Here is a 72,089-nt window from a genome sequence, read left to right as displayed (position 1 = left end):
AACCCGGGGAAGAGCATGGAGCCGATCTATATGAGGGGGAGGGGGCCTGGAGACTATGTGGAGGAGTCTGGAGCCAAGTGATGCCAGGTAGAGGAGCCTGAAGATGAGGGGGAGGAGCCTGGAGCTGAGTGAGACGTGGGAGAGGAGCCTGGAAACAAGTGAGACCAGGGAGGAGGGGCGCAGTGGCACTTGTACCACCACAGATGAAGATTTCTCCATACCATCTCTGGAAGGTAGGGCATACAAACTGCTTTTATCTTTATGCTGTCAGAATCTGGCTGTGAATATTATTATATCAGCCGTTCCTTTTTCCATGCCTTCAGTTTCTGACCATCCCTTGTGCCATGCCCGCAGTCTCTGATTGCCCCTTGTGCCATGCCCGTAGTCTCTGACCACCCCTTGTGCCATGCCCGTAGTCTCTGACTGCCCCTTGTGCCATGCCCGCAGTTTCTGACCATCCCTTATGCCATGCCTGCAGTCTCTGACCGTCCCTTGTGCCATGCCCGTAGTCTCTGACCACCCCTTGTGCTATGCCCACTGTCTCTGACTGCCCCTTGTGCCATGCCCACAGTTTCTGACCATCCCTTATGCCATGCCTGCAGTCTCTGACCGTCCCGTGTGCCATGACTGCAGTTTCTTACCTTTCCTTGTGCTATGTATGCAGTCTCTGACCGTCTCTTGTGCCATGTATGCAGTCCCTGATCTTCTCTTGTGCCATGTATGCAGTTACTGACCATCTCTTGGGCCATGTATGCAGTCACTGACCATCTCTTGTGCCATGTATGCAGTCACTGACCATCCCTTGTGCCATTTATGCAGTCTCTGACCATCCCTTGTGCCATGTATGCAGTCTCTGGTCATCTCTTCTGCCATATATGCCATCTCTGACCATCTTTTGTGCCATTTATGCAGTCTCTGATTGTCTCTTGTGCATTGTATGCAGTCTCTGTGGACAATAATGTAAGGGGGAGCTCTATAGACTCTTGTGTAAAGGGAGCTGTGGTGACCAGAGACTATTTTACATCAGAGTTTCCCTTTACACCAGAGTCCACAGCAAAGCCTCATACATCAGAGTCCTTAGAGTTCCCCTCTACATCAGGGTCCACAATGTTCTCTTTTACGTCAGGATCCAGGATGGGTTTTATTAACCTGACCTTCATGTAAATGGAGAAATATGTTTTTGGCCTTTTGTTATACCTAAAACACATTGCTAATCGCACTAGTAACATGTGCGATTGCCACAATATATAGCTTAAATATTGATATTTGCACTGTTTTGCACTGAAATTAGCCATTTTTTGTATTGTCTGTAAAAAATGTGGCTGTTAGTAAATTTCATGTGGCTCTGTCTTGTAAATTTTGGACACCCTCTCAGTAAATTTCACTCAGGGGGGTTGGCAACACTGCACCCCATTATAGTGCCCCCTCCCTCAACTATGTATCCTGAGTGCCGCTTGCCCATCTCCGGCGTCTGGGCCTGGCATAGCAGGTGCCGCCAGATAGAGGGGAGGGAGAAAAGCAGAGACACGTCTGCTCTCCTCCCCTTCTTCTGGAGGCGGGATGTAGGTGTGGCTGGAGGTGGGATGTGGTTGTGGTTGGAGGCAGGGCAAGGGTGTGGCTGGAGGTGGAACATGGGTTCTCAGTCCGCCCCTGGGCTCGTGCATACTGCAGCTTAAAGGCATTTGAGATTTTTTTTCAGCTTGAAGAAGCTTGTGCTTTTTTGTGCGCTTGTGAATTTTTTTATTGCGCTTCTTTGAGCTCTTTTTTAGCTTTTTTTTATTTTTTTTTAGCATGAGGGTTTTTTTTTTTTTTTTGTTTCTTTTCAAAAACCCTCCTTAGGACACACTGCAGCTCAAAAAAAAAAAAAAAAAGAAAGCTGCTTTTACAGGCATCTGAGCTTTTATTTCAGCTCGAAGAAGCTTGTACTTTTCTGGTCTCTTTTGCTTCTTTGTTCACCTTTGAGCTTCCTTGAGCTTTTTTGAGCATAAGTGTTTTTTTTCACAAACCCTCCCCTCAACTAGTTTTTCCTATAATTATTTATTTTATTTTTTTATTGTGTTTTATAGCTGCTTTGAGCTTTTTCATGCATTTTCATGCTCTTTTGTGCTTTTTCATGTGTTTTGACACGTTTTTAGGCTCTTTTATGCTCAAAGGTTTCTCTCAAAAATGCAAGTTTGGTGGGGGGGGGGGGGGTGTTTTCTGCCTGTAAACTCCTGAAAAAAATATAGTGTGCATGGACATATTGGCTAAAATGGAGGGGAGTTTCCAGACAGAAAATAATGAGAGCTCAAAAAAGCTCAAAGGCCTCTAGGAGCAGCTTTTTTTGAGCTGCAGTGTGCATGAACCCTTAAAGTCTAATTGAAAAAAGTCAGATAGAAGTCGTCTTGAAGTAGTACAGGAACACTTTCTAAAGTTGGGGTGACTTCAGCAGTAATTAAGACAGCTCTCATTGACTAAAATGGGATTTTACATGTCACATGACTTGGAGTCTCACAAGTCATATCCCAAGCTGCTCGTATTGCATGAACCTTCGCTTGTTTATCAAGTTAAAATTTATAGAAAAAAAATTGCTGGTCTTTTAAAACACTCGCAGACAAATTTACCTGCAATCCAAGGTTTTACTGTACTTGTATCTGTAGAACAGTCTCATTCAATGATATCAATACCCTAATACATCAAAAAGCACCCAAGAAACTGTCAACAATGATCATTTGGTTAGCCCAGGTGAAATCCTTTGATCAATCCCAACATGTTTTGGAAAATTACTTCCTTTTTCAGGAGAAACTGTGGGTATAAGACACTTAATAAATGAATATACAGGCATTAAAGGTCCTTTCAACAGACATCAATCCTATCAGATAGGGCTGATCCATATCCTCCTTCAAAGAACGGGCAGAAGGGCACAGGAGTGACCCTACATGCATCCAAAAGGACCCCTCACAAGTAACACCATTATGAAGGAGTATAAAATCACATGGAAAGATGTGCCATAAATGTAATGGTGTAACCAAGTCAAACAAATTTGGGATTCAACCTTTTAGACCAATTTGATAAGTGGTTCTGCCTTAAAATTCCCCAATGGGGTTTCTGCGTGCACTTCTGTGCATTTCTTTTGTAAGTGGTTGACTAAAAGATACATACTGTAGTACTATTACCCGCTCACACAAAAAAAAATGTACCTAGAAAAAAAGACACCCAAACATTTGACAAGTTCTTTTTAAAAAAATAAAACTCACAAAAAAATCCCTCACTGTAAATTAATTATTAAGCACGATGCCGGCTGCCTGCCAAAAGAAAAAATCAGATGAACCCGGTGCACATGACTTTACCAAAGGTAATGCTCGCCGTAGAAAAGCTCCCTGAACTGTTATACTGTAGTCTATATAAGAGAAATGTTGTTGATAGTGGTGAGATTATTTGGGCAGTAATGGCACTGCTTTGCTTATGTGGCCAGATAGTCCCAGTCATGTGAGTCGATGTGCCGGTGACAGAATTTGCTAGGGACATAGCAAGTGACAGCACCTGCTACTTCCTTAGGAACCACTGACAGCAGAGAGTTGTCATATATAAAAATGGTAGAAATCTGCTTCTGTATACAATTTTTAGCTCCAGCCAAACAAAGGGCTGAATGGGCAAGGTTCAGTCAAAACCTAGAATTGGACCGAACCATTGGCTCATCCCTAGTCCACAGTCATCCCAGTGATGGATTTGTATCTTCTCTTTGGTATGAAAAACAACAAAAGCAAGTACCTGTATTAGTAAAATGAACATACAGTAAAAACACATAGTTTTGATACTCAAGCACTTCTAAAAAGCTAATTTGTTAAGGCTAGTTAAGTGTAAGCAGGATTCCCCATTAAGTCCCCGTTCACATTAGGTCGCTCCGACTTCGGGGGCGACCTGTGAAGTCGCGTGCAGCGCGACTTTGGCGTGACTTGCACAGACTTCACATAATGGAAGTCAATACAAGTCTCCTCCAATTCGCCCCGAAGTAGTACAGGACCCTTTTTCTAAGCCGGAGCGACTTGTGTCGCTCCTATTAGAACGGCTCCTGTACTACACAGTGGGAGCGGGAGGACCGCGACTTGTCAGGCTGAAATGTCGCCTGACAAGTCGGATCAATGTGAATGGAGTCTAACACACCCATAAACCTAACCTCTAAGCTGAAACCTAATCTTACAGCCCTAAGCATTTAACCTAATAACTGTCAACTAGAAAAGTATTATTATGAAAAAAAGAATATTATCACATCAAAATTTTACATACAAATTTCAGTGTCAGAAAAGAGGGGTTGATTTACTAAAGAAAAATGCAGCTGCTCCGGGGCTTATTAAATAAGGTAAAGTTTCAATGACAAAGAATACCCAATCACATGCAAGGAAAATAAAAATAATTTTTGCTTGCACATGATTTAATGAGGGAAGTCAGCAGAGCTTCTGCTCATTTACTAAGTTCTGGAGCAACTGCACTTGAAGAATGCAACTGCACTTTGCAAAGTGCACAGTCTATTTGCCTTTAGTAAATCAACTTCATAGTCTCCTTCCAGCTCAAAACATGTATTGAAGATGTGGATGGTCGTTATCTCATCCTTTTATGCACTCTAAACAATTCTCCCTACACCATTGTCAACGTGTACGCTCCTAATACTCATCAAATCCGCTTTTTAACCACTTACCGCATTCTAATGTACCGGTACGTCGGTACATTTTGCGGGGTTATACCGGGATGATGCCTCTAGTTAGAGGCATCATCCCGGTACCGTGGTTTGAAGCCGACGGTCGGCTTTCCGTCGGTAACGACCGATGCGGCTCGGGAGCCGCTCGATCATTACCCGGGGGGGCGGGAGGGGACGTCCCCCCCCCCTCCCGCCCCCTTCCGTGGCTTTGCTCGGGGCTCCCATCCCACCGGCACATCCGCCGACTGGATGGAGTCCCGATGAATGCCGGAAACGGCATCGATCGGGTCTCCGATGACGTAACCCGGAGGCGGCGTCCATGACGTCACTTCCGGGTTACTGTGCTGCAAAAGGCGGCAGTTTTGAAAAAAGGCTGTATGCAAAAATGCAGTTTTCGGCGTTTTGCATACAGGGAAGTGTAGTGGAGGGGTTTGGGGTCTTTTAGACCCTCGATCCCACCATAAAGTGTACCTGTCACTACATATTGGTGTCACAAGGGATGTTTACATTGCTTGTGACAGCAATAAAAGTGATCGAATTTTTTTTAAAAAACCTGTAATCAAGTTTAAAAAAAAGAAAAAATAAATAGGAAAAAAAAAAAATTTAGCCGCCCCCGTCACCGTTAGCTCGCGCACAAAAAAAAACGTAAAAACGTACGCAAGTCGAGCCGTGAATGAAATCGCTGTTCAAACCCCACATGTGAGGTATCGCCGCAATCGTCAGAGCGTGGGAAATAATTAAAAAAAAAGAGCTACACTCTAACTCTAAACTGGTAACCGTTAAATAAATTTAAAGCGTCGCAGATTGAGATCTCTATTGACCGTAGTTTGTCGTCATTCCACGGGGGGTCGCAATTTTAAACTGTAACATGTTGGGTATCTATTTACTCGGCGGGACATCATCTTTCACAATATACAAAAAAATGGGCTAACTTTACTGTTTAGTATTCTTTAAATGCAGTGAAATGTGATTTTTCAAATTTTTTCCAAAAAAATGGCGTTTTAAAGACCGCTGCGCAAATACCGCGTGACAAAAAATTTTGCAATGACCGACATTTTATTCTCCAGAGTCTTTGCTAAAAATATATATATAATTTTTGGGGGTTCTAAGTAGTTTTCTAGGAAAAAATACTGGTTTTAACTTGTGAACAAAAAGTGTCCGAAATAGGGCTGGGGCTTAAGTGGTTAAGGAAGCTCCATAAAAAGATCTCTTAAGTCTGTCAAGGTTCTCTTATTTGGTGTGGAGACTTTAATATTCCAGACCCACACCTCGACTCCTCAAATCCGTCCAAGAGGGGAAAACCAAGCTTAGGTCCTCTACTGCAAGATTTCCAAATATATGATGTGTGGTGTTGCCAGCACACCACGGAGCCTGACTATACTTTCTCAGCAGCTTGCCATAAGTTCTACTCCCATATTGACCTTTTCTTTACAGACCAGTGGCTCCTGCAGAAAATATCTGCCTCAGACATGTTGATTGAAACCCGGTCCGACCATGCACCTGTATGCATCACCATACAGTAGAAGATAATTCGAAATCCAATTCTTCTTTTAAATGGAGAATGAATACACATTTAAATGGAGAATGAATAAACATCTGCTTCAGTCCCTATGCAGCCTCTTTGGATACCTTTTGGTGATCAGATCACGAGTGCTTTTACCTCTTTTACACTTACCTATGGAGTGTTATCTTGCCTGCTGAGACTTGTGGTCCTTTTTTCCTGTTTTTTTTTCCCCTTTCGTTTTTATTTTGCGATTGTGTGTACGGTATTATGCTATGTTTTTTGTCCATTTTTTTTTCATGGCACCTGAGCTTCCTTCATGAGTATCCCTGTACATCTGCATTATACTATAAGTGAACCATACCTGTCTTCTATTGATTTTGAGGTTTATCCATTAAATTGGGTGACCAGATTGATTTAGTAAGCAGCCATTTTCAATATTTTGTGGTGACCTGATCACGGGTGCTTCACATCTTCTATATCTACATACGTAGTGGTATCTTGCCTGCTGGGATTTGTGGTTCCTCTCTCTGCTTTTTCTTTTTACACGTTCAACATTGTTATTTTTATGTGAGTGCAATATCCTTTGTTTTATTTTTGCAAATGTGTGTACGGTATCACACTATGTCCTTGCATTCCTTTTTTACTTATGGTCTCTGAGCTTCTGCCATTGAATACCTTCTACCGCATATTGTATTGAATTAGTGCCGGTTCACACTACTCCGACTTGTCAGGTGACTTGGTAGCCTGACAAGTCGTGCTCCATTCTGTGCTATGGGAACCGTTCTAATAGGAGCGACTCCAGTCGCTCCGACTTAGAAAAAGGTTCCTGCACTACTTTTGTCCGAAGTCGGAGCGACTTGCATTGACTTCCATTATGTGAAGTCCGTGCAAGTCGCGCCAAAGTCGCGGTGCACGGCAACTTATCCAAGTCACCCCGAAGTCGTGCCGCCATAGTGTGAACCGACTCTTACCCCTGGTGGATTTCATTATCATCAATCAAGCGCACCTAGGTCTATCCATTAAATTGGATGACCATTTTCATCTGGTAAGCAGCCTTTGGAACATACCCTAGAGTGTTTTTCTTCTAGCAAACATAGTGACGCATATGTGCAGGGACTTGTAGTTCTTCATATCCATATTTCACTTATTTTGGATTGGCACGATTATTTGGACTTTTTATTAATTTATTAGGGACTCACAATTCACAACAATTGTTTATTTATACATTATGTTTTATATAATTTCTTTGAGCATTACTTGCTGACATTATTTCACTATTTTATATTGGGTTAAGTGCAACACATATCTCCTTATACAATTCTTTATATTTTCTATAGGTCCATGTGTGCAGCTTCCCCCTTCTTAAGGGCCATACACACTATAACATTTTCTGAAGACTTTTTCCTTCAGATTTACCTTTTCTATGTAGTGCAAGGGCCTGCCAGATTGCATACAAATTGAAAGTGTTTAGGTTTGACCTCATATTATATGGTTTTGGTAAGTCTAAAGGAAAAAGTCTTCAGAAAATCTTATAGTGTGTATGGCCCATTAAACTAGACACAATTGAATCACATTTCTTAATACTTTTAGCGCAGAAATTCATCCATTTATTTTTATTAGATCCTGATATATGATTTCATCATCATACACTTTCCTGTGAGCAAACAGGGTTAAACAAATTAGCTTTAATTAATATTTTCCCTTGGTTTTATTCTTTCTTTTCTCCTCTCCCTCCCTCCCTCCCTCCCCTCCCCCCGTGTGGTGTGAACTTGGGCATGAAAGAGTTTTAACACTTAAAAAAGTCTTACATTTGTATTAGGTTGGTTATTGTCTTCCTCTTTCTGTTTAATTACAGATCTCTGTTTCCACATTGTGAACTTTTTATGTTGTTATTATGGGGAAGTACTGTATATGGAGCTAGGGAAAGGGAGTATTTGGTTGCTTGTGTGAGCATTAGGTGCGATTATGAAAAATGTAGGTGTTTTCGATTTTTATTGCTATGAGAAAGTATCTGGTGTGGGAAAAGGGAAAAGAAAAAGAAAGGAAAAAAAAGGGGGGGGGGAAGATGGGGTGAAAGTATATTTCTTATCACATTTTCGGGGAGTCATGAAGCCCATATTAATGGTATTAATCTCAGTAAGTTTTTAACTTTTGAATGTAAAGAGTGTTCGTTTGTATATTTGAATGTCATCAGGGGTAGAGCAGTGGGAGCGTGCCAATTAGGAGAAAGTTATGTGAGATTCTTTGTTCTGTGATACATGTCTGTATTCCGAAACTGAGTCCATCAGGCCCATGACTGATTATGTTTTTCTATGGTTTCCTTTGCAATATATATTAGTTCTTCCATTTCTGCTACTTTGTCTATTCAGGTGAACCATTTACGTAAGGAGGTAACATCTGAGTTCCACTGAACCGGTATGCACGATTTAGCTGCATTAATCATGTGCATTGCAAGTGATTTATGGTATCCCTTCGGAAGGCATGCGTCATGATGTAGCAAGTATTGAGCTGGAGAGAATTCCAGGGTATCAGTTGTGACCTGTTGAATGATGGCGTGAACCTCCTTCCAGAGGGATTGTAGATGAGGGCACTCCCACCAAATGTGTATTAGTGAGCCTACCTCTCGTTGGCATCTCCAGCATCTATCAGGAAGCGAGGGGTCAAATTTGTGTAGTCAAATTTGAGTAGTATTTCTGGAGTTCTGTACCATCTAGATATAAGCTTATAGTAAAATTCTTGGATGGAAACATTTGCTGAACCTTTGTGTATAGTGTGGAAGATGCTATCCCATCCTTCCTGGGGTATGTTTACTTTAAATCTTTATTCCAGGACTGGCAAGCTTTCCTTGAAGTCGATGATACATGGTCTGCAAGGAGAACATATATTATGGAAATGATATGTTGTTGAGGAGTAGCGTTTGAGCAAATATTTTCAAACGGGGTAAATGATCGAGACATGTTTGTAGAGAGGTTTAGGAAGTGGAAGAAATTACATAGTTGGATGTATGTCCACTCAGAAATGTGTGCCTCTGGCCACTGTGTGGCAAGTTGGTTTTTGGTAAAAAGTTTTCCACCGTTAAGGAATCGATGTGCTCTCAGTACATCATTTGAGTCTGCTCCAGTTAAAAAGGCTGCCGACATCCCAGGTTGGGTTCATCCATACTGGGGTTAAGGGGCCAAACTTTAAGGATATTTTAGTTCTGACTAGAGTTGAGCGAACACTTGGATGTCCGGGTTTGGCGGGTTCGACCGAACTTGAAAAAAAAAGTCCGGGTTTGTGAACCGGACTTAACTCGAACTTTGCCCCGATCCCGAACCCCATTGAAGTCAATGGAGACCCAAACTTTTGAGCACTAAAATGCCTCTAAAACCAACATGGAAAGGGCTAGAGGGCTGCAAATGGCAGCAAACTCATCTTAAAAGCATGGTAAGTGTTCTGCAAACAAATGTGGATAGGGAAATACCTTAAAATAACATAAAAATAAAAAATAATCATCTTGAATGATGTAGGAGGAGGACGAGGCCCATATGGAGTAGGAGGTTGAGGTGGCGGAGGATATGGCGGTGTAGGTGGAAGCGGCGGCGGCAGTGGAGGAGGAGGACGAGGTAGCCAACACTGGTTTTGGTTTTTAATAAAAAAAAAATTTAAATTCGGGTACACCCCAAAAGAGTAAGAAAGATCAAATCCAACAATGGCTGGGTAAGGCCGGTATACATGTCTATTCTGCACAAGGTATGGACAAGTCCTGTGGGATCCATGCCTGGTTCATTTTAATGAACGTGAGCTTGTCCACATTGGCTCTGGACAGGCGGCTGCGCTTGTCTGTGATAACGCCCCCAGCCGTGCTAGATACCGTTCAGATAATACACTGGCTGCAGGGCAGGCCAGCACCTCCAAGTCGTAAAGGGCAAGCTCAGGCCATGTGCCCAACTTGGAGACCCAGAAGTTGAAGAGGGCAGACCCGTCATTTAGTACGTCTAGGTGTGTGCACACATAATGCTCCACCATGTTAGTGAAAATCTGCCTCCTGCTAAGAAGTTCCATATCAGCTGCTGGTGCTGCTGCTTGTTGTGGCGAGCTGACAAAGCTTTTCCACATTTCGGCCATGCTAGCCCTGCCTTCTGAGGTGCTGGCAGTGTCCTGGCAGCGTTGACGACCTCTTCCTCCTCCTCCCCTGCCTTGGCCTTGTGCTTCCACTGTGCCCCCGCTGTCAGGTGGGAATGCCACCAGCATCGCGTCTACCAGCGTGCGCTTGTACTCGTGCATCTACCGATTACGCTCCAGTGAGGGAATTAAGGACAGTACATTGTCCTTGTAACGGGGATCCAGCAGGGTGGCCACCCAGTAATCAGCACAAGTTACTATGTGGGAAACTCTGCGGTCATTGCAGAGACACTGCAGCATGTAATCGCTCATGTGTGCCAGGCTGCCCAGAGGCAACGAAAAGCTGTCCTCTGTGGAAGGTGTATCGTCTGTGTCCTCTGTATCCCCCCAGCCATGCACCAGTGATGGCCATGAGCTGGCCTGGGTGCCACCCTGCTGTGAACATGGTTCCATATCCTCCTCCATCTCCTCCTCCTCATCCTCGTCATCCTCCAGAACTGTGCCCCTGCTGGACAATTGTGTCCCTGGCGTTTGTGGGTGCAGGAACCCACCCTTGGATCCACTTGCGAATGACTGGCCTGAAAGCCTTGGAAATGTTACCTCTTCATCCTCCTCCTCCTCATCCTGTGCCACATCCTCTTTCATCATCGCCCAAAGTGTTTTTTCAAGAAGGCATAGAAATGGGATACTTAAGCTGAGAACGGCGTCATCGGCACTGGCCATGTTGGTGGAATACTCGAAACAGCGCAAGGCACACAGGTCTCGCATGGTGGCCCAGTTATTGGTGGTTAGAGATGGATGAACATCGGCCGGGGCGGTTTGAGAACGTCAGTCGCAAATTTTCTCAAAAGTTTGCGGCGGGCCCCATTGAATTTAATGGGAGGAGAACTTTAAAAACCTTTAGGTCATATTTGCAGCCACAAAAAGCGTACTAGCTGTGCACAAATAGTCCCAGCACATGGACAATGTCATAACATAAGTATTGCAATTGGAAAATTTGCCCTACATTTTTTTTTTTTTACAGCAAAAAAAATATTATTTTTTTTTCATAAATCAGCCAGAACTGACAGCAGCAGGTAAATATATGTCTAATACATATAGGGTCCATTCACACATCTGTAGAATGGGTCTGTATCCATTCCACAATTTGGCGGAACTTTTACAGACCCATTGTTTTTAATTTCCTGTCTGAAAAATTCATTCACAGGATAAAGAAGCGTCGGCCATTCCAGGCCCCAAAAATTAGCCCACATGCATTTACCTGACAGCTGAGAACGTTGCATTCTGTGGCTGAAGGTACATTAGGCATTCACAGGATAAATAAGTAAGTGTCGCAATGGGTGTATCTCACTGTAACATATGCAGACTAAGCCGCAATTAACTGATGTTGCCCCTAAATGGGTTTTTATTGCTATGCGCAATACAACAGTATGCAATGGGTGTATCTCACTGTAACATATGCAGACTAGGCCGCAATTAACTTTTTTTCCCCCTAAATGGGTTTTTATCGCAATGTGCAATACAACAGTATGCAATGGGTGTATCTCACTGTAACATATGCAGCCTAGGCCACAATTAACTTCTTTTTCCCCTAAATGGGTTTTTATTGCAATGCGCAATACAACAGTATTCAATGGGTGTATCTCACTGTAACATATGCAGACTAAGCCGCAATTAACTTTTTCCCCCCCAAATGGGTTTTTATCGCAATGCGCAATACAACAGTATGCAATGGGTGTATCTCACTGTAACATATGCAAACTAGGCCGCAATTAACTTTCTTTTCCCCTAAATGGGTTTTTATTGCAAAGCTCAATACAACAGTATGCAATGGGTGTATCTCACTGTACCATATGCAGCCTAGGCCGCAATAATTTTTTTTTCCCCCTAAATGGGTTTTTATTGCAAAGCGCAATAAAACAGTATGCAATGGGTGTATCTCACTGTAACATATGCAGACTAAGCCGCAATTAACTTTTTTTCCCCCTAAATGGGTTTTTATTGCAAAGCGGAATACAACAACAGTATGCAATGGGTGTATCGCACTGTAACGTATGAATGAAAATCTGAAAAATAATTGTACCCTTAATTGGTGCTTCTTGAATAGCAGATTTGAAATGCAGTGTCTGTCTAAACGCTGTAAGTCACAGTAAAATATAAGAAATTTTTTTTTTCTTTTTTAAATGCAGATTAAGCAGACACATATGCACTCAGCTTGCAGTAAATGGCCGCTACCCACTGAACGCCTAACAGGTTGGATAATGTTGTTGTTCTATTCCGCTATTGAATAAAAAAAAAACATTTGAATGAAATGAAGAGCAGGTTAGAAAAGCAGTGTCTGTCTAAACATTGTATGTCAAAGTAAAATATGAAGGTAAAAGGTTTGTTTCTTTTTTAAATGCAGATTAAGCAGACACATATGCACTGAGCTTGCATTAAATGTGCAGCACCGCACGCCTAACAGACTGATAAAAGTTTTTTTTGCTTCCTCCTCCTCCTCCTCACTGGGCTCAGGTCAGGGCATAAAGATTGTGCACTGCACCCCCACACAATACAATCAATGTAGATCGCTGTCTGATTAAAGAAGATTCTTCTTATTCTTTCCCTCAAAGCAATCTCCAGCCTGACACTACAGTAATCTCCTATCTCTCCCTCAGCAAAAGCAGCAGGAACCTCTCCCTAGTATAGTTATAGCAGAGTGAGGTGCGGCGCTATGTGATTCCAGCTTATATAGAGCCATTAGTAGGCATGGCTGTGATGGCTCCTAAGGGCACACTAGTTAAACGCTTGCTGATTGGCTGCCTTGCACCTGTTGAAACTGTGCCATTAAAACCGCGCCAAAACATCAAATAACATTACCGAACAACGGACAGTACCCGAGCATACAGTGAAATGTTTGGGTCCATGTCCGGATACCGAATACCCAAAAGTCCATTACGAACCCGAACAATACAGTCCGGGTTCGCTCAACCCTAGTGCTCATCAATGGGACCATGCAGGGGCCACTCTCATGTGAAAGTCAAACATTAGGTAGTCCCCCAACTCAGAGATGAGCAACTTGTGTGTAGTGTTGTACGTGGATTTCCTCCAGAAGATGTTGCCCCTTGTCCTACACACTTATACAGGTTTATGTGTTGCATTAGGAAGGAAATGCTGAATTTTTGCCCACTCCACCAGTCAACGTACCACTGTTACCTCACTCCCAGTAACAGAATGGGATCCTGCCAAGTGCATAGCGTGGATCTCATGCTTTCTCCACCTAACCCTTCTCGTTCCATACCGAATGACTAGTTATAGATCTCCATAAAGCTAATCATGAATCACGACAGAAAGACAGCTAGGGAGGAAGATGAACACTGAATTCCCACACTACCAGAGGACCTGTCACCTATTCAGGTACCACACCATCGAAGGTTACTGTTCTTCCTTTCATTTACCCACAGCAACTTCCTTGCAAGCTCATCTGTTGTAGAAGTGGTCTTTCAAAGATGTGCTACAATGAGCTGTTTCAGACCCATGTTCCTAAGAGAGATGCCATTACCCCACATGCACCCCTTGAGTAACTTCAGGCCAGGCTTTGAGCAGTGGAAACATTTTTACTGAAAGTTCGGCAGAACATGCAGAAATGTCCTTTCCCTAACTAAACCTAACTGTGGCTGCATTGGGTTACCTGTAGAATGTAGTAAGATAAAAAAAAAAAACCTTCTGAGTTTCTGTGCATCCCAAGCCCGTTTTTGTTTTTTTTCCACACTTGTTAAAGGTTCCCCCCCTCGGATCTAGGCTTCTTCCTTTTATAGCACACAAGAGGGAAGCTGGCCCCCAGAGGAAAACCTGCAAAAACACAAGAAAAGGTGGCACGTGCATTAACCCCTTTCCTCCCAACCTGGGTAGCCAGTGCTAACTAAATATAGAGAGTAGGCAACCTGCCAACATGCTTTTTGTTTACAGTTAGGGTGGGTACTGCCAAGAGGTTTCAAGTTGTTCTAATAGTAAGAAATGACCCCCGTTGTGAAATTCATGTTTTAAAGCCTTGCAGTCTCATATTCACTGCAGAGTGGTAACTGGCACATTGATGTAGTTTGATGATATAAGTTGCAATGCATCATAAATATATTTTGCATTAATATAAAACAGATCCATGATATTTTATTACCTACAGCTGCAATGCTAAGTAGTAATAGAAAGGATACAATAAAAGATGTGATAAGTACCTTCTTTTCTCTTCTTCAAACCTGCTGTGAGAGAAATATAAAGCAACTACAATATAAGATTACCAGGAAACAGATGTGTGTATTCACGGAGAAAGGAGGAAGAAAAAGTACAGATTTAGGCACGTGCAGCCCTTGTGGTTAAATTGTGAGCAATCAATCAGCTACTGGGTAGATAGATGTACAGTATAACTCTATATTCATACATCATGGTCATATGAAAGATCTCATCTGTTTCAAAGTTTATCTGAATCCAAGAACAAAAATTAAATATACAGTACACTGCAGGGTGCCAGATCTTAGATGTGGTGGCTCCATTTGTTTTTTTCAGACTGAGAACATTTTCAGCAAGTAAAAAAAAATAATTGTTGATCTTGTCATTAATGTAGTGTCCTTGTCCCTTTCTAGGGGCTTAAAGCCCAACGAGCAGCCCAGGCACAACCCCACTGAAAGGGAGGACTTCCAAACGTTCATCTATAAAGCTGTCCATACTCATGTAGATTTTTTTTCTTTCAGCTTGTGAGCTGAAAGGAAAAAAAAAAAAAAAAAAAAGCTGGACATACACTAATAGTTTTTTTTTTTTTTTTTAACAAAAAGTGTGTATGAAATAATCGCATGAAGGTTTGATGTAGTTGTTGATACATTCTAAAGAAACAAATCAAGTAAATGAGTATACAACAATAATAGAAAATTCAAATAACAAATGATATAAGGCCAAAAAAGAAACTAACACCCAGATATGAGACGCATGTAGAGGAACATGAATTAAAAATAAATGAAAACCGGCTTGATTGATGGAAAGAACGGGCAGGTGGTCACCCGCGCCGGCCGCCCCTGCATCCCCTCTGTTCTTTCACCCCTCCTCCTATCCTTTCCTCTCTCCCCCCCCAACTTTCACCTTTCTTCTTCCTACCTATACCCAAGGGCTCTCACCTCCGGGTATCTTTCCCCCCTCCTTCCCTTTGTCGGTAGTTCCTATCTTCCCCTTTGTGGCTCTTTACACCCCTCCCTCTTTGTTACTACCTTGAAAATCCTGGAACTAGTCTAACTCTTGCGATGTGCGTATATCACGTATTAATTTGGTTACTCCATATTCTCCTCTCAATGTTGCCTGCAGATTCTGCTGTTCATGACACCTACATATGGTTGGACCCTCGGGGCTGTCCTGGCCCGCTCTGGGGGGCGGGGAGAGCTCACGGGAGGCGCTACTCTTTCCTCAAGGGCTTAACGCCCTATGTGGTCAATTCATGTTCTGTATTGATGTGTCCGATTAGCCAAATCTTGATGTACACCTATTTTGCCTGTACGCACTTTGTATTTATTGTTCTTTTCAATAAAAGAATTTGAAAAAAAAAAAAATAAATGAAAACACCCACCCTCTTTCACTTTTGTATTTAGTCACACATATTAGTCTGTTGGTAAGCCACTTGCTATTTTTCTGTACATTATACTTATTTTATGGTGTTTGCAGGGATCTAGTACTATGGCCTATCATAGACATTGATTAGTTGCTTGTTTGCTTTTGCTTTATCATAAGCAAGGGTTTACATACCCTCAACCTTTTTGGATTTACTTTTTAGGGTAAGTTTTTTTGTATATTTGCCTTTTTAACTTTATGATAAAAAAATAAAAGTGATTGATGTGCCTGTTTTGATTCAATTAGAGTCCCATTTTTCTTTCCTCCATCCATCCCTTCTTTAGGAACGATGGTGGGGTTTTATATAATGGCCAAAAAGTCCCTCATTGTAAATCCATTTCTAAAGGAAAAATCAGATGGACACAGTGCACATGACCGATCCCATTGGTACTCCTAGCTGAATGGCAGCCCCTGAATGGCAGTGAAATGGCAGGAATAATGGTGAGATAATTTACCAAATGTGGCAATGGCTATATTTGGTCAATATCACTGCTCAAATACGGACAGTGGCAGTGATATCACTACTATCTCTAACACTTTGCTTACATGGCTGGGGTTCATGTAAGTCAATGTGCCGGTGATGGCGGTTACTAGGGATGCAGTGGGTGCCAGCACCTGCTATTTCATTAGGAACCATTGACAGCAGGAAGCTGTCATATATAGGATTGGTAATACCCAGTGGTGTATTTAGGTTTTGTGCTGCCCTAGGCCTGACTAATCTCGTGCACACCCTAATTTAACTATGACCCACCCCTTCCTGTCAAGGCCACACCCCTTCATGTTTAAGACCCACCCTGTCGTCTGTACCACGCCCATTCCTGTTTAGGCCCAACCTCTTCCTCTCTGTACATTAAAAGTGGGTACCAAGTGCCTACTTGTATATTTTGTTGTTTTGTATAGCATTTCAAATGTTGTATCTATTATTTTAAGAGACAGAAATCATCAAATAAAAATAATGAAAATTGTAAATTCAACCATTTTTACACAGATCAGTCATCCATGTCAAGTCTTTTATATCGATCACAGCAGCTCTAATTGGTTGAATTAGCACGTAGTCAGTCCATGTGGGCAGTAACACCACACCAAGGTTTCAACCACTGTTACTGGACATTCATACACCATTTGCATCATTCATACAAGACAGTGCCACTGTACATATCAACACATACAGTCTTTTTTTACTACTTATGCCTTAGCACACACAATCACACACCATTCACTCCATACTTTATCAATCGATCCATCATGAAACTGACACGATGATGTTTTTAATAATTTAGATAACTTTAATTAAACTAATATATAACTATTTTAAACTGAAATAAGTGCAAATTTATTCAACGTCATTAAACAGTTCACATTCTGTTAAAATGTATGTACTGAAGTGCAAAGTTTAAATTTGATTGTAATTATGGTACCTGCTGTTCTGGCCTGGGGGTTCCCTGGTCCTCCTCTCTCTCCTATGGACAAAGACAGACCGTCCCCCGCACAGTTACACTGTGTAGTGATGCTGTGCGGAGGAAGGTAAGCGGAGCATTAGGCTCCGCCCCCACCAGCTGAAGTAAGTGCAGCTGGTCTGGCCAGTCACCGGCCGCTCTAGCCTCTATGGGGCCACCAGTCCCTCCCTCCCCCCTGGCAAAGTAGGCCTCTTACTGACAAGTGGCACTATATAGAAAGCCGCCGGCCACTGGGGACTGTATGTGTGCAGCAGGCGGCTGTGGCGGCGGGAGGCAGCATGGGGGGCGATACACAGAGGACAGGTCAGGGAGGGCGGGGTTTTTTTGTGCGGGGGGGGGGGCGGCAAAAAATCCCTAGATCAGCCATAGGCCTGGGCCTTGTCGGCCTGTGCCAAGATACAGCGTAGTAATAGTTAGAGCATGGAACACTTTTCAGTACATTTTTTTTTTTTTTTTAGATTTATATTTTTTTATATTTAATTTTGTTTTACATTTTTTTTACAGTACATGAACTTTCACAGAATGTTAACCTTTTAATGATTTTTCATTGATTTCAGCATGCATGAAACAATTTGTACATGATGAAATCACAATGCAACCTCATTAAACAGTTCACATTCTGTTAAAATGTATGTACTGCAGTCAGTGCACAGCACAGTTTAAATTTAAGTTAATTTACAGTACCTGCTCCTGGTTCCTGCTGTCCTGGCCTGGGGGTTCCCGGGTTCTCCTCTGCTCTCTATCCCCTGCTCTCTCCTCTCGTCCAACACGCACAGTCAGTTGCACTGGGCAGGGCAGCCCAGGGATCATGTGCAGGGATGGCAGCCGCGCAGAGGAGGGTGGGCGGAGAATTAGTCTCCGCCCCACCACCCAAATTAGGTGAAGTTACCAGCATCTATGGGGGTGGCACTGTGGCTTTTTTGTGCCCCCCCCCCGCAAAGTGCCGCTCTAGGCCTGGGCCTTGTCGGCCTAGGCCTAGATACAGCACTGGTAATACCACTTCAATGTATGGTTTGCAGCTCCCGCTAAAAAAGGGAGCTGAATGGGCAAATGTTTGGGCATTTGTTCACACAGTTCAAACCATTGCCTCATCCTTATTCCACATTTATCCCAGTGATACATTTTTATCTTCTGTTTGGAATGAAAAACAACAAAAACAAGCAAAACAAAAAAAAAAAAAAAAAAAACATAGTGTTGATTCATAAGCACTTGATCTTAGTCTAAGAGCCAGTTCACACTACCACGACCAGAAAGTCGCCCCATGAAGGAGCGACTTTTTAGCGCAACTTTAGCTCAACTTGTGCACTACTTTGAAGAGACTTAAATGATAGGCGACTTTGTCTGTGGGGAATGCCTGGGTAATCTTTTTCTTCTTCCTGGAAAGTCTGATCACAGTCGCCTGAAAATAGATAAGGATCCGACTTAGAGGCGACTCCCATGGAAGTCTATGTGCACAAGTCGGATAGAGGTCGCCTTGAAGAACCTTTTCTGAGAGATTTCAGTAGTGCATATTAGGATGGCTCTCATTCATTTACATTGAATTTGTAATGACAAGCGACTTGGGGCAACTTGAGGTCGCACAAGTCGCGTCCCAAGTCGGAGTAGTGTGAACCGGGTCTTAATTTCCCCTTTCTGTCATTTTACTGGATGGACCTTGCGGGGCTCTGATAGGATAATTGCCAGGAATGCTTATGCTAATTCCCAAAAATGCCGGAAATGCCCATGGTTGATGATCAGGATGTATCATTTTGCCCATACCATGAGAACCGTAAATGTTATTAGAAAAACATCAAATAAATATATAAGATGGGTATAATTCCAATGGAGCCCAGTTTATGGCAAATCAGTAGCGCGCTAAAGAATACAAAAAATAGCAGCAATACACACAACATTATCATGATATACTGATAAAAAAAACTCCTAAAATGTGGTATTGCGATAAAATATGATAATATTGTATATGGTAACAAAGCAACATAGATGAAATAAAAGATTATTAAAACACTTAATAAACAAACTATGTGCATATCAAAGAGCTGTATGTGCAATGAGTGCCCTCTAGTGGACACATAATGGAAAGGATGGTTATAATAAATGAAATAGACTATATAAAATAAATATGCACTGAACATCCTCTAGTGGGCAATAACGGAAAGGCTAGTTATATGACTGAGGTAGAATCGTGACATAAATGGGAACTTCATATGAAACCATCAGAAAAGCTTGGGGTAAAATTGCATGCCAGTATTATAACATACAAGCTATATATATGGCAGAAATACAGACCTTGATGTTAAGAGGTGTAACCCTTTAAACATTGAATAAATATTACTCTATTTAGTGAGTGATGAAAAAATGACTAGCATTAGTGGTACTGGTGGGAAAGGTTTAAAACTCCCGAGAAAATTATGCTTTTGGATAGAGATACTAGACAGTAGCTAGATTGTGAAAGCAAAAGGGAGAGGATAATCATGATATTATAAACCCCAAAAAATAAAATATAAACAACCACTGGGAATGTATATCCCGAGTGATGTCCTAAACTTATGGGTATTAAACACCCCAAAACTGGGGATACACATCCCAAGTAATGTATAGGTGCAGATGTAGATGTAGTGCAACAAACGAAATGGTGCAAGAATAAGTAAATACATTTGGGGTATTGGTAATACGATAAGATACTATGAGTAAAACTAAGCTTCAAAGAGATTAAAAGTCATGTATAAAACAATTTAAATCAATATCAAGGTTCAAGCCAAAGGGGTGTAAGGTATGATGATGGTAAATCCAAAAAGTTTTGTTTCTTGGTATTTCTTTCTTCATGTCGCTACCCCTCCAATGTGGTTTTATTCCATCAATGCCCCAGAATCTCAATTTTGATGGATCTCTGTTATGTTTTTCTCTGAAACGTTTGGACACGCTATGATTTTTAAACCCAGTTTTGATCTTGTAGATACTGTATGTTCATTAATTCTCCTTTACAGACATCTCGTGGTTCTTCCAACATATTTCAAACCACATGAGCACATGAGCAAATAGGTGACAAATTTAGTACTACAGGTAGAGATGGCCTTGCGGTTCCCCCGGCGGTCGGTTCGCGGCAAATTTTGCTTGTTCGCTACCCACCAATTTTGCGAACACATGGCGTTGTTCGCGGCGGCCATATTAGTTTACATTGGGGAAAACTTTGACCCAATACACAGCCGTCAGGTGGAACAGGACAGCAAATTGAAACATTTCAGCACATGGACATGCCCCCTACCCTATAAATAGACCTGAGCTGTCGGACATTTCACATTCTGCTTTTTGTCAGCGTAGGGAGAGGTTGGCTGTGCTCATGAGGGAGAGATTGCCAGACACAAATAGCTCTGTTAAGATCCACAAAAGTCCTTTTCAGGGCTGGTATTTCAGTATAGGTCTACTACAGTATCTTTTCAGGTTAGGGGCAGGTATCCAGTCGGTGCTTTAGGGGCAGTAAGAGATCGGCAGCAGTGACACAAATCGCTCTGTTAATGTCCACAAAAGTCCTTTTCAGGGATGGTATTTCGGTATAGGTCCAGTCTCTTTTCAGGTTAGGGACAGGTATCCAGTCTGTGTTTTAGGGGCAGTTAGAGATAGGCAGCAGTGACACAAATCGCTCTGTTAATGTCCACAAAAGTCATTTAAAGGGCTGCAATTTTTTTTGGTATTGCTGTGCAGTGCACTATATAGGGGGGGAGGGGGGTAATCCACAGTATAATATACTTTGTAGAAAGCATATTATAGTGGATTAGTAGTATTATTGTGCACTGTGCTAGGGATGATCGAACGGTTCAGGTCGACCATCCGGTTCGACCCGAACATTGACTGTTCAAAATTTGGCCGAATTCCAAACTTTTTGCTGAAAAAGTTCGGAATTCGGCAACCAAAACCGACCAAAATGCAATTGGACAGGAACTGGGCTTTAAAAGCCCGTGATTGGACCAGAACCATCAGTAAAAGCCAATTGAGGGGGCAGGAGGATGCTAGGAATGTAATTGGAGTGACTAGGGGGTCCAGAGGCCAATCAGTAGTGAATACGCCCCCCAGTATATAACATAGCCCCGCCAAATCTCTAGCACTGTAATACAGGGGCTGTGGAAGAGAGTGGAAGCAGATCTGTTACTCCTGCTTCAAAAGTGTCATTTAGCAATTATTAGTGTGAGGAAAGGGATAACTAGTGTAGTTAGGGTACTATTTTCCACTATAGTTAGATTTAATAATCTAGTTTCTGTAGGGAAAGTGTTAAGTGTCAGGGTGACTGTAGTGTAGTGTAGGGTGAACTGACTCTGGCTGCTATGGAAGGGTGACCAAACTCTTCCATGTCAAGGTGATCGCCATAGAAAAAAGATCATTTGTCTTAGAATTGCAGTAGAGCAGGGATATGGCTCCCGCTCCTGTCACACCTGGCTGTTTTTGTTGCAGGCGTTTATTGGGCTTTTTTGTGGACGTCTTTAGAGGCAGGCATGACATCTGAACTTCTGTGTAGGGGTATATATACACACACACACACACATATATGTATATATACACATACACACATATAGGTGTGAAAGTAGCGGAACCCTATGCCTGTGCTAATGAAATTATTTGCAGGCATAGGGCTCCGCTACTTTCACACCTATATGTGTGTATGTGTATATATACATATATGTGTGTGTGTATATATACCCCTATACAGAAGTTCAGATGTTATGCCTGCCTCCAAAGACGCCCAAAAAATGCCCAAAAATGCCTGCAAAAAAAACGCCCAGGTATTTTGTTGCAGGTGTTTTTTTGGGGATTTTTTTTTTAGGCGTCTTTGGATTTATACACATACATACGCCACTTCGGGGCGTGGCCAACCGTCAGCCGAGCCGGACGCAGGATACAGGAGCTCCAGGACTTGCAATTTAAATCATTAGACATCCGCTGGATTCTCAGGCATCCTCACCCTGAAAAATCATCAGGGGACAGGAGGGACTCCCGCTGACTCCATACCGGACTGTATTTTAGCCATCCGAGATAGACGCCGTTCGCGGCCTACTCGGGCCTTCCCGGGCCTTCTCGGACCTCCGCAGCCACCAGACTTTCCTAAGTACCGCATCGGCCATCAGGAGCCAGGTAGGCACCGCTGATCCCCCACGGGATCGTCCTCCCTGACCTCTCCACACACCACAACAAGAAGTGGGACACTCGGGGGCCCGCAGGCGGCCCGTACCTCTCCCTCCACCTGCGACCGCCCGCCATCTTGCCCACAAAGATCCACTCACCATACCTCTTTTGGGACACTACGGACACCGATCCCTCCACCAGACCTGATCAGGACAGGTTGCCCGGGACTATAGCGCAGGTTTGGGAGCCCCGGGGACGTGCGGCCTACTCGAGGCCCTCCACAGGCTGAAGCCGCGGCCTAAATTTGAGACCCCTCCCGCCCACCGGTGCCGCACAATCGAGGATACATCAGGGCACACCGCCTGCTCCTTAACTGAGGTTCCCTATCATAATTTGAGCCCTTGATACCTATCCCCTCAGGACGGAGGGGGGAGGGAATGAGAGGAGAGGTGAATAAGGAGGAGAAATCTTCTGCAGCCTCCCTGCTATCATAGCTCCAAAGACCTGTATCTCTCATACAGACCCCACCAAGCTCTATGGTCATATTTCTGTCCCATTGACACTAGTGTTCACTATCACATATGTTTTGACATCCGTAAGCTTTGAAGATTCTAGAGACTGTTGTATATCTGGTCCCATCTTGCTCTTACCACCTGCAGAGCATTGCACCATAGATTTCTCCCAATTCTGATTCTGTGTACCAGTTTGTGACTTGAAGTCTTGGACTCTGGTGGCTCTGTATATATAAATACAATAAAGCATCAGTTAACTTCTCTATACACCCACAAAGCTACTGGATCCAACTGATATGTGACACTAACTTAAAGGGTGCAAGAGTGGCGGGGAAAAATATGTTTACTTAAATGCACAGATCTATGTGGTAAATTATAATTATCAACCTCAGGGGCCACAAGAATACTATTTGATACCCATAAATATCACCCCCTGCAAATTGCAGACATCTTGCATGTCTTCCAATTGTAAAAAAAATCGCAAATCACCCAAGACATCCCTAACACATTATCTACTGAGAACAAGGGAGAGCTGCGGTAGGCCCCAGGTCATTTCTGACAGTCCCTCCATAATGAAGGACAATACCGTTATGTCTTCACAGCAAAATTCCTCACACCAAAATGCATCTACCAATAATCAAACGGTACCTCTCACCAAAATGGACTTGGAGAGCAGTCTGGAAGCTATGTACAGTAAACTGGCCTCTAAATTCAAATCAGAACTGGATAAAACTGCTACAACACTTTCACAGGAGATAGCGGCCTTAGCTGGCAGAACCGACAGGCTGGAAACGAAACACGATGAGCTGTGTCTGGCGTACAAAGAGGTCAGTAGGGATCACGAAGCATTAAACACTGCTTTTACCCATCTCCAATCTCAGGTTGAAGACCTCGATAACAGAAATAGAAGAAATAACTTGAGGTTAAGAGGTATCCCTGAATCCTATTCAGAGCTGATCCCTACAGTCAACCGACTTTTTAAATCTTTGCTACCCGAACATGACGAGAATCACTTCATCTGCGACCGCATTCATCGTGCCCTTCGCCCGAAACCTCCTGCAGATAAACCACCCAGAGACATAATTCTCTGCATGAAAGTTTTTCTGGTTAAAGAAGAAATTTTGAGAGTTGCCAGGAATTCGCAAAATATTATGATCGACGGTCATCGACTCCAGATTTATCCGGATATATCGCAAGCCACCCTGGAGAGAAGACGTGAGATGAAGGACATCACATCTGTCCTGCAATCCGCACACCTGAGATACCGCTGGGGGTTCCCCTTTAAACTCATCATCCCTCATAACGGCTCCACGTATATTTCAACAAGCATACCAGAAGGCCAAGAGATTTTGGTCAAATTGGGTTTGTTGGACCCCTCTACGATCCCTCAGCCTCCCGCCTCACCAAGGCTCTCTCCCTTGTGGCAAACTCCAGCTTCCAGAAGAGGTCATCGCAGATTCAGGAACAAAATTGGTTGATCATACTTAAACTCTACTAACACTGACACTCTCCACAATCTGAGGCCTTAATTTTCTTTTTTTTTACTTTTTTTCTTTTCTTTTTTTCTCCGCCCTCTCCCTGATGCAATTTTAATGTTGCCTTTAAGAAGTATTAAAACAACCTCCCCCCCCCTCTGAATTGTTTATTTTTTTTTTAAGATGCCAAGCTTGCAAATTGTCTGGCCTATAAAAAAATTACAGATTTAAATTCCTATAGACTTTATTAGGTTTGGGTGCTATAATTGGGGCTAGCAGATTTTAAGCTGGGTTTGGTGAATCAAACCTGGACAAATTTGCTCATCAAAAAAGTTGAGTCTCCACGATTGAATAACTGAAGTCCAATGATTGAAAGGAGGGGCCAGTAACAGTAAGGCGGGGGAGGCATGAGCAAGATGACATATAATGCACAAGGTATTACTGCTTTATGCTTTCTTTGAACACTAAATAAACACCTGCAAAAGTATTTTTTTCACCAGTGGAGGTTAGGCTTTACCAAAAAAGGTATGACGAACATTCAGAACAAAGGAAAGTCTTTGGGACAACAGGGCAATAAATCAGTGCAAAATGTAATCCTTGCATAAAATTATTTTCTTTCAGGTGCAGAACTGTTGTAAAAATGTTGACAGTTGAGATTCTCTTCATTTGGTGGAATGGTAGACTTTCTGCTAAAATGTACATGAGTTGGCTGTTTGCAAGTCTGGTTCAGTTCGGTGATAGGGTCATCTTGCCTCCACTTTATATATGACTTCACAACATACATCATTGTGACCACACAGAAAATGATTGCAGCAGTGAAAGCTACAAGCAGCCAACTTGGTGTGTGATATTTCTTATCTGTGGAGATAATGAAATATGGTCAGGGTTAGAAAAAATATAGGCAAAAAATAAGACAATCCTTTAAGTATCTGTAAAGTCATACCATATGAAACACTTTATTGCAAAGCTTATGCAATCTCTAAAAGGTGCCCTCTAGATAAACATTATAAAAAAAGCAGTTTAGACACCTTATTCTAGACAGTTTATTGTTAGGTCCTCTCTTTCCCCCATAACACACCGTATTGGATAGACCAGAGACGTGTGATGATGATTGGACTGTGAACACATTGATTGGCCATCTGAAGACTGATACTAGTGACCTACATTTTCTAACCTTTGAAATTTTCTCCCCTGGTTTACATCAACCCAGATCGATCTTTGTTAGATTTTTTGTCTGGAATCTGGAATTATTCGATCATTTCTTCCATCCGCTCTATCATCAATGAGCTGGCATAATAGAGGTCAATTTTTAAATAAACAGGAGCACTCCTTCCCCTTGTTGGTTCCTTCTTACACCTCCCCACAGCCTGGGAAGATGTGACTCTTTCTCTGCACATTTATGTTGTTTTTATGTAAGATGTCTTAGAGCAGGGCTTCCCAAACTTTTTTGGGTTGTGATCCACTTCTGAATACAGTTATTTTTCGGGACCCACTTGCTTGAAATTGAATATTGTAAAGTGCTACAGAATTTGTGACCGCTATATAAATTCAAATAATAATAATGCATATTTTAAAGGGAGGGGGATGTTAAATTAAAAATATAAATTTGCTACTTTTCGATGTATTATTGAATACACTTGCCAGATGTTCTAAGTGAGGGGTCAGAAACCTGTGCCATGTGTGGCATATAAGCGGAGTTGTAAGTAATCAGCACCCTCATAGACAGTATAAGGCAGGTAGAGGACAGAAATCAACCACCCCCCCCCCCCAAAAAAAAAAAAAAGAAATCAACCACCCCAGGACAGTGATCAGCAGGCTATATGGCACTCACCCTCCTTCCTCTCCCAGCGGTCCACAGTGAAGGTGAAGCCCCTGTTTGCCCTCTCCAGGGCCCAGCACACCTCACCCAGAGTCTCCATGATGAGAAGCTGTACGCTGGTCTTGGTGTCCTGGCTCTTCTCCTTCAGATCCTCTACTGGGGTCACAGAAGCTGCCATAAACTCCAGACACCGCTGGGCCACCTGGTCCTCCTATGACACCGAGGCTGCCGCCTCTGCCCACAATAGCTAAGAGAATCTCGCCGCCACCGCTGCCACCAGAAGGACCGAGGAGCTGACTCTGCACCCCATGAACATATCCTACATAACAGCCTAGATACGTACTCACTGATGCAAGTATCCTCCTGACTGGAAATGCAGACCAGCCTCCGTAAACTGCGTCACGATTTGACTGCTCTGGCTCACTGTAATTTGCGTGGGCTCACACAGCACAATTTATGTGGGCTGCAATCAGTGATTTCCGGCTCAGTGTGACCCACTCAAATGCAGCTCCCGACCCACAGTTTGGGAACTCCTGTCTGTAATGTTCCGGTACCTTTGGTACCCTAAATTACACTTTCCACAAGTGTATGCGCCCTGCCATTTACTTTTGGAAAGGTGCGCATACACCTTTAAGACTGGAGCTGTCATCACTCAGCGCCGGACTAGATGGCTATTTAAGGCGTCGGTTCTCACTCACATGTGTTCGTTCAAACACCCTTATCTGGATGCTAACCTTGCTTGAAGCTTCCATGCTTGCAAGCTTACTTCGCTGACGGAACCTCGCTGCGCTGATCCCTGTATCCCGCTACTGGATCATCCGCCTCTCCTGAACCACCCTTCGGCTGTATCGCTAATAGTGCTAAGTACCCCACAGGGGAATTCTCTATAAACTTATACTAAGCTTACACTATCTAGCTCTGCATAGTAGAGACTGTTTATCACATCTGCATAAACTAGATTGCTAGCTCTTGAGACTACTGCTACTTTTCTGCACTGGGTTGATCTCTTTTGTATGTCCACCTGCTATTCTATCATCTGCTATCATACAACATTGCTAAACCTTCCTGCATCCATCTGCTACTGTCTCACCTTCAAGTGTCTATCACCTACCACTTCCACTCAACCTATCCCTCAAACTTCATCATTGTGTTACCACATGCATAAAGTCACTCTAAGAACCAGCTTGCTAATTGTGTGTATTTACTGGCTGAAATAAGACCTTCCACACATGATGAGTCATTGAGGTTGGGAATGGTATCTCAGCATATCTCTTACATGACTGCTGACGTGGAACTATTTCTGCAGCTGAAAATCCACACCATATAAAAACGCAGGAGCGTTACAGATTGAACGAACCCAAAAAATGGATTCAGCAGAAATAGTTCCAGAAATAACCACTCAGGTGACACAATTAAAACAGCAAGTATCTGCGTTAATACACGCACTTGCTGAATTAAAAGAAGACAATCAGGCTCTGTCGCAGCAGGTAATTAGACTGACACAACTTACCTCTGCTCAGTCCCCTGAACCCAAGATAAATCCCCCTTTGGTATTTACAGGCGATCGCAAAAAATTTCGCGAATTTAAAAACGCATGTGAGTTACTTTTCTTGCTAAAACCTCGTACCTACCTTACTGATCACATTAAGGTTTGTACTATTATTTCTTACCTATCAAGCGATCCTCGAGCCTGGGCAGATTCTCTTTTTGAGAAAAACGACCAGCTTCTCAACTCCTATGCCTTGTTCCTGGCAGAGCTCACTAGCCTATATGATGACCCCAATAGGCAGAGTACTGCTGATCTTCAGTTAAGATCCTTGAAACAAGGCAGGAGGCCTGTAGAAGACTTTGTCGCAGAGTTCAAGAGATGGACCCTTGATTCAGAATGGAATGATGCATCTCTGAAAACCCAATTTAGGCTTGGCCTATCAGAAGCCGTTAAGGACGAGCTCGCCCGAGCGGATCTGCCAAAAACCCTGGATGCATTAATACAACTCAGTATTACCATAGATAGAAGACTACGAGAAAGAAAGGCTGAAAAGATGGGAATGCCATTTTCCGTTTCCTCTCGGAGTCTGGCCGTTCCTATGGAGGTAGGAACCATACGCCCACCGCTATCAACTATGGAAAAAGCCAAAAGACGAAATGAAAATCTCTGCTTGTACTGTGCATCCCCGGATCACAAGATAAACGTCTGTCCCCTAGTCAACAAAAAGAAGGGTGAGTGTTCACATGTCTCCCTAGGAGGATTGACAACTTCATTCACTAACCCCTACATTTCTGTTTTTTTGACATTACAGTGGGACCAGAACAGGATTACTACTAAGGCCATGATTGACACAGGATCTTGTGGAAATTATATGGATATATGTTTTGCTGCTTTAAATAAAATTCCTATTATTTCTAAACTCAAACCTGTCTCAGTAAGTCTTATTACCGGTGTTCCGTTATCCTCTGGTCCGATCACCGATCAGACACAAGCACTTCTAGTCACTATTAACGAGTCTCATAGGGAGACTTCTACCTTCGATTTAATACCATCACCCCACTTTCCCATTGTGTTGGGACTTCCCTGGTTGCACACACACCAACCAACCATAGATTGGAAGAAACGGTCCTTGACCTTCCCTTCTTGTTATTGCGAGGAAACGTGTAAACTCCCATTTTCCGGGAAGATTCTGTCTGTGGTGACAGATGAGATTGCACCACTATGTTATCAGGATCTTTCTGAGGTTTTTCTTGAGAGAAATGCTCAAGCATTACCTCCTCATCGAGACTATGATTGTAGCATTGATCTACTCCCAAATAGCAAATTGCCGTTCGGTCATGTTTATCCTCTTTCACAGGATGAACTTGCCCATCTCAAAACCTATTTGGATGAGAACTTGGAAAAAAGGTTTTATTAGACCTTCCACTTCTTCCACAGCAGCAGGACTCTTTTTTGTTCGCAATAAAGATTCAAGTCTCAGACCTATCATCGACTACAGGAAATTGAATGCTATCACAATAAAAGATCGCTATCCTCTACCGCTTATCCCTGAGCTCATTGAGCAGGTGCGTGGAGCTACCTATTTTTCAAAATTAGACCTGAAAGGAGCATACAATCTCATTCGAATCCGTGATGGACACGAGTGGAAGACTGCGTTCAGAACTAGATACGGATTGTTCGAATATCTCGTGATGCCATTCGGCCTATGCAATGCCCCTGCAGTTTTCCAATGATTTATAAACGATATTTTTAAAGACTTACTAGATGTCTGTGTTGTGGTATATCTGGACGATATACTTATATATTCACGGACCCTGTCTGAACACATAAGACATGTAAGACTTGTATTATCGAGATTGCTTGCACATAATCTTTATGTGAAGCTGAAGAAATGCTTGTTCCATAAAGATGAGGTACTCTTTCTAGGCTACATCATATCCAAAACAGGAATCGAGATGGACATGAGTAAAATATCCTGCATTCAGGATTGGCCTACACCAACTACACGCAAGGCGCTACAGCGATTCCTGGGATTTTCAAATTTCTACAGGAAGTTCATAAAAAACTTTTCTGCTATTGTGAGACCCCTCACACAGCTCACTAGAATAAAAATACCATTTAAATGGTCAGAAGAAGCAAATAAGGCTTTCCACTTGTTAAAGACAAGGTTTACTTCCGCTCCCATATTACGCCATCCAGACCCATCCCTCCAATACATTCTGGAGGTAGATGCGTCAAACCTGGCAGTAGGAGCAATACTCTCCCAACGACCTACCCCCACTTCACCACTTCATCCAGTCGCCTTTTTTTCTAAATCCCTGAGCAGTCCCGAGATAAATTACCCCGTGGGTGAGAAGGAACTGCTTGCTATAAAATTGGCTCTGGAGAATTGGCGACATTTACTCGAAGGCACCCAATTACCAATAATTATATACACGGACCATAAAAACCTCCAATATCTTCAGACTAGCAAAACTCTCTCGCATCGACAGGTACGATGGTCACTATTCTTTCTAAGGTTTAACTTCCTAGTGACCTACACACCTGCAGATAAGAACAAAAAGGCGGATGCACTATCACGACTAACTGAAGAAAACTACTTTGAAATTCCTTCCGTTCCTATAATACCTCACAAACGCATTATTGGAGTTGTCCGTTCCTTGAAGGAAGAGGTTCTGCATGGTATAAGGTTGGATTCACCCCCACCACAACTAACTACCGATGCAGAAGGCTTCCTCTGCTTCAACGACAAACTTTACATACCACCTACCCTACGCACCAAGATCTTGGAATTATTGCATGATGTGCCTATGCCAGGACATATGGGTATGACAAAGACTTTCAATTTGATTTCTCGGCAATTCTGGTGGCCTGACATGAAAACATCTATACAAAAATTCGTCTCTTCATGCAATGTCTGTGCCAGGTCCAAAATTGACACTACGAGACCATCCGGTCTACTATGCAGTCTACCAATACCCCAAACTCCATGGGAGGTTCTGTCATTGGACTTCATCGTAGAATTGCCTCCTTCCAAAGGATTTAATACCATCTTGGTGTCAGTGGACCATCTGACAAAGATGGCACATTTCATTGCTATTCGCAGACTACCTTCGTCCAAACAAACGGCAGAACTCCTGATGAAACATGTCTTCAGATTACATGGTATCCCAAAAACTCTTTTGTCTGACCGTGGATCCCAATTTATTTCTAAATTCTGGCAAGAACTATGTCACATACTACGGATTGAGCGGAAGCTCACTTCTCCTTACCATCCGCAGACCAACGGACAGACTGAAAGAGTCAACCAATGCATCGAGCAGTATTTACGTTGTTACACTTCTTACCAACAGGATGATTGGTTGGATCTTCTCCCCCTGGCAGAATTTGCCTACAACAACGCAACTCACAGTACAACCAAGCAGAGTCCGTTCTACTTGAACTATGGGTTCCATCCCTCTATTCTCCCTCCACGCATCCTTCCTTCAAATAACCCAGTAGCCTCAGACTATCTTTCCCAAATAAAGGATTCTCTGGGTTTACTAAATACTACCATTGCACACGCTCACAGTCAACAAAAGAAGTACTATGATCTTCGTAGAAGACCTTCTCCACAGTATACTATCGGGGACCTCGTTTGGCTCTCAACAAAAAACTTGAGACTGAAGATCCCTAGCAAAAAGCTTGGACCTCTGTTCTTGGGACCTTTCCCAATCAAGAAACTTATTGGAAAAGCTGCAGTGCAGCTTACATTGCCAATGGACCTAAAAATCCATCCCATTTTCCATGTGTCGCTACTAAAACCCCATGTTCCGGACCAAGGAATAAGGCCTAATATTCCACCTCCCCCTCCTGTACAAGTTGAAGGTGGAGAAGAATACGAGATAAAAGAAATTCTGGATTCTCGTATCTACAGAAGAAGACTTCGGTACTTGGTTAGATGGAAGAACTATGGGCCCCAAGACGACACCTGGCTAAACACCTCTGACATACATGCCCCTAGATTAATCCGCAATTTTCATGCGAGATACCCAGACAAACCAGCTCCAGAGGCTTTCAGGAGCAGGCCTTAAGGGGGGGGTATTGTAATGTTCCGGTACCTTTGGTACCCTAAATTACACTTTCCACAAGTGTATGCGCCCTATCATTTACTTTTGGAAAGGTGCGCATACACCTTTAAGACTGGAGCTGTCATCACTCAGCGCCGGACTAGATGGCTATTTAAGGCGTCGGTTCTCACTCACATGTGTTCGTTCAAACACCCTTATCTGGATGCTAACCTTGCTTGAAGCTTCCATGCTTGCAAGCTTACTTCGCTGACGGAACCTCGCTGCGCTGATCCCTGTATCCCGCTACTGGATCATCCGCCTCTCCTGAACCACCCTTCGGCTGTATCGCTAATAGTGCTAAGTACCCCACAGGGGAATTCTCTATAAACTTATACTAAGCTTACACTATCTAGCTCTGCATAGTAGAGACTGTTTATCACATCTGCATAAACTAGATTGCTAGCTCTTGAGACTACTGCTACTTTTCTGCACTGGGTTGATCTCTTTTGTATGTCCACCTGCTATTCTATCATCTGCTATCATACAACATTGCTAAACCTTCCTGCATCCATCTGCTACTGTCTCACCTTCAAGTGTCTATCACCTACCACTTCCACTCAACCTATCCCTCAAACTTCATCATTGTGTTACCACATGCATAAAGTCACTCTAAGAACCAGCTTGCTAATTGTGTGTATTTACTGGCTGAAATAAGACCTTCCACACATGATGAGTCATTGAGGTTGGGAATGGTATCTCAGCATATATCTTACATGACTGCTGACGTGGAACTATTTCTGCAGCTGAAAATCCACACCATATAAAAACGCAGGAGCGTTACACTGTCTTAGAGTATATTGGGTATCTGTCGTGTATGAGTATAATGTCTTGAAGAAGCGTCAATAACTGCAAAACACAGCACTGACTCAATACATACAACAACAATCCCTCTTTTCTGTTTTTACCTTTTATAATAAAAGTTTGTAAGTCAAAATTTTAAATATATATCTAATTGTTCTAATGTTTAATTTGAATACAGGTGAGTCACCCTAGAAGACCCTTTCCTTCTTTTATTTTTCTGTTCTTAATTTTTTTGGGTTGGTAACTTCCTAGTATAGAGCTGTTCTAGCTACTAATTAATGACCCCCTCACTGCTGCTATGTCAGCCCCACATTATCTGCAGTTATCAATGGAGTTCTTGTCTTACTTTGAAACTGCTAAGGATGCTGAAAAAGTTTTTAATAGGAGAGCTGGTGACTGTCAAGATCAGATCTACTCTGAATTGCTAAAATGCATAGGAACTAAAGACCAGTCTAAGTACCTTTCATTTCTAATACCATTTATTTTACTGTTGATAATACCTATTCTGTAAAATGCTTTTTCTGTACATATTTTCTTCTCCTTCTTCATCGCTTGTGTTAGTACGGCGATCTGTCAGTTTTTGAGTGTGTGTATCCAACTTAAGGATAGCTGATGAGCAGAAAATGTCAGGCAGATCACAAGTTAATAAATACAAGTTTAGAAAATTGCGCTAAGACAAAAAACATATGTCAGTGGTGAATAAGAGTCCATTGAATGGATCTTGGGCTGCTGGCACAATGTCCTATTGGTAGAGAATGGTCAAGCGCAATCAAATAAAATAGCAGCGCTCAAAAATATATAAATTCCAAGTAGTCCCGCAGTGAAATATATGAACACTGTGAAGGAAAAAAACAATGTGTCCACCACCAGGAGAGCTAAAACATGCAGCCTCTTACCAGATGAGACAGGATAAACGGCAGTCAGATATAACAAGTGTCAATCACTTAGTCATTTGGATTCGATCAGAAAGGGCATATATCAATCGCTTGAGCGTTTAGATCCGATTACACAATCCATATGGGCATATTCTCCAAGGTGCATAAGGTACATAAGGAAACAATAGAGCAATCACTGCGCAGATATCTTTTAAAAGTATGTATTTGAACCAATAAAAGCCTGCTCACAGGATACTCACATTATCTCCAAAACAACAGAGATAAAAATGGCAAAGATGTGGTATAGGTTTGTTTCAAGCCAAAAACATGGCCGACCTCCAATAGCATGCAACACCAGCTTCATGTGGTTAAGCTCCTCGCAACATGTTTCATCACAACTGACATTATCAGGGGGCGCCCCCTGATGATGTCAGTTGTGACGAAACATGTTGGGAGGAGATTTGCCATTTTTATGTCTGTTGTTTTGGAGATAATGTGAGTATCCTGTGTGCAGGTTTTTTTTTTTCTGGTTCAAATAATACTTTTAAAAGATATCTGCGCAATGATTGCTCTATTGTTTCCTTATGTATGCACCTTGGAGAATATGCCCATATGGATTGTGTGATCGGATCTAAACGCTCAGTAGATCACACGTTTTTGATTGGATTTCAAATATGTGCTGTTTGGGGAGGTGGGGGGGGGGTTGTGGCTGGATGGCTTTGGGGGAGTGCACAACTGAAATCCGGGGTGCAGCCATCTCGATCCAGCCATGTGGCATTTACTTGCCTGGGGAGTCCATGCATTTGCTACTGCTGGTTCTATGCCAAACATTGCATCCCTGTACTTGACATAGCTTTCTTTTGCTGTAAAGAAAGACCAGAGAGTGCACATTGTTGTCCAGTGTGCACCATCAGTGTATTTGTTGGACCAATCGCTGCGTGTGACCAGATGGTGATCTGCAATATAGCTGGGACTGGTGAGCTGCTGCTGTGGGGACTTACTATCTGCTGCTAAAGAGACTGAGCCCTTTAGGAACTGTGCATACAGCCATCTAGTAGCCCTATTGCTGCCTGCGGGCGTGATTGGGATTACTCTAATGTGCACCAACTGTCCCTAGAACACTTTTTTTTGTTCTTCACATGTCTAAACCGCACTTTGCAGATGTCACTTGATGCAGCAGTGTGGCATTGCATTTATTTGCACATGTATGCAACAAAAACCTCTATTTTCAACATTTCAACTTCTAAATATTTAAACAGATTAATAAGGATTTTAATTCTGACTAGCTAGTTTGTTGTGTAATGCCCCATCCATGTATACCTACCTGTCTACTTGCTAGTTATAAATTGATCTAAACAGCTTCCATTTTTGCCTTGTCAAGTCAATATGTCTACAAGGTTAACACACCTAGTAAGGAAGACGTTTAACTGTAAGATCCTGGTACCTTTGGTACCTTTCTAGCCTCTTACTTCCGCATTGCGTTCCACCATTCAGGTAGGTGGAACGCATATAGCTACCTGTCTCTTTAAACACCGATGATGTCACCACTAGGCGCCGCTCTGAGCGTCTATTTTAATCGCCGGTGTGCACTCACAAGGTGTTCGTGCAAACCGCCTGTTATACAGCCTTGTCTGACGCTGCCGAAGCCTCCAGCTATTTCCCCAATACCTGGATTGACCGGAGTCTCGCTACTTGATCCTGTATCTCGCTACTTGATCCTGTATCTCGCCACTGATCCTGTATCTCGCTACCTGATCCTTATCTCACTACCGGACCCCTCACCTCGCTAAACCAACTAGTGATAAGTACCCCGCAGGGGATTCCTTCCTATCAACTTACACTATCTACTCTTGCATTCTAAAGACTGTTGCTATCTCTAGGATCTATGTATTACTATATCTATCATCTGCACCGTTACCTAGATTGCTAGCTCTTGAGCCTACTACCATCTATATCCTTGCACTAACTTAGCATCTCCTGTACACTTCATCTGCTGTCCCTATCACCTGTTACTTGTACATGATTGCTAACCTTCCTGCATACTATCTATCACCATCTGCTATCACTCCTGCAACATTACTACCAGTGCCTATCATTGCTATCACTACTCAAGCCTATCCTTCAGTATAACACCTCAACACTATTGCATACAGATCTATCACTCCAGGAACATCTTATCTGAGTGTTTGTGTATGTGTATGCTGAAGCAGGCTGGGCCACAATGATGAGTCTGGAGAGTTGGATATGGTGATTCAACACATCTCTACAGGACTACTGAGTGGAAATTCTGCAGCTGCAAATCCAGTTCACTAAAACAAACCCAGAGCGTTATATTAACATCCTTGTTTGGAAAGAGTTCTTTCCAGGAAGAACTATGAAAATATGGAAGTGTCTTCAGTAGTTTGTGAATTACTCACCCAAGTGTACTATAAGTGCCTCCTTTAAACTGCTGTGCTCCACACGGCAGTGGACACTTTGCTGTTCTGCCGCATTTACTTTTGTCAGCACTGTTATCTGGTAAGTCCCATCTCCATTGGGTAGAGTCACAGTTGACATCACATCCTCCGTTTTATTCTCCTTCCACAAACTTACATTGATTGACTTTGGATAGAAGCCGGTCGCCATACAGATGACCTCTGTACCAGATTTAGAAGACTGGCTGGTAATATAGACCTGTGGCTGGACTGAGATATATGGGAAGAGGACAAATAGAATAAAGAATGGTACAAGAATATATTCAAAGGTCAAATGAAAAGTAATGCCCCCATATCTATTAATCGTGATTGAATGAGAATTAATAAACACAGAAATATTTCTTAGGCTATTCTCTTTTTTTTTTTCCCATAACAGGTTTACTTTAATTATACATGGGTGCATTAACCATTATTACAGCTGTGCTGATTTAACAACTGTTGTTAAATAATAATGTATATAACAGCAATGAACTATTCTGAAACTGATGGAGTGCTACTGTCTATGATACAGATGTAATTAGAAAATATTTTGGGTCTAAATTTTCTTAAACTTAAAAAAAAAAAAAAAATACAGCAGAAATGCTTTTTTAGACTTGACATTGTTTTTTTCGGAGTCTTTCAACTGATAAACGTTAGCTAGAAAATCTCGACAAATGGGGAACTTTGAACTTGTTGAAAACAGAGGAAGAACAGGAATCAACAACAACAAATGGAATCTTGCCAAGATATCTGCATCTTTTGATTAAAAGACATCTCTAAACCTTTATTATCGTTAAAAAGATAAGAGATGTTGGATGTCATGGTTGGATTTTTTTAGGTAAAACCTAACAAAAATATACAAGCTAGCTAATACTCAAGTTTAGATGTTGATTTACAGTGCCTTAAAAAAGTATTCACACCCCTTGAAATTTTCCTTATTTTGTCATGTTACAACCAAAAACGCAAACGTATTCCACTGGGACTCCATGTGGTAGACCAACACAAAGTGGCACACAATCGTGAAGTGGTAGGAAAACGATAAACATTTCTTAACATTATTCACAAACATATGAAAAGTTTAGGCTATGCTCTTTAATATTGATTAGTATTTTTTATAAACTAAAGACCTGAATATATTTGTGCAATGATAGACAATTTTCATAAAACCATCGTAGTAGCTGTGCACACCGTTTCTGCAATAGAATTGCATTCTCAATGTGTGTATTGGTTGCATAGTGATACCTATGAAGGTCTTTATTTCAGTTTTGTAAAAAAATAAATAAATCACAAGGTGCCAAGTCTGCATTGTATCATGGATGTGGTAGGGTGGGGAGATTCTGTCTCTCAATGGCTTCCACAGTGGGACGTGAAACTTATCGTCCTAGCATTGTCATGTTGCAGGAAAATATTTCCTTTTGCCCCTTCTTTTCATGCACATACTTTTAGGTATCCAAGAATAGCAATAAATTACCCATCCTCTTTTTTACATTTTTTCACATTCATAATGCCTATTCCCTTTAAAAGAGTTCCCACTGAGAATTTTGCAACTTGTCCTTAAAGACCATCTCCTGGAAAAGCAAATATCAAACCCCTCATATACCATATATCATCCCTCCTCATATACTATTCAGCAATGTGGTTTTAGCTTTTTTACGACTAGGGTAGGGTTTCCCGAATTATGTTTTAATAGTCATATCATATCCAGAGGGAGGAGAAGCCAAGACTGGGCATTGCATGGTGGGCCTCACTGTCACATGAATCTGGTTTCTATACAACTCACACCACTCACTTTGGTTCTAGGGCTACCAACTGCTGGCCATGGGGGGAGAGTTTTTGAGGGCTATATTTTGGCCTACAACTTATTTGGACTTTTCCTCTATTTTCAGAGTGCAATACCTTCTTTAACCACTTTACCATTGGAGGATTTTGCTGTCTTACGTCCAGGCCACTTTTTGCGATTCGGCACTGTGCGAATTTAACTGACAATTGCGCGGTCGTGCGATGCCATACCCAAACAAAATTTACGTCATTTTTTACCCACAAACAGAGCTTTCTTTTGATGGTATTTGATCACCTGTGCGATTTTTACTTTTTGCGCTTTAAACAAAAAAAGAGCGTACGTTTTGAAAAAATAACAATATTTTTCACATTTTTTTATATGAAATTCCCCCCAAAAAAATGCAAAAATCAAATTTTTTCTAAATTTTTGGCCAATTTGTTTTCTGCTACCCATGTTTGGTAAAAAAAAATCACAATAAGCATATTTTGATTGGTTTGCTCAAAAGTTATTGCGTTTACTATCTAAGGGAAAGATTTCAGTCATTTTTGGTGTTTTTTTTTTAAAGAGTAATGGCGGCAATCTGCGATTTTTTTTTTTTGCGGGACTGCGACATTGAGGCGGACAGATCAGACCCTTGACTGACATTTTGACACTTTTGGGGTTACCAGTGACATTTCTACAGTAATCAGTGCTATAAATATGCACTGTTACTGTAAAAATGACACTGGCAGGGAAGGGGTTAATTTTATTGGAGAGGGAGGGGTTAATATATGCCTGGTGCTTACTAACGTGTGTGGGGGGAGGTGACTGAGTGGCACAGGCACAGATCGCATGTTCAGCTATGCTGAACCCTGCAATCTGTCACTGTTTGTCACTTAGGAGATCCGCCCGCTTTGTTTACACAAGCGGGCGGATCTCCAAACTCGATTCCCCGACAATCGGGGAAGAGCAGCGGCGATCGCCGCTGCTCCTCCCCTGGCCCTACTCCCGCTGTGACTGAAAACAGTGGGAGCGAGCCTCCGGCGGAGTGCGAGCGCCACCCACAAGGGGAGGAGTCCAGCGACGTAGGTCTACGTCGCTGGACGGAATCGAGCCACTTTGCCACAGTACGGTCCCAGTGACTGGTCGGCAAGTGGTTAACTAAATAGAAAACTACTGCTATTTTTTTTTTTTAAAAGGATTCCATAGCAACTTATAACTCTTCTGTGTCTACCATTCATGTCCCCCACCACCCCACCATGCCTCTTCTAGGAGTGGAGACCATAGACTAAGCATCATCTGATACCTTTGTCACAAAGCCATCATGCTACTGAATTTTATTTTGATTCTTAGAAGACCTTACCCTGGATAGCCAATATAGGACTTCACATTACCATGGAACCAAATAAACGACCTTTCTACTTTGCAGTAATGAAGTGAGAAGACTTGGAACCTAATGAACATGGGTTTAGCAAGGCATTCTGCACTTTGAGGTTTTTTTTGTTGTTGTAGTAATTAGTTACATATTGGTGGTTGTTTGTGTGTGTGTGTGGTGGGTGGAAATTTGTCTGGAGCAGTGCTGAATTGTGAATGTCATCACTGAATGTCATCAGATACTGTCACAGGTCTGCCACACCTTTGTTTGTCATACAGTGAAGCTATTCCCTCTTTGCCTCCTTAGGCCTAGTAGTGCTCACATCCACATAGATTTTGCAGTAAATAGTTTCAAATTGTTAGTGAATTTGACAAGGGCAACACCTTCTGCCATTTAGAAACTCAATAACAAAGTTAGAATAGGGTTGTATTTCACAGAGATAGAAGCAAAACAACTACTCATTACTAATGTAATGATCTGACCAGAGGCGTAACTAGAACCTTCAGGGCCCCGGTGCAAGAAACCATGAAGGGCCCCCTGGACCCCTGGCACCCTGGGGCCCTTTACTCTAGTTGCGGGGCCCTTTATTACGGTGAGGGAAGGGAGAATTCTGAAGGGGGGCAGCACAGAAGGGGGGGGGGACCAGGGGAGCACACAGGGGCCCAGAGACAGCAGAACACAAGTATACTGGATAGGAGGAGTGGCGGGGCAGCGTACAGAGGAACCAATCTCCTCCATTTTCCTCCTGCAGCTACAGAAGGAAAAAGGAGGACAGTGATTTCTCTACATGCTGCCCCCGCCACCCGTCCTATTCAGGTGTACAGGGGAGCCACATGGGCCCCCTTGAGCATGGGGCCCGGTTGCGATTGCAACCCCTGCAACCCCTGTAGTTACGCCCCTGCTGATAGCAACTGAGGTTATAGAAGAGAACCTACAAAAAAAGTGTCAGTACTTAGCACATATCAGTGCTGCCACCTTGTTATGTGATGTGAAAGTGGTGACATTATAATTCATGCATATGGTTGCTTTTGTCCCTATTGGGTAAAAACCAAGTGTAATCCAGTGCCTGCATACAGCCCACTAGAAGCAAAATCAATGGGAACTATTAGACTTGTGTAGCAGGGTTTTCAGGCATTGGGCCTGATGTGGGTCTGCCATTGTTACCGGTTCCCTCTCCAGCCCATGTGAGCTGCGACCCTGGGTTAGAGAACTGAGACATTGACAACTCCGCCATCTTGGGTTTTGTGGTTTTATTGTAGATAAAGGGGATGGGAGAAGGGAATGAGTGGGATACTCCTTTAGGCTTAACTAAGTACACTTCGGGACTTTATCTAGAAAATGTCTGTTAACGCTGCCTTGACGCCAGCCGATGCTAGCCAGCGCTCACTGATGCTTAGAACACACTGTATCTTGACTGAAGTGCTGAATCCTCGACTCTAGGTCCAGAAGACTCAAGACTGTGAAGCATAGAACTACTGACACTGCTGCTCTGCAAAGTCACTGACCACCCTTTTCAGCCTGGCACTGGCTTGAGGTAGCTCACTGTGAATTACTGTAAAGCTGCAACTCTCAACTGGCACTCTGCACAATTCAGGGCCCAAACTGCAGGTGCCCCCTTTACACTTTAAGCTCTTCAGGGTCCACTGACTATGTACCCCCTTTGCTACTTCAGGGTCCTCAACCTAGGTACCCCCTTTACAGCTAGCTGACATTGGATCCCAGAATGTCCTCCGGAGTGGTCTCCTCTAACTCTCCAGGCAGACCCCCAGGGGCAATCCTCAGTACTCACGACCTGTGTAGGCTTTCCTGGGACTGAACCCCTCTCGCTCTCCACTGGTTATCGGCACACTGGATCCCCTCAGCTCAACTCAGCACTCTCTGGATCCTCGAGCGACACCCCAAGACATCCTCTTCCTCAAACAGGAGGAGAGACAGCCGCTCTCTCTCTCCTGGGACTCTTCTCCCGCCAAAGACGCCGGGTCACGCGCTTCCCCCAATTTTATACCCACTCCCAGAATCCTTTGCAGCATAATCTGCCTTCTGGGGTAGTTACAAGCCTTAATGTGTCCCCTGATTGGGCTTCATACATGCCCTATGAGAAGCCTCTCACAGGAGTCAGTGGGGAGACTTCCCCTTCAGTGGGCATACCTGGAAACCATGACACCCTAACCAAAGAAATCATGGCCCTGCTGTTAGGCAGACAACGCCCACTATACATTTACCTAACACCTACCCGTAGGGTGCTACACCTGCATGTGTAGTCAGATGAAGGAAAACTTTTTGACAGACAGGTTCTGACATTTGAAGATTTCCTTCATTAAGTCTCTGGTTCTTATATTCTCTGGCGAGGTGGCTCCCTTGATGGGTTCCCTTCAGTATCTCAAACCATAGAAATACATAGAAAAGGAGTGCCAGACCAATACCAATTGAAAGGGTTCAAAATAATTTTAGTTGCTGGTAAAAAAAAAAAAAAGTCATATAAAAACAACCAACTCATTTCAGGGGCAAGCCCACTCCTCCTTTACCAGGGCTACAAGAGTAAACATAAAACATAGTCATAAAAGATTATGTCTAGATATGCATGTAGGCAGGTGCCTACGGGAGGATTACCATGCCTTCCTGCGTGAGTTCTTATTTTCACTGTCTGTGCTCATGCCCTCCAGCCAGGTGTAAAATGTTACAATGTCCTAATGTCACACTATGTCCTCAAGTTGACCTGTGAGCTGGAGGTAACCAAGATGCAAGGGTTACCATATTTCTCACCATTTTTTGCGAGTTTACCGTCCCCTGCAGGTCAAACCATATAAAAGGGACCTACTCCATGCCCCAACAGGAAGATTCCTGGAACTACTGCCAAAATGTAGTCTGTTACACTGCTGGAGTTATCACCCCCTTAAGGAGGTGATAGGAGCCCAGTCGAGGTTCCCAATGGGGCCTGAAGCCAAGAGACCCCCATGGACTTACACTTCCAGTGATGGACTTACTTCTTTATGGATTATTGCCAATTCATAGACTCTAAAGAACTTGACTACCTCTTTTGGGTTTATTGCCTGAATTGACTTTTACCTTACAGAGATTGCTTTATGGATTCGCCTCCTGCCTAAGGTACGCACATTTTGTGGGACACTTATAAAGCTCTTAACAGGGATGTATGGAAAATGGCTTTTTAGAACTGTTACTGTTGCCTGCAAGCTCCCTCAGTAAAGAATCTTTTTTATTTTTTATTTGCTTTGCCCTGCCTGAAGTCTCTTAAAGGGGTGCATGCACAGCGTATTAAAAGAACAGGACGTGCAACACACAGGGGACTGAGCTAGAGGAACATACAGTACATGGGTCCAATACACAGAGTGCTGTCCGGAGGAAGCTAAGGTGTCATTGCTAAGGACGGCAGTGTTGTGTCACATGCATGACAGACAATCATCCAGGAGACAGGTGACATGGCAAGGGTGACGGTCATGCTGGTAGTAAAGGGGGTCTCATGCTTGGCGCCTTCACTAGTGGCCAGTTCTCTACTTTTTAGCACCAGAACCACAGCTCAGAGCGCCTAGGGACTCAGCCTGGGGTCACGAGAGAGATGTAGGGGCCCCCAGGAGAGCAAGCATGGAGAATGGAGAAAGAAAGAGTGTTTCCTTATCCCATAGCAACTGTGGGATTGGTCACTGGGAGAGATGTATTGCTGGATTGATATTGTATTGCATGTATTGCTGGATTGGTGGAGACCAGTACAGACTCAGTGGTAACAGTCTCTACTGCACACCTGGGAAGTGGTGTCCTCTAAGCCGAAGGAGTGTTCACGTATTAGCAGCCATGGAGTAAGAGAGTTATCTGTGCAAGTGCCACTCACTTCAAAGTTGAAGTTGTGCCTTAATCCCTTCATGCCAACCGTACGCAAATATGTGGCCCCCCTGGACTTGGCTATTTTCCATGGGGAGGCATATTTGCGCATCTACCTTTATGCTGGTGCTCCCAGCACAGAAACCGGAGTCTCACGGAGAGCCTCAGGCCTAAACTAACGATCGGACCCGGATTTCCTGTTTCCGGGTCACCTGATCGCTGTGATAACCTCTGATTAGCTATCACAGAGATCAGTCACTGGGAAGCCCACCCCTGTGTTTTCTTTCTCTGTGAATGGAGGAGACAGATACTTAGTAACTCTTGCTCTCCTTGCAGAGAAAATAATAATATAAAAAATACCAATATCAAGGTTTGATGTAGGTCAGTGCCAGGGTTAGTGTTTGGGTCAATGTCAGGACCAAAGGTTAAGGTCAGGGTCAAAGGTCTGGGTCAGTATTTTTGTTTTTTGACAAGAATTTTTTTTTTTTTTTTTTTAGTTTTAGTGCCAGTTAGTGTCAGTGTGTTTTACAGTGCATCCGGAAAGTATTCATAGCGCTTCACTTTTTCCACATTTTGTTATGTTACAGCCTTATTCCAAAATAGATTAAATTCATTATTTTCCTCAAAATTCTACAAGCATTACCCCAAAATGACAACATGAAAGAAGTTTGTTTGAAATCTTTGCAAATTTAATAAAAAGGAAAAATAAATCACATGTACATAAGTAATCGCAGCAGCCTTTGAACAATACTTTGTTGAAGCACCTTGCGCACCAATTACAGACCCAAGTCTTTTTGAGTATGATGCTACAAGCTTGGCACACCTATTTTTGGGCAGTTTCTCCCATTCTTCTTTCTAGAACCTCACAAGCTCCATCTGGTTGGATGGGGAGCGACAGTGCACAGCCATTTTCAGATCTCTCCAGAGATGTTCTATCGGGTTCAAGTCTGGGCTCTGGCTGGGCCACTCAAGGACATTCACAGAGCTGTCCTGTAATCACTACTTTGTCTTGTCTTCTTGGCTGTGTGCTTAGGGTTGTTTTCCGTTGGAAGATAAACCTTGGCCTCAGTCTGAGGTCCAGAGCTGTCTGGAGTAGGTTTTCATCAAGGATGCCTCTTTTTATTGCTGCATTCATCTTTCCCTCAATCCTGACTAGTCTCCTAGTTCCTGCCACTGAAAAATATCCCCACAGCATGATTCTGCCACCACCATGCTTCACTGAAGGGATGGTATTGGCCAGGTGATGAGCAGTGCCTGGTTTCCTCCAGACATGACGCTTGCCATTCAGGCCAAAGAGTTTAATCTTTGCTTCATCAGACCAAAGAATTTTGTTTCTCAAAAGTCCTTTAGGTGCCTTTTGGCAAACTCCAGATGGGCTGTCATGTTCCTTTTACTGAGGAGTGGCTTCTGTTTGGCCACTCTACCATACAGGCCTGATTGGTGGAGTGCTGCAGAGATGCTTGTTCTTCTGGAAGGTTCTCCTCACTCCGTAGAGAAATGCTGGAGCTCTGTCAGAGTGACCATTGGGTTCTTGGTCACCTCCCTCACTAAGGCCCTTCTCCCCCGATCGCTCACTTTAGCCAGGAGGCCCGCTCTAGTCCTGGTGGTTCCAAACTTCTTCCATTTAAGGATGATGGAGGCTACTGTGCTCATTGGGACCTTGAATGCTGCAGACATATTTCTGTACCCTTTCCCAGATCTGTGCCTCGATACAATCCTGTCTCGGAGGTCTACAGACAATTCCTTGGAGTTCATGGCTTTGTTTGTGCTCTGACATGTACTGTTTACTGTGGGTCCTTTTATACACAGGTGTGTGCCTTTCCAAATCATGTCCAATCAACTGAATTTACCACAGGTGGACTCCAATCAAGTTGTAGAAACATCTTAAGGATGATTAGTGGAAATAGGATGCACCTGAGCGTAATTTTGAGTGTCATGGCAAAGGCTGTAAATACTTATGTACATATGATTTTTTTGTTTTTTATTTTTAATAAATTTGCAAACTTCTGTCACGTTGTCATTATGGGGTATTGTTTGTAGAATTTTGAGGAAAATAATGAATTTAATTCATTTTGGAATAAGGCTGTAACATAACGAAATGTGGAAAAACTGAAGCGCTGTGAATATTTTCCGGATGCACTGTAAGTACGATAAAAAAAAAGCAAAATGGGCCCTATTGTTTCTGGGCTGTACTACTGGTACAAACAACAACTAACATACACATATGTGGTATTGCTGCATTTGTCAGGAGCTGAGGAATTTAATTTGGGTTGTTCTTTGGTAGTAGCAATAAATAGATAAATACAATAAATACAGCAAAAATACACAGCTAAATGAAAAAAAAAAAAAAAAGTTTTTTTATTACTATTTTGGGCCAGTTTTCATTTAATAATAATAATTAAAAAAAAATCATAAGAGATCCATTACCAATTACCTTTAAAAGGAAGCCCAATTTGTCTTGAAAAAAATAAGGTATAATTCACCTGGATGCACAAAGTAGTTGTGATGATATGTACAGTTTTAATAACACATCTCAAAGTTTGAAAATTGTGCTTAGGCATTAATTTTTGTTTTACCCTTAGGCGCAAAGTGGTTAATGTTGATTCCACATGACTGCACACTCCTGCCTAGCATTTAGGCATCAGCGAGTGCAGTTCAGAATGTCCCCACTAGGCCCCATCATACTTGCCAACTGTCCCGTTTTTCCCAGGACAGTCCTGGCAAATAGGAGCCTGTCCTGTGTAATTTACATTGTCCTGGCAAGCGCCGTTAATTGGGCTGCCCGTGAAGGCCCATTACGGTGCCTGTAAAAAAAATAGTTGCGGGCCGACATTGTAGCGGCGCATGCACCGTTCCGATGCCTGCCGGGCTCGGGAAGCTTCGTACAAGCTTGGCCGGGCGGACGCATGCGCAGTTTCGTAATGGCGCCGCCTGGTACCATTTTTAAATCAAGGGCACTCGTTCTCGGCAGCACCTCAGCGGCACCGGCCGCCACAGCAGAGCAGAGAAGGACCCCTGGAGAGTGAAGACATTCACAGACATGAAGGTAGGTAGGATGAAAACAACAATCTTATGTGCAAAAATATCTGGTAACATGACATGTGAATAAAGTGTCAAATGTGCTCAGGTGTGACCATACAAAAAATGGAATATGTAATACCAGATAGTATAATTAGGTTTTATCATACTTATTCACACCTTCCACTTTATTTATATTTGCATATTACATTTTTTGTATGGTCACACCTGAACACAGTTGACACTTTAGAATTGAAGGGAATTGTGATGAAAATTTTAAACCTTAGACAGAAGTAGTGCAGCTGAATGGGAGAATTATTCCAACTCTGCTACTTTGGCCCTAAGTTTGAAATTCTCTTTTCAATTTCCTGTAATTCTCTCTTTTTGAGTAGACCCTATAATCTGTTAAGTAGGCAGAGATTAATTATGTGGAGGGGGTGGAGCTTCAGGAAGTGGGTGTGGTAAGTAATTGATAGCTGTGCCGCAAAGTGTTCCTGGAAATTTTTTTCAAGTGTTGGCAACTATGCCCCAAACACATGCATATGAATAGATACCACACCTTTTAGAACATCAGTTAATAACATACTTGTCACGTGAACTTCAGTTGCCTCAATTGTTGTCTTCATTCAAAACAACTGAAGTTCTTGTGGCAAATTTGTTGTTATGTGATGCTCTAGAATCCTGCTGCCCATCCTGTGGCCCTTTGGTATAAGATATGCGGTCCTTGGGCCCCAGCAGTGTGTGGTGGGAACATCGATTAGGGTAATAGCATTCATCTCTACTAGCTTCATGCAATATGTTCCCAGTTTAGTATGTTCTCCTGAAGCATATCACCAGCCAACAATGTATCCTGTCCACACTCTGACTCTCATTTCCTCTATTAGGTCTGCAGTTTCTGACAATCTTCAAAAGCATTAATGATCTTGGACTCAGGCTGTATACCCTATACACAGAAATTCCATGTTTGAGGCATACATCCCTGAACACATATGGTCTTGAACATGAGTACTATTCGGAATGGTGTACATCCATTGTGCATATCAGTCTTTGATTGTTTTGGACTACAGTGTGCCGTTTTTTTTTTTTTTTTTTAACCCTTGCATAATGTCTATATACTGTAAGAACAGCAAAGAATTCCCCTAGGGGTGGGACTTTATAGGCACAAATTTTGAAGTTTTGAAAAAACAGATCATAAATATACAAAAGAATTTTATTCAATACAAAAAGTAAAGTAAAGTACAACAATAGTTGTTCATAAGTTAAAATCAAACAATGCAAGCAATAATGTGTGTGTGATGGAAAAACCTCAACCAACAGGACCAGGCTATCCGACGCGTTTCGAGGTTTTTATGACCTCTTCGTCAGGGATGATACTGGAATCCTATCTGTAAGTGTTGAAAAGAGCATGTATAATATATACCATTTTGGTATATATTATACATGCTCTTTTCAACACTTACAGATAGGATTCCCGTATCAACCCTGACGAAGAGGTCATAAAAACCTCGAAACGCGTCGGATAGCCTGGTCCTGTTGGTTGAGGTTTTTCCATCACACACACATTATTGCTTGCATTGTTTGATTTTAACTTATGAACAACTATTGTTGTACTTTACTTTACTTTTTGTATTGAATAAAATTCTTTTGTATATTTATGATCTGTTTTTTCAAAACTTCAAAATTTGTGCCTATAAAGTCCCACCCCTAGGGGAATTCTTTGCTGTATTATGCTTTTTGGGATGTGGCACATCTAATAGAGGCTCATAGCAGGAACACACACAGTATATACTGTAAGAACAAGTTCTTCTATTTTACATAATGTAGCAAGGGCAGTTGTTTAGGGCTTAGCTATAATGACCCATTATGGAATATTCGGTCCCGCAGAGAGAATCTTTTGCTCCCCAAATAAAAGGTTGGGTAAAGAGTCCTACGCAAAGGCTGATATAAAAATGCACACACACCCCATAAATGTCTATTATATTACCGTACTCACTCTTCCTTGAAAAGGCTTCCTTTCCCGCTGTGGAAAAAACTTCATTCAGTGATTTGCACATGATATTCACGTGTGTTTCAATTTGATTCAGTAAAGCTGTGGCTTTCTCCATCAATTTCTGTACTCTCTGGGAGTAGAAAGAGCTCCCAGCAACCCACATTCTCTCTGTGACATTTAGGTAGAATAGATCTTCACCATCTCTACTCACTTTGAAAGTGAGACCCGTGGTGTTGTCCGTAGATGAGGAACATCCTATCCAGCACTGGATTGTGAAGGGATCTGTAGTGGATAGATTTTCAGTTAACTTTAAATAATGATATTTTAGGCTCTCTTGATTTCATGCATTGGTGTTAATATATACATTGAGGGCAGTCTCAAAACAGAATTAGAGAGGCCCATAAACTCTATATTAAAGCAGGACTTTACAGATAACTTCATAAAAAATAATGTTCTTTAGTAAGGGACATACATTCCACATTTATATTTATGCTTTTAAAATTATAATGTGCCATAAATTGCCCCCAGCATTGCTCCTGTTTCTTCTTGCCATTTTGCTGAAGCCCAGAACCCCTGAGCAGCAGTAAACCTTTAGGCTGTCAACGGATAGGTCTCCAGTGGCTCATCTTTTTGGCCAAAAATGGATAGCTGAGCACATGCAGAGCAGGGTAAGACAGTGTTTTACTGGATTTTAAACAATATAGGCATTTATTTTTTGTTTTACATGTAGTATCTATACCTGCAAAAGGAGCCAGCCTGAAGTGATCTAGCAGGACTTCTGACTAAAGTTTCACCAGGGCTGCATTCGGGAGAATTATACCCCGATCTTTTTTATTTGCCTTTTTATTTGCCTTTTGTTGTGTTTGACTTTTACCTGCATGAACTTTTGTATATATTTTTGCCCAATTGGGAATAAAAAATCTTAAGGATATCACACTATTTGGAGCTCCATTTTTTTCATATCTTTTCTGGCGTGAGGGGAGAGGAGACAGAGGGAGACCCTACCACCTTATCCACCTGAAGCAAGCCAAAAAGATATGTTTAGCCTGGACGGCTATACAAGCTTGATAGGTCATGGTGCTATAAGGCACACATGACCCACAACGTCTGGTAAGTGATTGAATCTTACCTTTGTCACAGTGATATTACAAATATCAGGATTATTACTGAGTGGACAGAGTAATCATCGCGCTGAGCACTTGCACTTTTGTTTGGAAGTTTGCACAAAGGACTCACTTTATATTGCACATTTATTGGAATTTTTATTTGGAAATTTGCACTAAGGATTCACTTTATATATACTGGACTTTTTTGAATTTTGGACTTTATATTTTATAATGTTTTATGAAATATGACCTACTAACTTATTATCCTACACATCATATTTGTTATATATTAATTTTATGAAGTTTAATATATTCACTGTTATTGTAACCTTTTTAAAGCAAGCGCTATAGGTAGCCCTAGACTATTTACCTGCATAACATTTCTTATATTCTATAGCAGCTGCTACGAATATACACAATTTTAATATATTTATTCACTAAAGCACATTCACAAATATATATATTATTTAATTCACTTATTTATAAACACGTGGCACGGGGTATATACACCAGTATATTCCTTACATATGTGAACTCTTACCAGTTAAAATAACCCATCCAGTTTAAAATAGAAATGCAAGGCATTCATAAGTGATCACATAACCTGTGTTTTGAGGTGCATAAGGGGCTTAGAGAGCTGAGTGTAGAGACTGCGGGGGGGGGGGGGGAGTTCAGTAGGAGGCAGAGAAGCAGCAATTAACTGATCTTGCCAGTGAAAAGCTGTTCAGGGGGCATGTCAACCCCTGGACACTTACCTGACTCCTGTCACCACTCCAGCACTGTTTTGGCTGCAGTACTACTTCCCTAAGAGCAGTGGGAGCTATTGGCTCTTGCTGCTGTAAGTCAACTTCCTGTGAGTGGGAGGAAGGGGCATGACTTACCAGCCCCAGAGCACACATGCATGTATGCCCCTATAGTGACCCTGTGACGGAACCGCTTGACACCCCGATTAGGTGCTTCCTTCTCCAAACAGTGCCTCCTGCCCTCCAAACCATTTTGAGCAGACCGAGAGCTACTACCAGCCCTTTTTAGACCAAGCTTTGTATACAGACAAGATGTTAGGATAGAACCAAAAGGAAGGACTCTTAATTGAACAGAAATACAGCTTTTTCTACACTTCAAAGGTAGGTTAGTCACTACATGAACAATAAAACTAAAAATTTACATGAAACATCACACAATGGTTTAGATAACGTGGTAGAGCTGACACAACCTAAAAACCTCAAGGAGTAAGTAAAATTTGCCAACAGACAGAAACTAGGTGAATGGGAATTCACACCTAGACATGCTCAAAAACCTCCTCTCCCTTCTTCCCCTGGATTGTGATCTGTTGCTGTTGAGTGACTTCCACTTTCTCACCCTGGGCCTCCGAAACTGCTGCGCATGTGAGGCATAGGTCTGTAGCACTCTGTTCTGATGCCAGCACCAAGATTTCCTCCACTTAAGGCCACTTCAGATCGCTCCCAAAGTCAGGGTCCTTGGACAGCCTCCAGTAAAACAGCCCCAGGCTTCCATAGTTAAAGCCTTCCATTGGGCTTTCGTCCGCTGTTCACCGGCACACTTGGGCTACATACCAGTGAAGGGCTCTGTAGCTCTCACCAGCTGCATCTCTGCCTGGACCAGGCGCTTATCTCAGCTGCCCACTCCTTGTGCTGTTGTTTTCCCATTAACAGTGTTCGCACTTCATACTGTGACCAGTACCTTTTCTGGATGGAGGGGAGAATTTTTTCCCTGGTGGCGCTGCTTACAGGCTAGCATTTTCTTCCAGAATTGCTGGGGGACAGAGTCATACCATCCCACCAGAACCTGCATTGACATTGGTCCCCTGTGCTGTATGCTCTCCAAACCTCCTTCAGAATTCCTCTTCCATGGCAGCTGGTATCTGTACCACCGGACCTTGGATCCCGGTGGTGGTTTGGATGTCCCAGGATGCAGGAAGCATCCCACCGATTGACACAAAATGTGACGGAACCGCATGGCACCCCAATTAGATTCTGCCAATAACAGTGCCTCCTGCCCTCCAAACCATTCCAAGCAGACTGAGAGCCAATACCAGCCCATTTACCCCAAGCACCATACAGATACAAGATGTTGGGATAGAGCTAAAGGAAGGGCTTTTTATTTAACAGAAATACAGCTGTTTATACACTTCAAAAGTAGTACAGTCACCACATGAACAATGAAACAAATTTTTACCCAAAACATCACACAATGGTTTAGATAATAAGGTATGATACAAGGCTATTTCCATCATAAGAACCTCCAAGAGTTAGACAAATTAGCCAACAGACAAAAACAATAAGTGAATAAGAATTTACACCTAGACTGTCCGGCAACAGTATTCAAGAAGACCCAGGGTTGTCCAAATCTCATTAAAGCGGAGGTCCGGCCTCAAATACCTTTTTTAACTAAAAATACCCCTATAATACTAATCCATCCCTTTACAGAACCGCTATTCTCATACTTACAAGGTGTACGGTATTGGATTTTAGTCAAAATCTTACTTTTAAAAACGCTGTCTAGGCGCGGCCATCTTGAATGTGGGCATCTGAAGCCGCAGTGTAATCTGCTGTGTCCTTCTTCCTGATTCCAGGGAGTGTTCTGGGAGTTCTTCCTGATTCCAGCCTTCTGGGAGTGATGACAAACAGCTCCCAGGATGCAATGCAAAGGCGGAAGTGATGTCAGTGGCCGCGGCCACAGAGGGGGAAGAAGGAGGAAGTACAATGAAAAATGCCCTGAAAATAAGGTAAGGGACCCCCAAAAAAAAATGGAAATGCCCAATTGTTGATCAGCATAGCGAGCACTCCAGGAATCACTAAAGTTGCAAAATAGGCCGAAACTCTACTTTAACCAGCTTTCATTTCACATACAGAACATCTGCTTACTGAGTTTCGAGTTGGCAGAGACCATCATGGCTTCCTAGACTGTTAAATGTAATAATGTCCTCTTGCATTATATAACAGGACATCTTCCTAAATGCTTGTAGCTCCCTCAAATGCCAGAGCCCATAGTCAATAGGCAAGAGGCTAGCCTGCATTCCACTCCAAAAGCCGCTCTCCTGGTTGGGTCTGTTACAGACCCAGCTTGTCCAGGAAGGCATCCAGAGGAGGGAGGAGCAGACAGCGCTGGTGGGGGACTGCCAAAGAAGAGGTAAGAAATGGCTCTGCACAATATTTTTTGCAGAGAGCAGGTAAAAAACTATAACCTTTAATATCACCTTAAATAACAGTTGTTGATTCATGGCTGTTAAATGTTTAATGAAAGTCCTATTTCCTTCTTAATAAATATGCCCCTCATATCTTTTTTTGAAACGTGATGTTTTCTTGCAAAATAATCTTAATTTTGTTGAGTAAATCACTTACCTTTATTGCCAACCTGCTTGTTGATTTCATATATATGTAAACGGAAAGAGGAGAAGTATTTGAGAAAAAATACTTTAAATATGCTCCAGTAAACGTCTGTCTGGTTTCCTTTTGACCAGGTCTGCCTGAATGTGAAAAGCTGGGTATCATTCTTGAAGGAGATTATTTGGATGTCTTCCATCTCTAAGGAGCCAAAGTGAGTCAAAACCTGGTCACTAGAGAACAAGTAGGTCTGCAGCCAATTGAGCCTGATTGAGCCTGGGGAGCGGGAGAAGGAAGGTTTTATTATGTGCCACTAATTTCACAAACTAAATAGACATTAGTCTTGTTACCCATCACACTGTTACCCAAGAACTGTTTGGATATTCTGATTTGTAGCATTTATTTAAAAAAACAAATACAAAAATAAAACTATATATACATACTTTATATACAGTATATATAACCAGGATGTCCCATTCAGATCCAGTCATGCATAAGAAATACAAGTCCAAGGCTTGCAGCACTCCACAGAAGTGTTTATTAGTAAAAAAATAAATAATACATATGCAAAAAGAGTTTACAAAATGCAACAGTTTTGGGCCAATACAACCTGCTCTTCCTCAGGCACGAAACGCAAATGATAGCATAGCACTATTAATTCACATTTATACCATATATGGAACAATAGCAGTATCATTGAAATCAAGTTAAACAAATGAATAGAATACAAATAATTACAAAATGAGGAGCAAAAAGTGGATATTCCAAAACCAAATGTGGATGCACCCTGCTCATTATATTATTAGCGGTGTATCCTCAGCAGTTTGGGAATATCCGCCTTTTGCTGTGATTCTCTCATTAGTAAATATTAGTATTCTATTAATTTGTGTTAATTTAACCACTTTACCTCCAGCCACTGTGCTGCTACTACGGCACAGTGGCTCGTTATCGTCCAGAGACGTAGACCTACGTCGCTGGACTCCTCCCCCTGTAGGCGGTGCTTGCGCGCCGCCGGAGGCGCGCTCCCGCTGTTTTCATTCACAGCGGGAGTCGGGCCAGGGGAGGAGCGGCGGCGATCGCCGCCGCTCTTCCCCGATCGTTGGGGAATCTAGTTTGGAGATCCGCCCGCCTGTGTAAACAGAGCGGGCGGATCTCCTAAGTGACAGGGAGTGACAGATCGGAGTGTTCAGCATAGTTGAACATCCGATCTGTCCCTGGCTCACTCAGTCACCTCCCCCCCCCACACGTTAGTAAGCACCAGGCATACATTAACCCCTCCCTCTCCAATAAAATTAACCCCTTCCCTGCCAGTGTCATTTTTACTGTAACAGTGCATATATATAGCACTAATTACTGCAGTAATGTCACTGGTACCCCCAAAAGTGTCAAAAATGTCAGTCAAGGGTCCGATCTGTCCGCCGCAATGTCGCAGTCCCGCAAAAAAAATTGCAGATCGCCGCCATTACTCGTTAAAAAAAAAAACACCAAAAATGACAGAAATCTTTCCCTTAGTTAGTAAACGCAATAACTTTTGCGCAAACCAATCAAAATATGCTTATTGTGATTTTTTTTACCAAACATAGGTAGCAGAAAACAAATTGGCCAAAAATTTAAAAAAAATTAGATTTTTACATATTTTTTGGGAGGAATTTCGTATAAAAAAATGTTAAAAATATTGTTATTTTTTAAAAAAAAACGCTCTTTTTTTGTTTATAGCGCAAAAAGTAAAAATCGCACAGGTGATCAAATACCACAAAAAGAAAGCTCTATTTGTGGCCTGGACGTAAGACAGCAAAATCCTCCGGTGGTAAAGTGGTTAAACAATTATGGCTCCATATAATATTCAATTTTTTCCAAAAAAAAAAAAAAAAACTTCTGTAGTTCTGCAACCTTTGACTTGTATACAAAAAAAAAGACAAATCAGAAAAATTTGGCTGAAGTTTATAGATATATAAAACTCCAAACAAATTTTTCTTATTCTTCTTCAGAAAATGTGCTCAAGAGGAAAACTTTCTCATTCACACTCTACGGAAAAAAAATGTAGCATTATTGTTTGTGACCCCATTGGAGAGGTTTTACTTATTTGCTGTTTGTGACCCCATTGGAGAGGTTTTACTTATTTGCTGTCCCATTGACCATACACGAAGTAGACAGCAATAAAAGCCTGTGCTCTAACCTTTCCCCTCTATGTCAAAAATAATGTCTTTTAATAATGGACATTTTTGACAATTGACCCATTTTTTTATTTGAATTCAAATTTTACATCATTGCAAACAGTCCAATTTAAAGTTTTACTGGCTACTATTTATGTTTCTAAAGCACAATTCATCATATATCATTGTTTTGGTTTCATTTTTCATAAAATGTTGTTTTAATTTTTATTTATTTTATTTTATTTTTTTTTTAGTTTTTGCTGCATTCATTCCAATCCCTTTACCAGGCTATGTTCTAAATCTATGGGGTCAAACTGCACATTAGACATGTGCGGTTTGTTTCATTCTGAATACATTTTCAGACACATTTTTCGTTATTCAGAAATTTGGATATGTCCGAATACCCAAACTGCAGTATAAACAAAGTTTACCGAATGCTCCGAATAACAAAAACGAAATTTGTCTGAATTTTGGAAATTTGAATCAAATTTTACATCGAATTCAGTCGAATTTAAACTGTAAACATATTTCTGAAATCAAAGACTGTGTAAGTTAACCGCTTGCCGACCGCCGCAAGTAGATTTACTGCGGCGGTCAGCCCCTGCCAGGCAGAGTGACGTTAATTAACGTCACTAGCCTGGGAGGGTCTGGGGAGCGAGCGTGCGCCCGCGGAGGCGCGCTCCCGCTCCCGCGCGGTCACGGCCCCCCCCGTGCGTGTGACCAGCGGACCGGATGTCCGCCGGTCACTCGGCGATCGTCGGGGGAGAGGGAGAATGTCAGGCAGCTTGTTTACACAAGCTGCCTGTCATTCTCCTCGGTGTAAAAACACTGATCACACGGTTCTATTATGTAGATCCGTTGATCAGTGTCCTTACAGCTCAAGCCACAGCCAATCACAGTAGAAAGCACGCCCCTAGGGACACACACAGCCCCTCCCTCCCAAATAAAGTTAACCCCTTCACTACCAGTGTATTTTTACAGTAACAGTGCATATGTATAGCACTGATTACTGTAGAAATGTCACTGGTAACCCCAAAAGTGTCAAAAATGTCAGTCAAGGGTCCGATCTGTCCGCCGCAATGTCGCAGTACCGAAAAAAAATCGCAGATCGCCGCCATTACGCGTTAAAAAAAAAACAACAAAAATGACAAAAATCTTTCCCTTTGTTAGTAAACGCGATAACTTTTGCGCAAACCAATAAAAATACGCTTTTTGCGATTTTTTTTACCAAACATAGGTAGGATAAAACAAATTGGCCAAAAATGTTAAAAAATTTTGATTTTTACATTTTTTTGGGGGGGAATTTCATATAAAAAAATGTGAAAATATTGCTATTTTTGCAAAATTGTCGCTCTTTTTTTGTTTATAGCGCGTGATCAAAAAATCGCACAGGTGATCAAATACCACCAAAAGAAAGCTCTGTTTGTGGGAAAAAAAGGACGCCAAATTTGTTTAGGTACAGCGTCACACGACTGCGCAATTGTCCGTTAAAGTCACGCAGTGCCGAATCGCAAAATACCCCCTGGTCTTTTAGCAGGAAAATCCTCCGGGGCTTAAGTGGTTATTAGAGTACCATTTCAAAATAATTCTGTTTTTGTTAACCTAAAGATGATTTAAAGAGTCATTGTATTCATTTGATGAAGATTTTTCTTTTGTTTGTTCACTTTGGTGCATTTGAATCGAAGAAAAAAAAATCTAAAGTTTTTGATTCGACTGATTTAAAATGTATTGATTTGAACGTTTCGAATTGAAAAAAATCAGTACATTCAAAGAAAATTAGAAAAAGACATAAAACGAATTCCATATGCGAATTCCGAATAGGTGTAAAACAATAAATTAATACCCGCGCTGTGATGAATAAATATTAGTGAATTATAAAATTATATATGTATCTATCTAACCTGAAGCTGCTGCTCACCAAGTAAAAAACCGGGGAAGACTAAAAGACAAATAGGCAGCGCTAGCAGGTAAAATCTGTAAATAAGTGCTGAATGGTAAAAAAATAAGGTATGATGTGATGAAAATTGTACTAAAAATTAAGTGCATATAATTCAATTATGAATGCATAAAATACTACAACGAATATGGTTAAATGTATGCACAAATCAGAAAATTCATAAAGTGCAACAAAAAAAATATAATCCAGTGTCCAAAAATTTTAAATAAAGTGCAAAATGTGTTTAAGGTGCAGTCCAAATTTATATTCTTCCAAAGAAGTTTATGGTGCAAAAAAGTGCTCAAAGTCCAAATAAAGTGCCCAAGTGCTCTTCAAAGAAAGTCCCCCTATGGGGATGCACTCACCAAATTTGGGATGTAAATGAGCCTTAAATATATATAATATTCCGCTTAGAAAGTCGGGGCAGCCACACGGAGATTAAAGGTTTCCCTTGTCCGGATGGATGGATGGCTGCAATCCTTTACTATGGGCTCCTTATTAGTTCCTCTCCACTCTCTCCCAAATGATGTGATCAGAAAGAAGGAAAGAAGCCAAACATCGTGAAGCCCGTAATATATTTATTATAAGTTTTAAAAAGTAATGGTACTCACAAAAGTAAGGTATGGTTAGGCATTAATCGGTAAAAACAGCGATGTCCTTCTCTTCCATGTCCGCTGCCGGCGTGCGGTTCACGGTGTTTAACAGGAAATGACGCTGTAGCGTACCACTGCCCAGAAGTGCGTCGACGCGTTTCGCCCGCCTTGTGGGCGTTATCAAAGACATCACTTCCGGTAAAGCGGCTCGCATTTATACTTATCATGCTCCGCTTGTAGCCAATCGGCCAGAAAGGGGGGTGGAACAAATTCAGTGTTTACTTCCTGCCCATGTTTATCCCAAGCGTGTCCCCACAGGGCTAAACTGTGGGGACACTGGTACTCTGCAGCCCCGGGGTCTTAATATAGATTTAGATCTAAATTGTTTTTTGTCTAATTGGTGACACCCCTTTCTTTTCTTCCTTTTTCCCTTTCTTTTTCCTGTAATTCGATTGAAAAATATTTTTATTTTTTTATTTATAATTTATTTTTTATTTTTTATTTTTATTTATTTATTTTTTATTTTTATTTTATTTTATTTTTTTAATTTTATTTTTATTTTTATTTTCTTATTTTTTATTTTATTTTATTTTATTTTTATTTTATTTTTATTATTTTTTATTAATTATTTTATTATTTTTTATTTTTTTATTTTATTTTATTTTATATATTTTTTTATATTTTAATTTTTTATATTTTATTTTTTATTTTTTATTTTTTATTGTATTTATTTTTTATTATTTAATTATTATTTATTAGTATTTTCTTTATAATAAAAATTAATAATTTTTCTCTTAATGACCACTTTATATTTATAGGATATAATAATTTTTAACAATTTTTAAAGATTTTTATAAATAATACATTCTGAGGAATATTTGATGTTTTAAAATCAATTGCTCATGTTAAAGATGAATTGCAATGGAGAAATACTATAGACTAATGATATAAAACATACTATAAATTAGGTAATCTAGTGATATTAATATCCCATTGCTATTTATCATAAGATAATGTTAATTGTATAATATGTTTTTAAATAAATTTAATGTATATGTTGGTTACTGAATCAGTAACAGGAAATGAGGTGGTGGCATAAATGATCGCTTTATGGGTCTGATGGCATAAATAAAATAATATTATAGACATATATCTTTGCGGAATAGAAAATTGTCCACGGACGTAATGGCCAGTTTAGCCCTGTGGGGACACGCTTGGGATAAACATGGGCAGGAAGTAAACACTGAATTTGTTCCACCCCCCTTTCTGGCCGATTGGCTACAAGCGGAGCATGATAAGTATAAATGCGAGCCGCTTTACCGGAAGTGATGTCTTTGATAACGCCCACAAGGCGGGCGAAACGCGTCGACGCACTTCCGGGCAGTGGTACGCTACAGCGTCATTTCCTGTTAACCACCGTGAACCGCACGCCGGCAGCGGACACGGAAGAGAAGGACATCGCTGTTTTTACCGATTAATGCCTAACCATACCTTACTTTTGTGAGTACCATTACTTTTTAAAACTTATAATAAATATATTACGGGCTTCACGATGTTTGGCTTCTTTCCTTCTTTCTGATCACATCATTTGGGAGAGAGTGGAGAGGAACTAATAAGGAGCCCATAGTAAAGGATTGCAGCCATCCATCCATCCGGACAAGGGAAACCTTTAATCTCCGTGTGGCTGCCCCGACTTTCTAAGCGGAATATTATATATATTTAAGGCTCATTTACATCCCAAATTTGGTGAGTGCATCCCCATAGGGGGACTTTCTTTGAAGAGCACTTGGGCACTTTATTTGGACTTTGAGCACTTTTTTGCACCATAAACTTCTTTGGAAGAATATAAATTTGGACTGCACCTTAAACACATTTTGCACTTTATTTAAAATTTTTGGACACTGGATTATATTTTTTTTGTTGCACTTTATGAATTTTCTGATTTGTGCATACATTTAACCATATTCGTTGTAGTATTTTATGCATTCATAATTGAATTATATGCACTTAATTTTTAGTACAATTTTCATCACATCATACCTTATTTTTTTACCATTCAGCACTTATTTACAGATTTTACCTGCTAGCGCTGCCTATTTGTCTTTTAGAATTCCGAATAGGAATTGCATGAATCAATGGAATTTACCTAAACAAAATAAGTAAAATAATGAATCTAAACGAAACGTAACACATTTTTTTGCACATGTCTACTGCACGCATGTGAACATCAGATCAAGAAGCTAGTGGAGAGTTACAGTGCCTTGCGAAAGTATTCGGCCCCCTTGAACTTTGCGACCTTTTGCCACATTTCAGGATTCAAACATAAAGAAACTGTAATAAACTGTAATTTTTGTAAATAAACTGTAATTTTTTGTGAAGAATCAACAACAAGTGGGACACAATCATGAAGTGGAACGAAATTTATTGGATATTTCAAACTTTTTTAACAAATAAAAAACTGAAAACTTGGGCGTGCAAAATTCCTCAACCCCCTTAAGTTAAAACTTTGTAGCGCCACCTTTTGCTGTGATTACAGCTGTAAGTCGCTTGGGGTATGTCTCTATCAGTTTTGCACATCAAGAGACTGAGATTTTTGCCCATTCATCCATGCAAAACAGCTTGAGCTCAGCGAGGTTGGATGGAGAGCGTTTGTGAACAGCAGTTTTCAGTTCTTTCCACATATTCTTGAGTGGATTCAGGTCTGGACTTTGACTTGGCCATTCTAACACCTGGATATGTTTATTTGTGAACCATTCCATTGTAGATTTTGCTTTATGTTTTGGATCATTGTCTTGTTGGAAGACAAATCTCCGTCCCAGTCTCAGGTCTTTTGCAGACTCCATCAGGTTTTCTTCCAGAATGGTCCTGTATTTGGCTCCATCCATCTTCCCATCAATTTTAACCATCTTCCCTGTCCCTGCTGAAGAAAAGCAGGCCCAAACCATGATGCTGCCACCCCTATGTTTGACAGTGGGGATGGTGTGTTCAGGGTGATGAGCTGTGTTGCTTTTACGCCAAACATAACGTTTTGCATTGTTGCCAAAAAGTTCGATTTTGGTTTCATCTGACCAGAGCACCTTCTTCCACATGTTTGGTGTCTCCCAGGTGGCTTGTGGCAAACTTTAAACAACACTTTTTATGGATATCTTTAAGAAATGGCTTTCTTCTTGCCACTCTTCCATAAAGGCCAGATTTGTGCAGTATACGACTGATTGTTGTCCTATGGACAGAGTCTCCCACCTCAGCTGTAGATCTCTGCAGTTCATCCAGAGTGATCATGGGCCTCTTGGCTGCATCTCTGATCAGTCTTCTCCTTGTATGAGCTGAAAGTTTAGAGGGACGGCCAGGTCTTCGTAGATTTGCAGTGGTCTGATACTCCTTCCATTTCAATATTATCGCTTGCACAGTGCTCCTTGGGATGTTTAAAGCTTGGGAAATCTTTTTGTATCCAAATCCGGCTTTAAACTTCTCCACAACAGTATCTCAGACCTGCCTGGTGTGTTCCTTGTTCTTCGTGATGCTCTCTGCACTTTAAACTGACCTCTGAGACTATCACAGTGCAGGTGCATTTATAAGGAGACTTGATTACACACAGGTGGATTCTATTTATCATCATTAGTCATTTAGGTCAACATTGGATCATTCAGAGATCCTCACTGAACTTCTGGAGAGAGTTTGCTGCACTGAAAGTAAAGGGGATGAATAATTTCGCACGCCAATTTTTCAGTTTTTTATTTGTTAACAAAGTTTGAAATATCCAATACATTTCGTTCCACTTCATGATTGTGTCCCACTTGTTGTTGATTCTTCACAAAAAATTACAGTTTTATATCTTTATGTTTGAAGCCTGAAATGTGGCAAAAGGTCGCAAAGTTCAAGGGGGCTGAATACTTTCGCAAGGCACTGTATAAACAATGCTGTTGGACATCAATACAGCGGAAATTAATTATAAGTGTATTTCTAGGTGGTATAATACTCCGGATAAAATTTGGAGGTATCAGCCTGGGAGCTCACAAAACTGCCGGCGGGGTTGTAAGGAAGTAGGCTCAATGGCACATATATGGTGGTAGTGCCCGAAAATTAAAAAAATTTGGAGGGAAGTGATAGCCTTAATTAAAAAAAAAAAGTAAATATAGAGATCCCAGAAGATCCATGGGTTTGTTTATTCCACGGCACAAAAAGCTCAGTAAAACAATATAAAAAAAACATTAATTCCACATTTATTGAATGCAGCGAAAGGATTAATACCTTTGAATTGGCAAAAAGAAGACGCCCCCTCAGGAGGGGATTTGATTAGGAGGGTTGAAAGAATGAGAAACCTGGAATCTTTAAGGAGTAGTGGGGAAGAAGAAAAAGGAGAGTGGGAGGACATCTGGGAGGATTGGGGAGTGTTTAAAAGAACAAGGGATTATACTGCCTTGGGGGGAGGGGGGACATTTTAATATTTAGGGGGGGAGGGGGGGGAGCTTCATCTGGTTAGTGAAGATGGGGGCAAAATGAGAAGGAAACTTTGCCTAGTTTTGGATAGAGAGAGATTAAATCACATGGCAATGTAATTTTTCCTGTCAATGACTCTTGATGAGGGTTCCCCCAACATCCTTTTTAAAGATGCAACTGGAAGTGAGGGTAAGGTGTCCCCATTAGAACTCATGTTGGATATTTATTGTAGATGTCATTATACTGTATAGTTTGGCTTTGTTGTATAACCCCATTATTGTATACTAATATATATAATCAGGCTTTATGCACACAGCCTTGGGAGGGTATACTGCAGGCATAGGGTATAAATAGCTAACATAAGCGAAACATAAGTTTAGCATAATTAATGGGTTTATGCTGCTATACAAAGAATTTAAACTGAAGCTTTAGGCATGCAATGCTGGAAACAGACTGTTTGTGTCTAGGGTTGTACGCCTGCGTGGAAGGCAAAATTTATGTAAGTGCTGGTGAAAAGCTTCAATACAGCTATTCATTGCAATGAGAGGCTGTATGCTGTACGCTGCACCTGTGGCCCTTATGCCAGCTTCTTAAGCCCCATACACACGTACCGATTGCCGGCCGTAAATATTCGGCCGACGACCGATCGGCCGATTGTAGGCTTGTTAGTATGATGCTGCTGACAGCCGACAGTGCATTTTCGGCCGAACAGAATCTGTCGTGCAGGCATTAAAATTTTTGTTGACCAACACCAGAACGGCCGATTGTTCGCCAGTCAGTACAGATTTCGGCCGACAGACAGCAGATTTGCAAGACTGGGCATGCTCAGAAAAGAAAAAAGACAAGGAAAGTTAACCATCACATGACATCACTTCTGCAGTCGGCTGTTGTTGGCCGATAAAATTCGTGTGCAGTCTTTTGCAGTTTTCAACAGACACGACAGCCCTGGACAAAAGACGGCCGATCGTTCGGCCGACGATCGGTACGTGTGTACGGGGCTTTACACTCCATGCAGGTTGCGATGACCATGTGCATGAAGCTTTACATACTGTAGACCCGGGCTCTTTAAACTAGCTCAACCCCAATCAGACATCACTAAACTAAAATACCTGGGTAAACTGCACTTACCTGTAGCTGTAAACCTCAGGAATAAGTGGATGGATAAAGTCAGGAATGGCAGAAGTGCTTTCATCGTCCTTCTTCTAAAAAGCCACAAGACAATAACTAGATGAAATAGGAAGAGGAAGAAACAGGCAACATAAGAAGATGACATATATATGCCCAGAAACAAAAATCCTAGTATTTAATCTATGAGTAAGCAATTGGGTAGGCGAGAAGGTCTGTATTTATACATAAAGCTGTCCAAGATTTTTTTTTTAGAACAATTCAACTCTTTTTTTACTGTCTTTACCTCATTTTCACCATTTAGATTATATATTATTAGAAGAATCACAATGGACACACACACACACACCAAAAAAACACATTTGAGTTTTTGGAAAAATTTCATAGGAATTATTTTAGTAACTTAACCACTTCTGGACCAGAAGGTTTTGCCCCCTTAATGACCGAGGCGTGTTTTGCGATTTAGTACTACGTTAATTTAACGGACAATTGCGCGGTTGTGCAATGCTGTACCCCCAAAAAATGGATGACTTTTTTTTCCCCCACAAAGAGAGCTTTCTTTTGGTGGTATTTGATCACCTGTGTGATTTTTATTTATTGCGCTATATACAAACAAAGAGCGACAATTCTGAAAAAAAAAAAAAAAAAAACTGTATTTTTCACTTTCTGCGATACAATATTCCCAATAAAAAAAATTTAAAATCAAAATTTTTCATCCTTTTAGGCCAATTTATGTTCTGCTACATATTTTTGGTAAAAAAAAAAAAATCGCAATAAGCGTATTTTGATTGGTTTACACAAAAGTTATCACATATACAAACTAGGAGACAGATTTCTGCGATTTTTAGCGGGACTGCGACATTGCGGCGGACAAATCTGACCCCTAACTGACATTTTTGACACTTTTGGGGGGATCAGTGACATTACTACAGTAATCAGTGCTAAAAATATGCACTGTCAGAGAAATGACACTGGCAGAGAAGGGGTTAACCCATGAGGCGATCAAAGGGTTAAGTGTGCACCTAGGGGGTGTTTTCTAACTGTATGGGGGAGGGACTTGTGTAATCAACACAGAGATCTGTGATCCTAAATAAAAGGATCACAGGCACTCTGTGTTCATTCCAGAGAGAACAACGGTCTGCTGTGTTTACAACAGCAGACAGTCGTTCTCCCGCCATGGGTGCCCGACGGCAATCGCAGTCACCGCCCCCCATGGATCGGCTTCCCCACTGCCTAATGGGGACCCAGGAGCGCTCCCGCAAACCGCTGTACAGGTACGGCAGTTCACGCAGCCAAGCCAGCCTTCCTCAGTATATCTGGGGCGGGCGGTCAGCAAGTGGTTAAAGGATAAGTTCACCTTTTTTTAAAAAAAAGAATAAATGCACATTTTTTTGCAGGTAAAAAAAAAATGTGCATTTTTTTTTTTTTTTATTGGGAGCCTGGATAGCATTGCATCCAGAATCAGCAGATTGGGGGGGCAATGCAGGGCTTTTGAAGACTCTGTGTGTAAGCTGTCTGACTATACATTGTACATTGCACGGCCAAGTAGTTACACATTAACAGGAAGCATCGATGAACTACCACACTGCTCAACAGCACCATGGTCGTTTATTGAGAACCACAAGCTGACAGCCACAAAGGCTGCCGGACCTTGTTGTTTTCTATTCACAGAACTCTGTAAATGAATGATCTGGATGGGCGGGTGGAGCCCTAAAGGGCCACGTTCTGTGCAGATTGTGAAAGAGAGCGGAGGGAAAGATCCCCCACTCCCTTTCATCATGGAGAGTTGGGGGGTGTGGGGGTCGGTGGATTGGTAACATGTTACATGTTACACCCTGAATATGGGTGTGTAGCACTGTCCCAGTAGTGCTGTGCACGGTTTGCTGTGACACTTCATTACCACGTCACTTTGGAAGCACTGGTCACTTTATGTGACCCTGTCATCTGCACTGCTCCGCACTATTGGCACTTTTGAAGAATTCAGATTCATTTTATTTTACACTGATCCAACAAGAACTGTTTTTGCACATAATGAACTTTGCACTATTTTATCAGTAGTGGTTATATTTATTCAGCACTATTGGCACTTTATAGGAGGTTACCATATACCGGCACTTGTCAAGTTAAATTTGGCACTATTGGTTAATATTGCATTTATATTAAAAAAGAATAGCGCACACATGCAAAAGAAATGACTATCAAATATGAAGACAATCCATAAATAAAAATGGGGATTTGGTCCCACCATATGGCCATATCGTGCTCAAGCCCACCACTACGTCAAAGTACCCCATTGTCAGTGGGTCCTACACTATCCAGAAAAAAGGGTGAATCCAGCCTCTCTAACCCTTGGAGACAACACTCCTTGCTGGGAGAGATGTGCTAATGCCCTACAAGGGACTCCTCCTATATCTACTTGATAGTGGACACTGATAGAGTACAGGTGTGTGTGGGGGGTGGGGTGGGGTGCTCAACCTCAGAAGTCTGGTCAGACCGAATACATAATAAACAAGCAAAAAGTTGGGGGGGAGCAAACCCTGAACATGTATTTCTAAAGCTGGTGCAGCTATGAACCAAGCGACATGCATATTAAAAAAGAATAGCGCACACATGCAAAAGAAATGACTATCAAATATGAAGACAATCCATAAATAAAATGGGGATTTAGTCCCACCATATGGCCATATCGTGCTCAAGCCCACCACTGCGTCAAAGTACCCCATTGTCAGTGGGTCCTACACTATCCATAAAAAAGGATGAATCCAGCCTCTCTAACCCTTGGTTTCATTATATTTCAATATATCAATATTTCATTTATGTATATGTGATTTTCATTCACACATTGGGCACATTACACACACATATATATATATATATATATATATATATATATATATATATATATATATATATATATATTTTTATAAATGCAGAAAATCTTGCGCTAAAAATGTTCACACTCTTTTGAAAAAACTAAATTCCAAATGTGTGCAAAAATGTGTGTGTATATGTATATATATATATATATATATATATATATATATATATATATATATATATATATGTGTGTGTGTGTGCCGCAACTTAAATGAACCAGTAATAAAAATTAGTGAAAGAAAAACATAACACTAGTTGATGAAAACAATCCTCCTGAATAAATCAAATAATGGTGCATCAATCTACTGTGCCCAAAATATAGTCCACAATATAAATGATGAATATAAATCCAAAAATCAAAGTATACTGTGTATAAGGAATGAAAAAACGTGAGTCCAAAAAATAAATAAAGTCCAAAAAATAACTTCTTTCACTAATTTTTATTATATGTTTTTTGTTCACACACCGTTTATCAATATTATCTATTGTTCAATACTATTTATTTTTATGTATATACACATTGGATTTTGATTTATTTTTGAATTGTTTGGAGATCACAATATGGGTTTATGATATTTTTGCGCAGCATTTTTTATTATATATTGCTGTATGATGACTTATTGGGCCTTCTCTGATTACCAGCATACTAGGGACAGTTTACACATCCATCCTTACTCCCAATGGCTCGTTACTCAATAAACAGTCCAGGGGTTTAGTGTTTTTGTATTTATTGTGGAACTTGGATGGCAGAAGGGAATAGTGGGATACTCCAACTTGAACTATTTACAGTAGCACACTGCTTTAACCATACACACAGACTCACTGCTTTAACCATAATGCTATTTGTAAGAAACACACTTGATGAACTACATTATCTTCAGGACACTCTCTAGCATCCCCTTTACTGACCTCAGAACAGGCTCCTTGACACAGATCTGTACTCACTATATGCAGAATCATATCCTTTCCAGTGTCTCCCTTCCAGTCAGCTCTGCAGGACTTCTGGGTTCAGTTCCTATCTGACTATCAGGCCCTCAGGTCGACCACCTGGGGCCACATGGTAACTTATACAGAGGAGGGGCATCCACCCCCTCCCTCTGGGACCCCGCTCTACAGCTGAAAGATCCCGAGCACATGTGCCCTTGGCAATTATACAGTATCCCAGCATGCATTGAGGCACTTTCCTCTGCCAATCACCAGGGCTGTGCTAAATGCCTGTGCACTCATTTGTCAGGTTTCCTCCTATTGTCCAATATGCCTCCCTTTTGGACCAGCCAACAGGCTGATGGAAATTATCAACTCCCTAGTGCACCCGAACCAGGTGGGATTCGTTCCTGGTACACAGGCTCCTGACACCACGAGATGAGACATTAATCTTTTCCCGTTCAACCGGGTGCACTGGGGATTTCTAAAAGAGGTCCTCACTAAACTTGGCATCACTGGTTGGTTCCAAAATGCAATCCTATCTCTATACACTAACCCCTCAGTGTGCGTCTTTACAGGTGGAGCACTATCAACCTCTTTCCAGATTTCTTTTTTTTTTACTATGTTTTTTATTGTTTTAATTAAAGCAGAGTTCCAGCCTCGAAAACTATTTTTCAATAAAAATACCCCCAGGACAGTCAGGGCTAGTACATTCCACAATGGATAGCCTCTGAACTGTCCCGGGTCACACTTACCTTTTAGAAGAAATACTTACCTTGAAAATGTCTTGTCCAGCACTGCCATCTCAGGTGTGGGCAGCTGAAGCCAGCGCGTCCTCTTCGGCGTCCTCTTCCGTGTCCTCTTCAGTCCCACAATGCCCTGTACCGGCCCCGCTCGTCACTTCCGGGGCAGGCCCGTCATCCCTGCACAGCTTCTGGGCATGCCCAGAAGCTGTTTAGCAGGGAATGACGTGCCTGCCCCGGAACTGACGAGCGGGGCCGGTGCAGGTGCATTGATTTCTGGGAGCGATAACGTTCATCTCCCCAGAATCAATGCAAGCAGGAAGTGACGGTGCAGAGGGAGGAAGTGGAAGAAAGGTAAGTATATTTTCTTCAATATCAAGGTAAGTAATTGAAAAAAAAATCGGGACTATCCATTTCTATTTTTAGGTGACACGGAGCAAGCGGATGGCCCAAAGTGGATTTTGAGGCCGGAACTCTTTAAGTTATACAAAATAGACCATATAAAAAAAAGAAGAAAATTCTAATTCTTTTATAACATTTATAACATTTTTGTATATATAACCCCACACTTATTCCCTCCCACCTTCCCCCCCTCATTCCCTCCCGCCTTCCCCCCCCCATTCCCTCCCACCTCCCCCCCCCCCCCCACTCCTCGGATGATCGGAGCAGTTCGGCCAGTCCAGGTGTTCCTGATGAGGAGACTAGAGTTCCATCAACACTCTGAGCATAGCTCTTCCTCTGCCCAAAAACTGCAGCCGACAGGGCATGAGTGACCCCGGGCTCCCATGTCACACTCAGTCTTCACTCGGCTCTGCCCGCAGCAGCAGATTGCTGCAGTGCCTGCACTAGCCCCACACTTGCATCCACATGGTAACACTCAGACACTGACTACATACCAGGCCCAAGTGCTCCACATCTCCTGCAGTGCACAAAGCCAGTCTTCCATCTGGCACCAATCACACCCCTGTATCCCACAGGGTTGATGTCGGCTTTCCAGTCTGCTCCGTAGGATCTCCGCCAACACGTGGGATAGCCTCCGCACTCCAGCTCATTTCGGTACTCGCCATCTTGCTCCTCCACATACGTCTCCCTCTCAGCTCCACCCGAAATCGGAAGTAATTTATAGGCTCCCTTCCTCTTTCTGGATTGGCTGTGCGTGAGCAGCATCCCCGCCTATGACTCCAGACTAGCTGATTCTTTGGTGGTGGCTCCTCCTGCTAGGCAGATTTCTCCAACATGCGTTTTCCCGCGCGGTACAGTAACCTTTTCAATGCCGCTCCATCACAGCTCAGATAGCATGAAAGTCACTGTAATCATGCTCTTCAATCCACACGCATCAACCATCCTTGTCTGTACCAGGGCCCCAGCTGCACCTCCATGTCTCCAGGCAGTTGACCTTCTTTGCTATTTAGTTGAATTGTCCCGCTGTCAGGCATTGCACGGCCGACATTCCTCTTCATAGCACTTGTACAGGTAATACTCGCTATACTGTCTTGGAAAAGTGTCCCGCTGTCTTTGGTTGCACGGGCAACATTTTTCTCTACAGCATCCTCCTGGCTACTATTTTGGAAAAGTGTCCCGCTGTCATTAGTTGCACGGTCAACAATTTTCTGTATAGTACTGGCACAAACATGGCCCCCGGCAGATCGATCCACATGCCCTGGGCCCTCATGTTCTCTCTCCACACTTGAACACATTTACTGTTAAGCAGACACAGTCCTTTTTAACAGCATGATGCAACTCTCTCTCTCCAACTCTCCTGCACATTTCTTGAGAGAACAACTTACAGTCCCGATAAAAGTCCATCTGTTACCACTGGCAACCATCACTGTGAACTTGACTCTTCATCCCACTCTCCCTATCTCCTGTAGAGCAGGCCTCACTCTCCTCTCTGGCACTCCAGCACATTTCTTGAGGAAAAATGTTGTTTTTGGAAAAAATATTTGACCGTTGCCATTAGCAACTATTCCAGTAACCCAGGGCGATATCCCAGATGAGCCCCTTACATGTAGCACTGCCCCCTAGAGGGCTGCTGGATATTACACTTTAGAGATTCCCCCTGGGTTACCCGTAGCAACTGGTTGCAGAAACTTATCACTTTAAGTTCTTGGCTCAGTCAAAGATCAGTCCAGGGGATGTTGTTTTTTTGTGGTTTTATTGTAATTAGGATGGGAGAAGGGATGAGTGGGATACTCCATCTGTTAACTATTCACAATGCTGAGGACTCTAAACTTGAGAATGTGGCAAGGCCACTGCTTCATCCTGCCATTTAAATGAAGATGAGGTAAGTGCTTCCATTATTATTTCTCTTCAGAGCATTCCCCTAGTACCCCCTTCCTAACTGGGCTAGATGACACCCATCCACTGACTCTGCACTCCAGAGTGGTCCCCTTCCTGGACCTCTGGGTTCAGTCTCATGCCCCTGGTACACCAGGCCGACTGCCTGTGATCACCACCAACTGCTGCAGAAGAGGAGGCAGCTGCCACCCTCCTTCTGGGACCTGGCTTCCAGCCCAAAGACCTCTACCTCATGTGCCTATGGCTTTTTATACCCTGTCCCATAATACACCACTGTCTGTGCCAACCCACTTGGACAGTACCAAAAGCCTGTGTACCATTGGTAAGGTTTCCTCTAACATCCAACGTGCCTCCCCATTGGATCTGCTGGGGACACTCCCTGAGGCCAGATGATAACACACAGGGCACACTGAGTAGACCTAACTACCAATCCTGCTCCCTGATAAGCAGAGTGCACTCCGATTTTGCCTTTTACTCTTCTGATAAGCAGACAAAGCCAAAACTATTCTTTCTACCTAGCACCTGACTAGGAGGGGGCTACAATAGTGTATATGTGTATATATATATATATATATATATATATGAAATTTCCTACATAAGTCGGCCTACAGCAAGGAGAAAAAAACAACCACATGACTTCTCTGTGTTTCTGTGTTGTTAGTAAACTTAGGGCCATAAATTATTAGCCAGGACCTGCTGACCAACTTGTGGGGGCAGGTACGCGCGTGCACCCCTCTTACCCAAAAATGCTGGATCACGTACATGTACGTATTCCAGCATAGAGTGGGCCGCCCCGTCGCCGTATATTTGCAAAAGGTTAATTGTTTACTTGGTTTAGTTAATTGTCAAGAAGGCATTCAAACCTTTGTCCCCCATCGGGGAAGGTCATCTCATCTAAAAACAACTTTAACCATGCCGCTGCCACTTCCCTAGACACAGACCTGCCTGTTTTCATATGCCACAGCAACAGTGATAGGTGTTGCCGTAAGGTTAGGGCAATTTCAGGCAATGTGTCCATCATTGTGACATGAATAGCATTGAATTTGAGACACATCATTTGGGGATACTTTTGGTAATTCTATAGATTCCTTCCACGGCCCCTACTCCAACCACACTCTCTGCTCTGTTCCTGGGCACCATCTTGAGGGTTTGACCACTACCCTGTTGGCTCAAACTAATTTTTGAACATGCTGACTTTTCTACAGCCATCTGCTATTCTATTCCTGATAAACATGCAAGTATAACATCCAGACCCAAAATTTTACACTTTGGTCTAACTTGAGGCAATCTGACTTTCAAGTTGGGTAGCAAGCCTTCAAAAAATCTTGCTCTTATCATACATGTTTGCTCATTATAATTCTTCAGCTCTGGATCAGCAATAATCACTGTTATACCTGCAGTTTCCGCCATCTCTGTTAATCTATTCCAAAACTCAGCTGCAGTTTCCTCTTTCTGCTGGGCAGCTGTAAATATAGCTGAGGCATTTGTTAAACCATAAGCTTTAGGCAACTTGTTTTCCAAATTTTCAATGAAAGCTTGCTCACCTTCAAAATCATCACTTGATATTGTGATCCCACATGCTTTCAAAAGTGACCCTAGCACTACAGTCTTAGGTAATCTGCAAAAATCTCATCTTCCTACAAAACAGTGCGGGTCCTTAACTGGATTGAGCAGATCATTAGGAATAACCCTAATTTCTGAGGAGGAAATAGTCTCAAGCTGTTATACAGTGGATATTGCCGGTCCTCCCCCACCCTCCTTTCTTTATGTCCCCGGACTGTTTGGGTCCTTACAGGGAAAGCATGAGTAGTAGCCTCCTGTACTGTCAGAGTTGGATCTACTTCACAAACCTCACTCTTCATTTGTTCCTTTAGTGTGTCACAATCTCTGGCAGCTAGCATTTTACAGCCTACATCAATCCTCACACCCACCCACCCACCCATTGAAATCCTCAATAAGGTCCTTTATGTTAATACCTTTCCCCTCCAGCTCTTGCTTTAATTCCCAATTTAGGCTCTTCTCTTCCCCAATATATACAAAATTATAAAATTATTCTTGTGCCAAATATTATGCCATATGCTCCGCAGTTCTCAGATAGCCTGTTGTTTTAAAAAGGTAACATCCCCACCTGAATTTCCAAACTGGCCTTAGTTTATTTTCTTATTCATTTCTCCTTTTCCTCTTGAATTAATGAATTTGTCGACTTTAACATACAGCTGTGGAAATAACACCTGTATACTCTACTGTAGGTTGACATTGATATGGACCAGGTCTAGATGGGGGTGAGGAGAGAGAAGTTTGTATAAGGCGCTACCTGTTTGTACGTAGTAGCTCCGCCCTACGCGTTTTGTCATCAGACGTCTACTGGAGCGGCCCCAATCCACGTCCTGCACTAAATTAATTTTTTTAGCACTTTATCTACCATTGTAACATTTATTTTAGTGCACACACATTTGTGTAGGGGTCATTATTCCTCTTTTTTCTGGAGAAACTGCTCAAACAGGTAGCGCCTTATATTAACTTCTCTCTCCTCACACACATTGAGCCCTTGGTTCTCCAGGGGTTGG

General features: G+C 42.0%; 1 protein-coding gene across 1 annotated transcript; it reads right to left on the bottom strand.

Annotated features, from left to right (window-relative positions):
- Nucleotides 1-25,071: 25,071 nt before the first annotated feature.
- Nucleotides 25,072-62,817, bottom strand: LOC309560456 (T-cell surface glycoprotein CD1b4-like; the record flags this gene model as incomplete). Its single annotated transcript, XM_082264090.1, has 5 exons — nucleotides 62,684-62,817; nucleotides 52,455-52,712; nucleotides 47,990-48,268; nucleotides 35,975-36,241; nucleotides 25,072-25,322 (listed from the first exon to the last, which is right to left on the bottom strand). The coding sequence occupies exons 1-5, from the start codon at nucleotides 62,745-62,747 to the stop codon at nucleotides 25,072-25,074; spliced, it is 1,119 nt and encodes a 372-aa protein (XP_082120216.1). The 5' UTR covers nucleotides 62,748-62,817.
- Nucleotides 62,818-72,089: the final 9,272 nt, after the last annotated feature.

This window comes from Pelophylax lessonae (genome assembly GCF_965119305.1).
Source record: "Pelophylax lessonae genome assembly, chromosome: 7".
NCBI lineage: Eukaryota > Metazoa > Chordata > Amphibia > Anura > Ranidae > Pelophylax > Pelophylax lessonae.
Note: the sequence above shows the minus strand (reverse complement) of the source record. Positions and strands in the feature narration are given on the sequence as shown.